This window comes from Castor canadensis, chromosome 4 (assembly GCF_047511655.1).
Source record: "Castor canadensis chromosome 4, mCasCan1.hap1v2, whole genome shotgun sequence".
Lineage (NCBI taxonomy): Eukaryota > Metazoa > Chordata > Mammalia > Rodentia > Castoridae > Castor > Castor canadensis.
The window spans coordinates 67,571,835-67,643,923 of record NC_133389.1 but is presented as its reverse complement, the minus strand read 5'-3'; the positions used below and the strand labels follow the sequence as shown (position 1 = coordinate 67,643,923).

General features: G+C 44.0%; 1 protein-coding gene across 2 annotated transcripts; it reads left to right on the top strand.

Annotated features, from left to right (window-relative positions):
• Positions 1-37,008: 37,008 nt before the first annotated feature.
• On the top strand, positions 37,009-68,080 carry Apcdd1 (APC down-regulated 1). Of its 2 annotated transcripts, none has more exons than XM_020184541.2 (5): positions 37,009-37,186; positions 48,464-48,647; positions 51,785-52,316; positions 65,179-65,500; positions 67,000-68,080. In XM_020184541.2, exons 1-5 carry the CDS (start codon positions 37,129-37,131, stop codon positions 67,446-67,448), a joined length of 1,545 nt encoding a protein of 514 aa, XP_020040130.1. In that variant the 5' UTR covers positions 37,009-37,128; the 3' UTR covers positions 67,449-68,080. The 2 variants fall into 2 exon arrangements, with proteins under 2 accessions (XP_020040130.1, XP_073926519.1); XM_074070418.1 differs by lacking the exon at positions 37,009-37,186 and adding an exon at positions 47,177-48,326.
• Positions 68,081-72,089: the final 4,009 nt, after the last annotated feature.

Here is a 72,089-nt window from a genome sequence, read left to right as displayed (position 1 = left end):
AAACTCATGATGACTTTCACATTTGCAGCACACCCACCTCCGGCAGGGATGTGCAGAATTCCAGCCTGGCCGCTCTACTTCCTGCTCTCTCCTCCCATGTAACCATGTGAGTGAGAACACTCAAGGGATAGGCAAGCCTGATGCCATGCTAACTCATTTTTAAAATAATTTACAAAGGTTCGTGGAATTCAGCTTTGGAACTAGATGGATCTAGGTTCCATCCCCAGCCTCCCATCTTCTAGTTATTTGCATTGGGGACATTGCTCTGCTCTTCACACTTTTGTTTTTCTTATAATAAATGAGTAAATCCTTGGTCTTAACCTCAGAGGGTCCCTGGGAATATTAAATGCAGACTTATGGTGAATTTTATGTATCAATTTGTCTCATAGAGGCAGGTAGCTAGCTGGTCACATATTGTTTGTGTGTGTGTCTGTGAGGGTGTTTCCATATTCATTTGAATTGGTGGCCTGAGTAAAGCAGGTGGTCCTCTCTGAGGTGGGTGGACATCATCCAATTCATTGATAGCCTGGATAGAACAAAGGTATAGAGAGTTGAATTTACTCTGCCTAACTACTTAAGCTGAGACACCCATCTGCCTCTACATTCCTGTTCCCCAGGCAGTCAGTCTAGAAGTGGAATCACCATCGGTTCACCAGTTCCCATAATTCTGAGCTTCACCAGTGGCTCTTGCGGATGTCACCTTCCAGATGGAAGGTCATGGGAGTTCTCAGACTCCATGCTCATGTGAACCAATATTGTAATAAATCTCTTTGTTCATGTACCCTGTTGACTTTACTTCTCTGAAAACCTCTGATTAATCCAAAGACATGCAAGTGCATGCACAGCCAGAGGAGCAGTGTGGACATGGTGTGTTGGCCCACCTGCTGCTGGTATGCTGTGATTAAGCAGAGAAGAGCAGAAACTCTCCCTTACAGAACATTTCGGTCTACTATCACCTTTCTCAGATGCCCATGGATGTCCAAGAACTGTGCAGTGTCTGAGCTAAGGAACAGGAAGGTCATGTGCAGACTCCTCAGGCCTCATGGTGCAGTTGGCAGAGACAAGAACAAAGAACAGGAGTTCTTGCCCTGGTTTGCTGGTCCCAGCCCTCTGTTTGTTATGGAAACTTACATCAAATGAACCCTGTAGCTGACGGAGGTTAAAAAGGGCCAGGCAACTACTTTAATCTGTGCACTATAGACAGCACATCCCTAGAAAGTGAGCCCTTCCCAGCCCACAGAAGATGTCTCCCACTGTTCACACATTAGTCATCACCACCTGAACACTAAATCCCAGTCTAGAATATGCTTAACAGGCTGCCCTCCTGTCACCAGATGGCCTGGGAGCTGCTATCAGATGACCATGCTCAGATGGTCAAAAAGCCAGTCCTTGCCCCAGTGAGGCCATTGTGACTGCCCAGACAGGCCTTTGGGTGTCAGAATAATACAGAGAGTGCCTCGACTAGGCTGGTTCTGGGTTGATATTGTGCCAGAAATGGGTGTGTTAGGCTTTTCACCACTGTAAGGAAATATCTGATGAAACAACTTGAAGGGAGGAAAGATTTATTTTTGGCTCACGGTTTCCAACTTTTCAGTCCATGGTCACTTGGCTCTGAGTTTCTGGGTCTTTAGTGAGGCAGGACATCATGGTGGAAAGGTGTGTGGTAGTGTAGAGCTGCTTATTTCACGGAGGCAACAAGGAGAGAGAAAAAGAGAAAGAGAGAGAGAGATGCCTGAGCTAGTGGGTTCTCTCCCTTTCCTCCCTTTATTCATAGGTCCTCAGCTTTTAGGATAGTGTTGCCCACATTCAGGGTGGGTCCTGCCTCCTTGATGAACCCTCACTGGTATAGGTGGGCCTCAAGGGCCCTCAAAGATACACCATAGGTGTGCTTTACTCATTTCCTAGGCATTGTTCAGTTCAATCAGGTTGAGTCAAGATTGAACATCACACTGGGCTCATTAGCAGTCCTTCACACTAGGATGACTTGTGAGGGCCCCATGTGTCGGAGGGAAAGCAGTCATAGGCATAGGTGTTGCACAGCACCTCCTGTGTGCTGGTGCTGCTCCAAGCATGTTTCCTGTGTTAGCTTAGTTCCACCTCACTATAACGGATTAGGAGGTAGAGATTTCTATTAACACACACACACACACACACAGGCCATACCTCACACACACCTCACATCCTTTCCCTGTTTTTTCCTCCTACTTATCATTTTGTAGGGTGTATTTTATTTAGCTCTTTATTCTTTCTTCCCCACAAGAATGCAAAGTGCCAGAACTCCCCCTACCCCATTTTTTCTGCTCTTGGGTGGAACATGGGATCTCTAGAGTATGGCATATAATTGGTGCTCAACAAATAATTGCCAAACAAATACCTGTTTTACAAAAAAAACAAAATAAGCTTGTAGTAACTATTTAATTTAGCAGCCATGACAGAGCTGGCTACCCTAGGCCTGGGTTTCACACACTCGTCCTGACCTGGACATCTTCCTTTCCTTTCTTTTCACTGGTCCAGTCACCAGCAAACACATAACTTCCGCAGAGTAGAACATGTTCTCTAGTCTTTTCCCTGTCCTCTTAGGTGCCACATAGAGGGTCCAAGATGAATCGCATCCCGTACTCCTTACTGGCCTTCCCCATATGCAAACAGTCATTGTTTCCTCTCATATGAGCCAAGTGCTTCTACAAAGTAGCTTTCCACCTTTCCCCTGAACACATTTTAGTTTGTCCTTACAAAAGCATGATGCCAATCTTATCTCACAGGTGCACAGAGGCAAGAGAAGAGCAAGGCTCTGGGGATTCTCACGTGATCACAACCCCCCACTCCATCTAGGTCCCAGCAGTGGGCCAGCCCAGCTCTTCTCCATCTTTCTAATTGTCACGGTGGATCCAAAGTCTCAAGCTGTACACACATGTCCTCCACAAAGACAGTGTTATGTGGGCAGAGATAGAAAAGCCACTGGCAGTCTGGCAAGCCTATCTGTGAGCCATCTTCCTCCAGCTCCTCTGCAGGCAGGAATCAAGATCCAGCAGGCCTGCACCAACAACTCACCCCCTGACTTGGTGATAGCACATTCCTGGCATAATTTTCTGTCCTCATGCCTGCCAGACTTCATTGCTGTGTGGGAAGGCCACCCTTGCCTAATGATTTGACTGATTTTCATATCTCACATTCATGTGGATGCCCTATGATTTCAGTATCTCGCGTTCATGTGGGTGCCTATGCCCCTGGGCTAATATATAAGGTGGCAGTTGAAATGGAGTAAACAGAAGTAGAAGAGGGAAAACATCTCGGTTAAGTCCTAGCACCAGAAAATCCTGCATTGTGTTTGTCATTCTGATCTGTCAGAAAGGCTGAGAAATTGTTCCTTACCTATTTATTATTACTATAATTATTAATTCATATTAATTGTGCAGAGTGACGGGTTTCATTGTGGCATCTCCATGTATATACATATGTCATGCTTGTCTCGAATTCATTCTCCCTGTTACCCTTCTTCCCCGCCCCTCCCTTCCCCCTTTTCCCTGGTCCCCTTCCCCTTCTCTAATAGTCCCTCTTCTCTTTTCAGGTTTGTTTTTTTTTTAAGTTTCCACATGAAAGAAAGAATGGAATACTTTTCTTTTTTGGGTCTGGGTTATTTTGCTTGACAAGATGAACTCCAGTTCCATCCATTTTCCTCCAAATGACATTATTTCATTCTTCTCCCTGGCTAGCACTCTATCGTGTTTGTATATCATATTTTCTTTATCCATTCATCTGTTGAGCAGCACCTAGGTTGATTCCATATCTTAGCTATTGTTTATTGCTGCAACAAACATGGGTATGCAAGTGTCTCTTTTGTATACTGACTTCGTTTCCTTTGGGTATTGTGAGGAGTGGTATAGCTGGGTCATATGGTTCTATTTTTAGTTTTTGGAAGAAACTCCATATTCTTGACCATAATGGCTGTACTAATTTACATTCCCACCAATACTGTAAAAGTTTCCTTTTTCTCCATCAGCATTTGATTTTGTCTGTTTTGTTTTGATGACAGCTATTCAAACTGAGGTGAGGTAGAATCTCAATGTAGTTTTGATTTACATTTCCTGGATGGCTAAAGAAGTATCTGCTCAGATCTTTAGCCCAGTTACCGATTGGTTTATTTGTTCTTTTGCCTCAGGATGGCATTGCTAGGTTTTACTAATGGCCAGGTCCCCACTTAACTCTTCTGCAGACCTTGCAAGGGCAAGGTTGCCTGCATGCACCTCATGAAAACACACTACACCCCTGAGTTCTTGGCTTCCCATTGATCCCTCATCACCCACATCCTGGGGAGAATCACAGCCATATTCCACAGCGCTCTATCCTCCCCTCACGAGTCAAGAATTTCTTAGTCTCTCTCAGTCAGCTACCACCAACAATGCCTCTGTTCAGAACAAACTGGTGACATGAACACAAGCAAGACCAGAGGATTTCCCTTAGGATGATCTCTTTGAGACTCTTTAAGAAGTGGCCTGCATGGGTTTAGTGAGCTCTGGTCCTTAGAGAACCTTCATCAGGAAATCTCCAGAATGTTCTGTACGCTATGTGCCTCATGGAATGCTGGCCTAGCAGACATTAAAATGCCCATTTTTCAAACAGGGGAAGTAGGTCCTTTGAAGTTAACAGCATTCAGAAGCATGTTGGAAACAGCACTAAGGCAATTATTTTAAGTATAACTGTCTGTTTTGACTTTGGGATCACCTACGAAGGCCCCTGGGCACAGATGAACAATTGCCGTAGGTGGGGTTTGGGCTTGTTTGGCCAAGGCATTCTGGGCTCCACTAGAATGCCTCTCACTGGTGGAAATGGTGCAGCTCACGTTCTCCACATTCTCCCCATGTCCAGTTATGAATGTCCACAGCTTCGAGGGAACAGGACACTCTGCCTGTACTATGCTACTGCATTCTACAGCTTCCAGTTCACAGTTCTACCAACCAAAGGCTTCAGCTCTCCAGCATGGGGTGAATCTCTGATTACCTGGGAGCTCGGTGCTGTCTTTTGCAACTTTAGGAACTTATATAGTGCTTCTCAGTTGCAGGTCATAGACAAGGACTCATGGCTGACAGTACATCTGATGCCCTTCCTCAACAAGCTGATCCATTCATGGACTGACCAAAAAGGAAGGGCACTCCTGCAAGACAGACCCTCAACAGGCAGGGTGTTAGAGCACTGTCTCAGCTGCCAGATAATATTGCCAAATGGTATGTTTTTCTCACATTTTTCTCAAAGAAAATAACCTGTTCACACTTGAAGCATTAAAGTCTTAAGCACGGAGGAAAGGCAGTGCATGAGAAGATAAGCCCAAAAGAGGAATCCAAGGTCAAAGTTAAATAGTTAGATACACAGTAGAAATGATATACTTAATTTTCAGTACAAACATAATTCAAATGGGATGCTTTACACATCCAGAAAAGGAATCTGGACCAATAATACATGATAAATTTTCTTGTTTTGAGCATGCGCTTAAAAGAAGAAACAAGACCAGGTGTGGTGGTAGATGACTGTAATCCCAGCACTCAGGAGGCAGAGGCAGAAGAATCTCAAGTACAAGGGCAGCATGGGCTACATAGTGAGACCCTGTCAGAAAGGAGGGAAAAGGAGAGAGAGAAGAAGAAAGAAAGAAAGAAGAGAGAGAGAAAGAAGGAAAGGGAGAAAGAAGGGGAGGGAGAGAGGAAGGAAGGAAGGAAAGAAGGGAGGGAGGGAGGGAGGGAGGAAGGAGAAACAAGAAATATCAGGCTTTGCATGTATGGTACTCATGTGGCAGTTGGGAAAGAGCACCCAGGTGGGGGGAGAGGGGAGATGGAAGCAGAGGCTGCCCTGCCTTATTCCATCAGCATGTACTGAACTATGAGAGAGCTAGCCACACTTACATCTTTGGTAACTTTACAAATGAACACAAAGTAAAAAAATTTATGCAGCTGGGAGTGGAAACCCTCCTAAAGGAAAAGTGAACCCTGACGGACAGGCTGCAAGAAAGTCCTAAACTGACTGACGAATAGAATGAATTTGGTTCAGACAAACATGGCTGTCAATTTATCTGGGTCACTAAGAGGTGCCTTTATACTTTCATCCTTGGCTACTGTGCTTCCCCTGGTGCCAGAAAGGTAGCCAAAGTGGTTCTTAAAAGCAGCTTATGGCCAACTCAGGGAACACCAGGTGGATTCCCAGAATTTCAGCCCGAAGCAACGTCACTCTCTGTCTGATCCTTCCTCCCACGCAGCTAGAACCTGGGGCGCTGCACCTGAGCTGGGCTGGGTGGAGTCTGCGTGCCAAGACTGGGTGGGGTGGTTCTGGTAGGACTGGCCCCTGGGCTACATGCTTAGAGAAGAGGGAACCAAGAAAGGGAAAGCATCTTTGTGGAAACAAGAATCAAAGCTAAACAGTGCTCCCAAACAAGAGGTGGCACTGGAGGAGCTGAGACACAAGGGGAAATCCAGACCACAGCACAGAAGAATGACCAGGGTCAGACCTGCAGGACTTCCTGGAGCTATAACAATATATTCAAGGCCAAGGCCCTCTGAAGGATAGGACAGGACAGGATAAGGGTTGCTCTGAGTACCATTTATTTGACACCACTGTGTTATGGTGTCAAATGCAAAAGGAGTTTTTGGAATCTGTAGGCTGGAAATTTGCTTGGTTGCAGTTACACAGAATGGGTTCCAACAGTATGTCCCCAGGAGGTGACTCAAGTCCTCTCAGCACATCAAACTACCAGGCCCAAAGGTCGAGGGACTTTTGCTTGGTGAGGTCAGCAGCATCAATTCTTGTACCTCTTACCTGGTTAGGCCTGGCATGGAAAGAAGTGCACTTAACCCTGAGCTGGGCCCCACTCCTCACTGCACCCCAGTTCAGCCTCTTGGATGCTACCTGACAGAGACTGCTCCTGGACTGGCACCAGCCACTGCGCAAGTCTCTCTAGGCTGCCTTCCTGTTCCATCATCACAGAGGAGACAGACTTCATTGCAATTGCATAGCTTGCTCACCCCTTGCGTGGTTGCTTCGGGCCACTCTTCCCAATTCTTCTCTCACAGGTTGTTAGAACCTCAGATATTGAGGATGGGAAAACTCCTACAGTGTTCTATATAGCATCCACCATCTATAGGTTTACTGTCCCCTACTTCAGTCAACAAGCTCTAAATGACTTTAAAAGTTAAGGACTTTCATTCAACAAGTACAAAAAAAGTCTGAAGTGCAGTGCAATGGCAGAGGTAACACTTAAGTTCACCTGAGAAGTAGTGAGGGCCATGAGTATAGTTCTGGAAATAATGATGGTGAGGAAGAGGGAAGGGAGTTTGGGAAGAGGAAGGTAGGAACATCCTTGAGGCCAAGTCAGTGGGAATGGGGTCCTGGAGGCAGGTGGCTCCTGAGCTCCTGGTCACAGGCTTCTCTGCAGCATAGGCCCCTTTGCAGTCACAGCCCTGTTACTGCAGTGAGTCAGCCAGACTCTCTGCAGCGAGGGAGGGAAGTGGTGCAGTCTTTAAAAATCCTGACTGAATCCTCTTGAGGGATACATAATGTGTGTCTCCTTAGAATTATAAGCATAAAGACAGTTATGTTTCATTCTTATTCTCATGCAGTACTCAGTGATGAACAATCCCCCTCTCTGTCATCAATTGTGTGTGTAGTTTGTGAGGGTTTTGAGAGTGTGGCTGCTAAGCGGGGCCCTGGAAACTGGGGGAATCTCATGGGATCTGTGTTGTAGCTTCCCATGTGGCTGGAGGCTCCCAGCACAGCTATCATGGGTAGCTTTCACTTGCCCCTTATCTCACAGCTCAGCCTACTTATCTCTGCTCCCTCTGACACCCCAGAGCTCAATCTTTCCTCTCGTTATGTCAGAGTGAGGAGAGGTATGACCTTTTAGCCTGGCCACAACCCTCTTCCCTGGGTTCCTCTCCTCCAGGAGCTCCAGGTGTTGGGTCCCATCCTGCCCTACCTTCTGCAGGTGGCTGCACACTCAGGGACTTGCACCAGGGCAGTCACACTGGGCTCCAGGGAAGCCTGGCACTGCCGGTGCTCCCCCTGGGTACACAGAATATTGTTTGGTTGCTGACAACTGCATTAGGGGACTATGCTCCCTGGGTCTTAGCACACCTGCAGGTCTATGCGTGGGTTCCCATCTGTGTTCCAACCATGGCAGCAGCTCTAGTTTGGAGCACCTGTGAGTGTTAGGCATGCCAGCTAGTATCCCTTAGGATGCATGGCTGTACCACCATGGCTCCCTGTGGTCAGCCGCCCCCCTGCAAAATCTACACAGGCATGTGGCTGCCCTCTGGAAGTAACTGAATCCAGGATCCTAAGATGAGGCTTCTGGTCACTGTGGCCACACCGTGCTCCTCCTGGGTCAGTCTGAAACCATCCCAGGCAGGGACAGGTGATCTCACACAGATGGGCTTGCTCTAGTTGTTCCCCTGCAGCCCTCCCACTGAGTCTCCCAGGCTGCATACTAGGAAGAAGGCCGAGTGCCATGAGCATAGGAAGAGACCCATTCTGGGGGTTCACTGATGACAGCTGAAGAGGTCAAGGGAAGGCATGGAGGAAGATGCGTTTTCCTACATTTCACTTACCCTAAAAAATTCTAAACAGCACCTTGACCATTATGGACTCATAATGAATCTTCTTTTGCATTTTCCACCTACTCTCAGCAACCCTAGCACTGAGGTCCACATCAGCCATGTACAGAGCAACTTGAAGAGAGATGTGGAAGGCAGTGTTCACAGTAGCTGGTGGATGCTGCAGCCTCGTGCATGGTGATTCAGCCAGCCCTGAATAAATAAGTGGCCCAGAGAGCTACAGAGGCAAGAAGGTCCGTGTAGGTTCAACACAAACAGTGCCCCAGAGCCATGGTATGGCAAAGATGACAACACAGAATTACTGACTTTTTCTCATGGACTTGTGACCTGAGCAGAGAGATGGAGCCTGGACACCATGAAGAGCCTCCAAGTGCACTCACAAAACAATAAATCAGCAAGTAAATACCTTTTCTCTCTCCAGCATTCTTTGTTGATAAATCACTCTACCTCATGTGGTAATTCACATTAAATTTTTTTTGGTGGGGGAGGGTGGGACAGGGCCTCACTCTGTAGCCCAGGCCACCTGGAACTTGAAATGCTCCTGCCTCAGCCTCCCAAGCACTGGGATTACAGGCATTTGTCTTAAATGACATTTTAAAATCAAATTGTACAGATAAGAACTCAAGAAAAAAATATTTCCCCAGAGTCCTGAAAGCCATAAAACCAGCTCTGGGGAGGAGGATGCTCATGTGATTTTGGCCTTCACTTTCTTTGAACCCTCATTGGTGGCCTCCTCAAAACTGTGCCCGCTGCCAGCATGGTGCCTAACACACTGTTGGCCCTTAATTCATTTTCTGGAAGTGAGAGGAAATTGGCAATGCCAGTCATGCCCCTAATGTGTTATTTTTTTTAACTTCTCAAAAGTAGAGCATGATAAGAGGGTTTTCCTCAGCTGTGAAATTAAAGTGTTGAATTTCCTTTTTGCATCCAGAATGAGTTGAATATAAAGGTCATGTTTTAGATAGACTTTAAGTAGAAGCTTGGTTTTAGGGAGAAGTGAAGTTCTCAGCCTCCAGAGGCCATGAGGTGATCCAGCGGGATGGAGTGAGGAGGCTGGGATGCTTCCTCTGCAGTAGGCAGCACACAGTGGTTACATAGGCTGGGAGGGATGTGCTCCTGAATAGTAAACCCACAAACAGCACATGAGTTTGAGACTGATACATGAGTGCTTTCAAAGTAGTGTGCATTTCAATGCTCACTGCCTGACACGGTTCAGTGTGTGTCCTTGGAAGGATATGTCTTGGCAGGATTTCCAAATTCAGCTCATTCCACACTGCTGTTTTGATTTCTTCCTTCCGTAGTTGCAACCTCTACCAGCACTCCTGATGCCGGGCTAGGAGATGGTCCAACATGCTATAATGTCTAGCTTGGGCACTCACCCAAATCATAGCATCTGAAATTTCTCCAATCTCTTGTTTTTGGAATTTGAACTTAAAGGGAAGGTTGAGGGCAAAATACTCTTTATAAGTGGAACTTACACCAAGCACCAACTTAAATTGTTTAAATGGTTGTTCTGTCTACAATGAGATGTTTATAAATGTAGGGGCTAAACAGATAGCCAGAACCACCATCACTTAACCCCTTGCAGCTTGCCAGCATTTCTTATGACCTTGTCTTCTCCTTGTCTCAAACTTGGGACAGAGCTTCTCCAAACTAGAGGATCGAACAGGTTTTATTAGACACAATTTCTTCTCTTATTAGGACTCTGGTGGTGCAAACAGCTACATTTTTAAATTGGGAACCAGTGACAAAAGGAAGACTTCTTGCATTTGCCAGTCTAGCACTCACAGCCCCCACTGGCACCTGTGCATTGAAGTCAGGTGCCCACTGTGTCAGAGCCCCAGGCAGCCTGATTGGGGCATTTTTTTCTCTGAGTATTTCCTTCCACTACAACTACAGAGCTAAGCTGAAAGTGCTCACACATTTTTGTTGGATGAATGAAAACATAAACAAAGCTTGGAATGGACAACTCTGTTCCCCTTTGGGGATGGATCTATGAACGCCCAGTACTGTAAAACCTCAGAAAAGAAAGCAATGCAGGTGGATGAGGAAGCAGAAGGTGTGAGGAAGATGGAAACTCAACTGTCTTTAACAGAGGTGCTACAGATTCCCTTATCCTTCCAACTTTGTCTGCTCTCTCCCTGGTGCCTTTGGGAAGGGAAGGAAGGAGGGAAGGAAAGAAGGGAAGGAGGGCAAGAAGGGAAGAAAGAGAAGGAAGGGAGAGAGGGAAAGAAGGGAGGGAATGAAGGGAGGGAAGAAAGGAAAAGAACAAAAGAGGGAAGGAAGGAAGAGGCATTACAAGATTAAGGACCCATTTAGAAAGAAGTCATCACTTAAGGGAATGGGAGAAATTTGAACATAACTCAAGAAAAAGAAGGAAGTTCCCTGAGGGCTTTAAGCTATAGAATTTTGAAAACTCATATTAATCAAAGACTGTAATGCAGCTGAGATCTAGCCTCGAAAAAGCTAAAATAATGCAGACTCTAACAAGGCAGTAGAGAGGGTCACTGAATCCACGGTGCTGCAAAACAAGTTAGCAGTAGCACTGGGGTAGTGCTGAATTCATCTGTCCAATTCATCCAATACTCACCTGGAGAAGAACAGAACCAAACAGTGCTCACGTGATGTCTTTCTCTGCATCTGAGGACTGGGCTCCTGCTGCTGTAACAGCACAGTCATCTAAAGCTTAGAACTGTTCAGCACTTGGACACTGAAGGTGTCTCTGTGCAAATTAGAAACAGGCAGCAGCTCTAGGAGAGTTAGTCAATGTACAAAAAAATGCTACACCAGTTATAAGAAGGCAACCTCTCTGGGCAGAACAACTAGTACAGTGTCCTTTCTCTGTCTGACACACACCCTTGGCAATGCCAGGTGTTGGCTAAGTGACAGGTGGATTTCAGCTCCCATAATGCCTTCTTGCAGATACCTTGTGCAGGTCACGGCCTATACAACTGTAATTGACTTCTTTACTTGGATAGAACTATCTTGCCAGCGTGCAGCCCCCAGTTCCTCAGCCTGGGCTCAGAACCATTGGTTGATAAACAACTGCACTGGTGCCTATAATATTTGGTCTAGAAAACACCAGTCCACTTAAGAAGGTAAAACTACTCCTCTTTATTGGATCTAGAAATGTATAAGTACACAGGGGCTTTTAAAAATAAATATGGAGATAAAGTCAGTTAAACTTATAAGAATAATTATCTGTGTCAATTTTATATTTATAAATGGAACAATAAAATTTGTGAGTTAAACTTAAACTCCTAAAACTAGATTTGTGAGTCTGATCAGTTATATATTCATTTGAAGCCAAATAACTCATAACCTTTCAGCACATAAAATTGCTGATCCAACCTTTAAAAGGAACTCCATAAAACCATAGGCAAAATAGGATTTGGAAAGAAATAAACATTGGAGAGAATTGTAGAGCTGAGTAACTGAGTATTGAAATAATACCATTACAGAACTCATATGTACATTGGAAACACCAAGAAACAAAATAGTGAGGGTCAGAAATCAAGAGTTAACATAAAACCATGGCTTTATCAGGGTGGAGGCCTGTAATCCCAGCATTTGGGAGGTTGAGACAGAAGGATCATGAATTTAAGCCATCCTGGGCTATGGAGCAAGAACCTGTCTCATAAAAACAAAAACAAAAATGAAACAACAATAAAAACAGCAACAACAAAAAAAGGCATGGCTTAAAATAATCAGGGTAAATATAAAGAAAAAGACAAATCCCTTACAGTGAAAAGAATAAAGAGAGCTGGAGGTGTGGCTCAAGTAGTAAAGTACCTGGCTAGCAAGCAGGAGATCCTGAGCTCAAACTCTGGTACAGAGCGAGAGTGGGAGAGAGAGACAGGGGGAGAGAGAGAGAGAGAGAGAGAGAGAGAGAGAGAGAGAGAGAGAGAGAATAAAAGATATAAAAGGAGCACAAGCAGCAAATGAAAGTCTAAAAGTATTCAAAGATACACGGGGGAAAAAATCCTGAAATGGGGGAAGACCAGAGTTTCCAGTTCATAGAAGCACATTGTCCAGAAAACAGATACAAAAAAGATGAATATTGAGAGCTATTCTGGTTATTATTAACCTTCAAGGCAAAAAAAATCAAGAATTCTTCAGTCATCTACATGGAGAAGCTCTTGAAATCTAGCTGACTGGCTACAATATTTGTAGCCAAAATTCAATGGAACAATGTGACAAGAGAAAGAAAACATGACCCAAAAGTGTTACACTTAACCAAGATGTCATCCAAGCACACAGACAATAGGTCAAAGGCCCCAAATATGAAAGAACTCAAGAAACATAGGAAGAGGTATGTACGGACAAAATCAAGATAGCCAAGGGCTAAATGGAGAAACTGAGGACTCACATTCCTTGCCAAAAGATTCTAAGAGGAAACCATCCAGGAATTTGATATCCAGCCAAGTTTTCCTTTCAAGCATTTGAGAATGAAATCTAGCCAACCAAGTGATAAATCAAAATAAAGAAACAAGAAATAGAATAGCTACAGTCAAAGAACTAACAGTGACTAAGGGATCATTTATAAATAGAATGAAGGCTAAACAAAATGGTTACAAAATGAAATACAAATGTTGTAAAACTCAATGGAAAAATAATAATGGTAAGGGAAAGACAGAAGATGAATAAAAATACTCAAAAGTCCCATTTTCCCAATAGGAGTGACCCCTTCCTGTCTAAAATTGAAAAGTACAGCAATTTTGCAGCTACTAATGATCTCCAGTCCTTGCTATTTTCCTAATATTTTTCCTTACTTATAGAAGGATCTCTTAAGGAAAAAATGATTTGTGGGAAAGAAAAGTTTTTATCTGAAGTCCTGAAATCTCCTTACTTTTATGTTTCTACTGAATTTAAGAAAAATTGTATTTTATTATGTTACTTAAAGACAGAATGCACTGTATTATACCAGGTTTATAATCCTTCATGCTATAAGTCTGTCAATAATTCTTTTGTATGTTTACATGAAGATGTCTGGGAATTTGTGCACATATTACTTATTATACTTAATCCTTTGTGTGGATGGTTTGGGTGATTTTTCCCCCCATTTTTCTCTGCATTGCTTGGGTTTTTATAATAGTTATAACTCATTTTTGCAAAAGAATAAACTGGTGGGTGGGAAGGAGAGGGATATACCCACCCCCAGTTAAATGAAAACCATCTCTCAGGACACAGAGCTAACCTGAAAGACAAGCAGAGAAGCCACACCTTGACTTTCTGTTACGTGAGGGACACAAGATGATACAAGCCAATTCCTAAATGATCATTCATTCCAATGATTAATTATGGTTACATTAAGGTGAATTCATTTATCAGATCCTCTTCCAATCTGCTGTGGTTGAAAGACAAAGGCAGATGTGATCTGGCAGCCTAAACTAAGCTGGGAAAGGCAACTCCAGGACAGCAGAGGGCTGGACACCTGGAACACTGAGGTCAAGATAGAAGGAAGCAAGAACATAAGCCAAGGAACACCAAACCAAAGATACTCAAGATCGAACACAGTGCAGGTGCACAGCAATTTGAGAAGCAAAGTCAACTAAGAACCAGGGGACAAATACACTTGACATTCTGATTTGGCTACCTTAGAAGTGAAGTAATGAGTCTAAAATATTAGGCTAAGGTTCAACAAGTATCCTGAGACTAAGGGAAGTGGCCAAGCATAGCCTTGGAAGATGTGCATGTGGACAGGGATGATAGGTAAGCCAACTACTCATCTTCATTTCTTCCACTGGATCCAGCTGGTCTTGCCCCGATTAAACTGTAGGACACATCTCTTGTAATAAGCCAAGGCAAACATGCCTGAGAGTCAATAGGAAAGGGACGATCAGGGAGCCAATGACTGGTCTCCTTTGATCATGGCAAGGGTCTATTTCTGGCCAGTTACTCTATGACCCTCACCTGTTTCTGAATTCTAAACCAGTTATCCCTCCACAAAGGCAAGAAGGCTTTTGTACAACAGTCACACAGAAATTGTGTGGAGCTCCTATTAAGCTGACTGACTCACACTGAAACCCGGGATTTATTTCCCATTAGGGATGATGTGTAGTGGAAGGTGCTCCTCAGGCAGCCTTGTAACACTCCCACTGTGTCAACAGGGTTCACAAAGATTGTGTTTGGCAGCACCCTTACACTGTGGGCCAAAAATGCAGAAGGGATTAAGTTTGAGCAATAGAAATTCATTTAAAGACCAATGTGAGTCACTTTAGTGTATGACTAAATGCTGACAAAAGGCCAGGGATGCATACTGCTGCAGTAATGGGAAATGGGAAAAGAACTAGAAAAAACAGGCATGCAGATGGTGGACAAGGATAAAAAGCCACAACCACCATGAAATAGAGGTTGATACCTCCCTTAAAGGAGCTGAGTGCTAAAGAGATATTCTGGGCACAAAACAGCACAGTGTCGCTATGAAGAAAGAGCACAAATGCTATGCCTGCTCACTAGCTGTGAGTATGCAGAAAATGCCATGGCAATATTGCCAGTGAAAAGGGCATCACAACCTTGGACAATCACTTACACTCTCAGGCCTCACCTGTGAAATGCTGCATGGTTAGTCAGAGCCATCAAAACATGTGATCCTTGGAGTCATTCTACCTTCTTCAAGGCCTGGATTCTTTTTTCTCTTTTGTGGCACTGGGATTTGAACTCAAGGCTTCATGCTTGCTAGGCATGAGCTCTACCACTTTAGCCATTCCACCAGCCCTGCTTTTTTGGTGTTGGGTATTTTTAAGATAGGATGTTGTGAACTATTTGCCCAGGATGGCTTTGAACTGCAATCTTCTTGATCTCTGCCTCCTGAGTAGCTAGGATTCCAGGCATGAGCCACCGGTGCCCAGCAAAACCTGGACTCTCAAACAGGTCAAGCCCACAAACTCTGCCTCTCAGCATGTTTACCTCTTTTTTCCCCTCACCCATGTCCCGTCTCAAACACCTGCCTTACCTCCTGCCTTCTCTCACCAAGGTCTCCTCAGGAGTTGCTTCTCTAAGTCTTGCCCTCTGCTAATCAAGCATCCAGGAGACTTTCAAGACAATTTTCCTAAAGCATAAAGCTTATGTGATTCTTCCCTGCTTTAAGGTCCCTTTGCAGCTCCCATGGCCTCCCAGTTACAGCCAAAATCCTGGACTTGGCCCTGGGAACAAGCAGAGAGAGAATTCTGCCCACCTGTCTGGCTCCATCCTCCTGCTGCTCCCAGAAGACCACATGCTCCAGCTTGCCTGGGGCTGACCTGGTTTTAGTTCTATGTTCTGGACAAAACATCTCAGTCCCTGGCAAACCAGAAGGATAGCAGCTTCCCTAGGCCCTTCTCTCTAGCTCTGAAGGCTATCCATAGTTCACAGTTCCCCAAAAGCACCTACCTGTCCTGTGCCTACAATGGCCATCTCTTCTTTTGCCTCCTACAGAAACACCCAAGTCCACATTCTCCTCCACCTTTCTTTCTAGGAAGGCACATCCTTGGGCCTTACCCCAGACATACAGAATTAGACTCTAGGGGTGAGGCCTAACACTGTGTTTTACAGCCATCTAGCAGGTCCTGATGCTCCAATTATGAGAGCCAGAGGGAAATGCTGAGCAATAGCCTCTCCACGGCAACCCTACCCCCATTCCCTTCCCCCCAGTGCCTTGAGGACCAGTCTTGTTTTGATTGTTGTCTTCTGGCTTCAATTATTTGCTGACATGTCTATCTCACAATGACTGCAAGTCCTCTGAAGGCAGCATTGCCACCTTCTGTTGCTTTCCAGGTAATATCAATCTATGTTTTTGGGTTCCCAGCAGTTTTATTAGCTCTTTTATTAAGAGAACAGACTTAGTAAGTTATATTTAGTTTCCTAGGTTGAACCATGTTGGAGAGAAATGTGTAATCCTAGGAGAAAGAATGTCAGAGAAAGAGAAGAAGCAGGTGCTCAGAGACAGCCTCAAAACATCTCTTTGGGGAATTTTGCCCTAATTCTCATTAAAAGCCACAAATCTTGTCTTCTCTCAGTTAACATTGATAGAATGATAACAACTTCTCCTACCCCAGGAAAATTCCCACTATTCAAACTAGCTTATTCACTGAACTTGAAGGGTAGAAAATGAATTTTTAGGCATTGAAAAAGAAAAAGAAAAGGAAAAAAGAAACTCTGAGGGATTAAAAATCACTTCCGAACAGTTAACTGCCTCTAAGTTTGCACTGTCTTTGTACTAAGAAGAACCCATACTTTTGGTCTCAATTAAAAACACTGCCACATGTCTGCTATTAATAATGACAGCAATTTACTTCTGTTGAAATTGAAAGCCTTCGATTCACTTTGAAAAACCTAAATGCATTTCACATGGTTTACAGACACGTTTCAAAGCTTCCTTCTCCTTTATAGTTTTTTTTTTCCTTTTTGTTTTTTAAAATAGACTTAATCTTCAAAGCTTATGACTGCCATTTGGTGTCTGAAGATAGAGATCTAAACACACACATATGTACATATACATGCACATGTGTGTGTATTTACATTGATATTTATGTATTACTCAAACAAATAGTTCTGCCTTCTGAGGCAACTTGTTTATGTGAATATAATTTAACTGAGTTTTTTTTCTAGCATTTTTACTTGACATTTTAAGAGTCAGTGAAACTAATGAAAAAGAAAAAAGAAAAATCTTGCAATGAAGAACTTAATTGTCTTCAGCAAACCACATGTGATATTTCAGATGTATGTTTTATATGGCATTGTCTTGAAAGAGCATACAATTGGAGAGATTTTTAAAAGTAAATCATTAGGAGAGTACCTAAAATTACTAATCAGCCTCCATCAAACATTGAAGAAGAAGAGACCACATCAAATGTCCAACTTTTAATAGTCCAGTTCCATGCACTGAGCATTTGAAAAGCACAGTGTAACTCAAAAGGATCATGGCCTCCCCCAAGCCAGGACACGCACTCTGGAGGAGCTGGACAGGGTCTGGAAAGACACCTGGAAGCAATTAGGGGCAGATTTGCCTCATATTCAATAGGAAGCCAATCCTATGCCAGGACGAATGTTGAGAGTCCAAAGTAAGTAAACAGTTGTTAATGCAATAATTTGGAAAGTTCCTTTAAAAATTTATCTGAAAGTAATTAATAATAAAGGTTGGGTTTTTGCTTAACTGTCTTCATCAATCATATTTGCTTAGCTGTGCCATTTTGCTAAATCAGCACAAAATAGATCCATAGGCAACCATGTCATTTACTACAATGTAGTCAATCCCGAAAATGTTCTGCATGTATGATGGACTGTTGGAGCATTTTTATTTTTTGTTTACTTATTAATTTCTAAAATGATAGTTGGTCTTCTATAGATGTTCAATAGCTATTGCCCTGTAACTATTGTGAATTTCCAGCAGATTTTACATAGCATTATAGTACCTATTTACTAACTTTGATTCTAGAAGTTGAACACATCAAATATTTTAGGGTTATCTAGTGTGGCTACATTCCTAGTAGTATGAGGTGAAAGGAGTCTATAGATTCTGGGACAATGACTAATGAGAAACAAGTTGGAAGTGACCAAGTATTGGTGGATCAGAAGGAAGCAGGTAAAAATACTGAAAACTCAAATGCTGCTGTATGATGACCTCCATAGGGTTCTAGAATTAAAATACAATAAATGAATTCTAAAGAGCTAAATTAAAACAACTAGATTTCATTGAACATTCAAAATATGTAAATCTTGGTGATAAAGTTAATGTGCCATAAACATTCCAATTTCCACGGTGCAGCGTATCATTTATAAGAGCCCTTTGGAAATCCTGATATTATTTAGTATACCAACTATTTAAAACTAGAGGCTAAAAATAAGTCTTTAAAGACAGATTAAATTAAACAGGCTAGAGTTCCTTTTATTGCATTCAACTTGTTAGTGATTTCTGTATTATAATTTTTCTTGTACTGCCACCAGTTCTTTTTGACTCATGCTTATTAAGTTGTTGTTAAAAGTTTAATAGTTAATATGTTGATAAGTAGTTAAACATATAAGTATGTCTAATTTTACATGCCCTCCAATGCTTATTTCAGATACAGAATTAGCAAATCCCAGGAATCCCCAGGAGGTTTTTAATTTAGCTTTCTAAATGAAAGAGTCAATGAGTGCACCCTCTAACCAAATGGAAAGAGTATTTATTGTCCATTTGCCTCACCTGCAGGAAGGGATCCAATTTCCTCAAATTTTATAAAACCTCCTCAACCTCTGCAGTTGAGGTCTTGTAACAGCTTTGTTCATTTAGCCCTACCAGTTAAGAAAAAACAAAGTAGAACATGTCCTTAATAAGACGCATCTGAAAATAAAGATTTTGTAGAGTGAGATAAAGATAAACAAAACAGTATTTCCAGATTATTAATACTGTGAGAGCCCACTCTGCTCTATGATTCACTATGCTCCTTCAAAAGACTTCGGGAAATCTTGCACTTTGTGAAACAGATTCAATATCTGACTCCAAACTCAATGTATTTTGATTCTTGGCTGCAATGCTATGGTGACTGATGTAGCCACAACTCAAAGCTACAAAGCCCCAAGTGGAAACAAACAAACAACAAAAAAAAACCTATATTGGCTAATTGTCGATTTTTTTTTTCATTTTCTTACGTCAATGAAGATTTTGTACTGTTCTGTTTCTTTGCCAACTAATCAGAAGGTTTTGCACTTTAATATTTGGGTATCACATTGAGTATCTTAGAAAAGTTTATTGCCAAGAATTTTAAGAATAGATACATGAAGTTTTTTATGTTATTTTAGTAACAAAATTATATAATGATTGCAATAATTTCAAATAGCTATTTTCAAATTTTTTTCCACAGCAAGAGTTTCTTTGGAAAACCAATGACTTCATTTTTCTTTCTTTCTTCTTCTTTTTGATTTTTGCAGTGCTGGGGTTTGAACTCAGGGCCAAACACCAGGAAGGCACTCTACCACTTGAGCCACAACCCCACCCCTTTTTACTTTGGTTATTTTTGAGATAGGGTCCTGTGTTTCTGCCCAGGGCAGCCTGGACTTTGAGCCTCCTATTTACTTCCTGTTTAGCTGGGATGACAGGTGTGCCCCACACCTGATGGGTGTGTCATGAACTTTTTGCTCTGTCTGGCCTCCAACCACAATTCTCCTGATCACCTTTTGAGTAGCTAGGGTTTACAGATGTGATGTGCTGTGCCTGGTTTGTTTTCATTTTAAAGTAACCTTTGCTTTGAGAGTGGCATAATAAATAACTGCTCTTACTTACTGTTGAAACTTGCTTTTCCAGGAGACAACTTCCAGTCATGAGCTTCCCCTTCTCTGCCCCCACCCCCCAAAAAACAACAACAAAAGAGACCCTGCTAAGTAGCCTTCCACTCACCTGGAATCATTGCTACAAAAAAAGATCAAAGTTTCTGAAAGATGTTGCCTTCTTTTAAAGAATACAGAAACCTCTTTATTAAGCTTATTTTTAATTGATACATAAAAACATAGAGTAACACCTGATGTCTCAAAAATCATATACATTTGTGTGTTTGAATTAGGTTAAACATATCTATCTATTCAAACATTTATCACTTCTTTCTGATGAAAACATTTAGACTCCTTTCTCCCAGCTTTATAAAAACTACAATATATAATGTATATAATCACTGTAGTCACTGTACTGAGCAACAGGACACCAGAACTTCTTTTTTTCTTTTTCTTTTTGGCAGGATCAGGTTTGAACTCAAGGCTTCATACTTGCAAAGCAGGTGCTGTAACACTTGATCCACATCTCTAGTCTCCAGAACTTCTTTCTCTAAGCTAACTGTAATTAGTACCCATTGATCTACCTTCCCTCAACACTAATGAAACATGTTCTTACTAAAATAAGAAGAAAAATATAGTACTTTATATATGTTAGGCAACTCTTCAAAGAACTTTACCATAAGATACCAGTTGACCTCAGTGTGGTAGACAAGATTTCATGGTAACTCACAATCTCATTAAAAGTATTGTAAGTACTTCCTATGGAAAGTTCTTAGTTGTGACAAGAGCCACTGGATGTTCCAGGCAGGGAAGCACCAACCTGAGAGGCTAAAAGTAACCCGGTGGAGACCCCACATAGGATATGTAACTTAGGGCCTCCTGACAAGCAGATCCAATGACAGTGACAGGCCACCCATATGGACTAAACATGGGGAAATCTTCATTTTTTAACATAAAAATAACACTAAGTAGAAGTGCTATGATTTTCTTCCTGCCCCCCAGGAAAAGAGGTATGCACTAACATTTTGGAAACCTCAACCTTCTTGGCTGTCCCAATGGTGTACAGTCATGGTCCTCCATCCTCCCTGGCCTGGGAAGAGGCAACAACAGAAGCATACTATAGAATCCACACACTGGTGACATCCTGAGGAAGGGGCCTATGCCCTCCCTGGAGAGCAACCTGGGGCCAGGGGTAGCTTTGATGATATTCCTCATGTTTTCCTGGACATTTACATGGGAGGAAAAGCTCCTGGGCACCAGGATGGGCCAGAGAGCATCTCGCCTTCATTCAGTATACAGGTGGGACTCAGGTCACACCAGAGCTCCTGACCATGAATAGGACAGGCTCACGCACTGCCACCCTGAGGCCCTCAGGCTCCAGGTGCTGGTAACTCTGGGTCAGTTCTCTGGGCTGACCTCTCTGCCACCCAGGGATTTCCTCTCCCATGACCACTTCTTTTACATTACTTTCTAGTGATTTGTTTCACCTCTTTTAACTTACCAGTGGCCTTTTTCAGGGAGGCTACAGTGCCTCCCAACTTCAGGGAAGGCCCAGGCAAGTTTGGGCAGGTGGGCCTGAGGAAAAGGCATGGGGTATGCAGAACTGGGGACCAGCCAGTCCTTCAGCTGTGCTGCTCTTGGGGGCCGGGCAACTTGTGGGCTCCCACAGTAGTCTGGGCAGGACACATGGAGAGTTAGTTCCCAGACACATGATGCCAGTTAATCACATGAACAGGACTTTGGTTTGAGTATTGTATGAAGTGGTTGTGAAGACCTGGACCAGGTACTGAGCCTCACAGCCTCCACATTCATGTTTCTGTGCCCAGATCTTGTGCCCTTCATGGTCTTTTCCTTCTGTCTGTCCTTGGTCTCTTCCCAGGCTCAGGTTGCATGTCTTCTCATGATCAAAGAACACTTGGGCTCTTGATTGAGATAGGAAGCCCAGACTCAGGCCATGAGGCTCCCACATAGCATGTATGCTTCCACAATATAGGACAAGAAAAGACTGTGAGGAAAAGAACCTTGAGGAGGGTAGGCTCACACTGGCCTGGCTTTAACACTGCCTCTGGTGGATCAAAAGGCAATGACCAAACCATTTGGGGCATCAAATGCCAACTTGTATTTCAGGGATTGTCCCAGGAATAACATAATTTCTTCTTGGGAGTTGCATTACACAGATCCTAATGATGACACTTGCTTTTCCAGTAACAAAACTGACATCTAGGGATGTGCTATCACCAGTCCCAAATCACAAAGCTGATAAGAGCTGGTCAACATTACTCTGGGTGTCTTGACTGCAGCTCTCTTTCCAATACCGATGACAGCATCTAAATTGTCAGATACAGAAGACCTGCTACTGTGTAAATTCCATTCCAATTCTTGAAGCTATAAGAAATAGTCTCCTTTCTAATTGAGCAGGAAACCAGTTAACATAGTCCAGGGCATGAGAGAAAAATTCCTGTGGTGTTTATTACCCAAAAGCATGTTTCAATCTGTCATTGCTCTGTGGGAGATCAGTTCATTATTACAGCTTGTGTACCCCTTCTCCAGAGTGCTTGGGACCCAAAAAGATTTGAATTGTGTTTTTTTTTTATTTGGGAATATTTGCATAAACATAATGAGATATCTTGGGGATGAAACCCAAGTGTAATCACAAAACTCGTTTGTGTTTTACATACACCTTCTAAACATAGCCTGAAGTTAGTTTTATATGAAGCAGTTTCATGGTGTAAAATTTCCTACTTGTGGCATCATGTCAGAGCTCAAAAAGTTTTAGACTTTGGAGCATTTCAGACTTTTGGCTTTCAGCTTATGAATACTGAACTCTATGTGCATGGACAGTAAAATAATACAGGAAATCCTAAAAACATCTGCCAGGGTCCTTGAAAGGGACGTTTGCCATTTGTCAGCTTCCCATAATAGGAATCTCATTCATGTGATGAGTGGTGGGACCCACCTCCCACACAGAAGCTAAAAATGCAGGTTAAGATTTAGGCATGTAACCTAGATATGTCAGACCAACTCACCCACCCTAATTTCTGCTCAAAAGCCCTGATGACAAGAGTGCTCTAGGACTCCATTCTGTTTTTAGGGGAGCAGCAGCAACAATGGGTCACCATGGCAAAGAGGTCAGGCAGCAGGTCTAGTGGCCCTTCCCAGGACCCAGGGTCCATGGTGTCCACTGAGCCATCTGCATGGTATGATCCAAGGGCCACATATGTATGTTTACCAAGATGGGGTCTGTATTTTGTGTTACACTCAACCAATGTGGCTCTGTAACTTTGCCACCAAGAGCCCTCCTAGCGTGTCCAGTCTCCTGGGTGGGTTCCAGGCCAATGTGAACAGCTCTGACATGTTTTCAGGATCTGCTGCCAGCCCAGGTCAAGGCCCAGACCCAATCCAGCAAGTCAGGAGCCTACTTGCCAGCTTTTGTCAAGGGCTGCCTCACTGTTCTTACACAGTGCTCGTTAACTGATGGTCACCGTGTGCCAGACACCAGGCACAGAACAGTCAAGGTTACATCAATTGACGTTCACTGTAACCCCTGATGTCAATACCACCTTTGCTACCATTTCACAAATGAGAACTTGAGATTTTTGAGACATTAAACAATGAAATAATGTGCCAATGTCACAGACAAGGTAAAGATTTGAAATGAAGCTGGTCAGTCACTGTCTGCACTCTTAGCTACTAGAACACTCTGACCCCACCCCCCTTGGCCCCCAAACACACAGCTATGCATGAATTCATTAGCATGCCTACCAGCATCTCATTTCTGACCCAGTCTGGGTCTCACCATCAGATCACCAGAGTGATTGGATGTTTAAGTAGGGAGCAGTTTTCAGCCCTAGACCCTCAGGTTTCTGCTGCAGACCATGCAAGTTTGAAAACGTCTATCAAGTATAATGAAATGTAATGTAATGTAAGCTGTTGAATATTTAATAGAGGAGCAGGGCAATGGAGACAGAGAAAGCAAGAGAAGGGGTCAAGCCAATTAAAGTACAATATATGCATGAGTGAAATACAACGGCAAACCCCCTCAAACAATCAATACACACCTTAAAAAATAAGGGAGAGGAAGGTAATAAAACAGGTCCTGGTGGGAGGTGGGTACCAGTGGAAGGGGGGGAGAGTAAACAGAAAGGATGAAGGAGAGAGAATATAGTGGATGTACTTTGTAAACATGTATGAGAATAGAATGGTGAAAACATATTAAAAATTGTTCTAAGAAAGGGGATGGATGGAGAGAATGACGAATGGGGTGAATCTAATTAAGATATATTGTAAGCACATATGTAAATGTCACAATGATTCCCCCTCCATATATATTAATAAACATCAAAAAAAGAAAATGGCTATCAAAATAGCCAAGTCAAGTCAATAGCACATGGCTGTGACCTTCAGTATAACTGAAAAAAAAATTCCTAAAACAATGTTGAGCTTCCAGCCTTAAGGAAGAGAATAGACAGTGGTTGGCTACCAAGGGGTGGTCTGTACTACCGTCCCATGGGAGCCCACTGCAGTGGACTGCCTTAGAAGCCAGATACTCCATCACTAGCAAGGCAGGCTAGTGAGCTCATGTTGCTAACACTTGCCACAAAACACTATCAGAATCTTCCCTGGGAATCTGGTCCATCCCCTCTCACCTCACTCTACCATGTCAGTGCTACGCAGTTCAATGTCTCTGTTGTCTATGTTGGGGCTAGGCCAAGCCATTATGGTGCTGGAATAATAGAAAATCAGGGCACCACATCGTGCTCAGTCAGTGCGACACAAGCCCCAGGAATGCCTCCCTGTGCGCTGGTCCTTTTGAACAGATGGTTTGCTTTAGTTTTACAAAGCCATGCTGTCTAATCTAGTGACACCCTCTACCTTTTATACATAAAAGGAGCTGGTTCGGGACTCTATGGTTTTAATATTTTCCTTCTTTGTGTGAATGTTCATGTTAAAATGCTCAAGGAAGATTGCAAACCAGCAGGCAGCATTAACTTTGTCCACTTCTACTTTGTTTTTCTCCAGTTTATTCACACTACCATGTGTATTTCATAAATGTATGAAGTAGGAGAGAGAGAGAGAGAGAGAGAGAGAGAGAGAGAGATAAAGAGAGCTGCCTGAATTTGGCCTCATTTGAGTAATAAGATACATTGCCATTCATTACCATTTTATTTTTGTCAGTGTGTATAAATTCAGGTTATATCTTAGCTATGCTGTATATTTTATGAACTATGGGTTAAACAGTACCCTAAACAGCAGAAGTAAAGTTAAGCCATCCGTTTGTGCTTTGTAACAACTTCTCCACTTGAAATTAAATTAATAGATTGAAGATGCTACATTTCATATTTCTAGAAGAAGTTGTTCTAGTTTGGAAGAAGAAAATAAACAGAGAACATTTAAATAAACATGGATAGTGCACCTCTCAGCAGGACTGAAGGAAACTTTTCTTTGCATTTCCTATCTCTTAAAAGTCATGAGGTTACTGCAGACCAGAGAAATGTTTTAAGTTTACTCTTTGTTTTCTGTCTTTTTGTTTCTATTTATTTTAACTTCAAAGGGTTTTGGAACCAAATGGAACACTAAGTGGGAAAAGTGCTTGGGAAGTCTTGTAAGAAAATGTTTCCACTTTCATCTGCAAGAATGGTGAGCTTCTTTCTGCACTAGCAGAGACTGTTGTAAGGTGTCCATCAGAGTGAGTCTGCATATTTATATCAGCCAGTATACTAATTTCCAAAATGAGCTGTAAATAAGCTTGTTAGAGCTCAAAGTCCCAAAAATAAAGACAGGTAACTTACCTTTTTCTTAGGTAATACTGAAATACCAGAATCATTTGCTTGGGTCTTTGGCCAGCCATACCTCACCCACCCAGCCCCACACAATCATCATCATATCACTTTTAGGATCTTTGAGCCATACTGAGATTTATTTAGAGCCTGCAAAGCCTATTGTAATACAGAGTGCTATTTCTAGGTGTCTTCAGCATCTTCCCATTGTGTAACCTTATAGTGTCCTTGTATCACATGGAGGACTACCAACATGTTCAACAATGGTGCCATTGCCTGCTCTTGACTGCCTCCCTGTGCTTCTGTCATAGAAGACATCGGACTTGAAGTCATGGCTAGTAGGCGACAGGGACTATCAATCTCAGATCCTCAGCTGACTGATGTTGAAGAAATCACCACCAGGGAATAAAAGAGAAAGAAACATGGCATCTTAGTCAGGACAATGTGAAGAACAAAAAGTAGGTAGTGTTTGGTTACTGTCCTGTAGATGAAGTCTTCCCCAGTAACAATTATAGAGATACAGGTGCTGGTCAAGGATAGTGAGATGGGGAGCGGAATCACAGATGAGAAGCAAACGACCCTGAAATCTAAATACCTATCTATGTGTGTATGTATATATGTATGTATGGTGATTGTCTGTAGACCAGTCTGCCTCATTCTCATTTCTTTTATGTGGGAAAAGGAAGGTTTTTGCAACCTGAATGAATGTTCCAATCATCAAGATATGGGATCAATATTACACAAAGTAGAAAACAGAATAAAACTAGATAACACTTACAAGTTAGAACAGAACCAAAAGACAACCCTTGGTGGCATTACCAAACTCTCTACCAACAGCTAATGTAAGTAAAAGGACTAAAACTCTAATGTAAAGGAAAGAAAAATTTGGCTTCCCCTGAGCTCAAAATAAACACAGTAAAGCCAAGTCTCCACCACTCGCTCCCTACTCAGAGCCCCAGAGTGGGAGGGGACAGCCCTTAAACAAGTGGAGTCTCACAAGAGCAAATGCTCCTTACAGATGAGATGCCTCGGGGTGCAGGGGTTACTCTACACCAAGCTACTTCTGAATGCCCTATAATTCCACTTTTCCAGTCCCATTCCTGCTCAGGGCTTTACTTGCCATTTAAATGGAGGAACTCAGATTAAAGCTAACCCTTTACAAATTCTGGATTATTCATGTTTTAGCATGGGCAAGTTTATAAACTCAATTCTCATTTTGCCAAGAAAGAAGGGCAAAGACTATGAAAATAGTCTGGTATCCTTTGGGAGTGTCAGGCAAAGAAAGGAAGCCCAAAGAGATGAATTTGAGTTTGAGAAAGTAGAACCCAATCCAGGGGAGCATGAGGGAGAGGAAGATGAGAAAGATTTCACATTGAGAATCCATCATCTAATCCTGATGCTCTTCTGTGTTTTCTGGTGAACCTAGTGATGCACATATGTAGACCATGTCTGAAACATGGATGATGCTGAGTATGTACTGAATGAATGGATGGATGACTTAAAAGTCAAAGACTTTTATTATGTTCCAAGAAGTGGTCATGACCCGGGGCACAAAATAGCGATTGGGTTTAACAGAGGAAATCCAACTTGCTGCCCTGAAAGCCACCCCTCCTGCTGGTTCCTAGTGCTTTACCATTAATGGGGACCCTTGCAGGGACCAAGCAGTGAGCCATGTGCTTCAACTAATCCAAGTCCCTACCCTGCAGCTGACTCTCAGAAGTAACTGTCATTGTTGTTATGACCAATGGAAGAGTCAAAATGTTAATCTGGCCTGACAGAACTCAAGGCCTGCACTTCTTCCACAGGTCATGCTGCTTTGCCTTGCTGAAGAGGGAGAGTATACTCTCACACGTGTCATTACGATTCTTTTTGCTCTTGTCATGCATGTTTAGAAAGGTCATAGGTATACCTTAACGGATTTCCATGGGAAATTCTAGAAAGCCAATGGCTTTCAAGTGAGGAGTGTATCTACTAACAGAGATTCCTGCACACATTTGAGTGGACTGTCACTATAGAGAGTATGTTTCAAATACATATGTATAAGCAGAGGAATAAGACTTGATTCTCAATAAATATTTGTTGAACAAAGCAAAAAATTTGAAATACATTCCCTTCCTTCCGCTTGCTCTCTATATACGACAGCTTTATTCTAAGACTGAGTCATAGTGTTTCTTTTCTATATTCTTTTCTATTCTTAGATTTTCCTATTCTTTGGCTATTTGGAAACAGATAATGTTTGTTTTCAAGTTGTTTCACAACAATATAAATTTAATTATTGCCTGTGCAGAATTCTCAGCTCACAGGCTTGCTTAATTTGTAGCTTATCTGGCCAGTGTTGGGTAGGATGGAGTTTCTGCATAGACATCACTTAATATCTGGTAAAGGATTTTAACCTTGTTGGAACTGCGTGAATACATGTGTGGATATGTGCAGTGATGGAAGCTGTAATAACTGGTTCTGTCTGGATGATGGTTTATAGCTCTTCCACTACAGCACCTTCCACATCCCAAGGCTCAGACCTGCACAATTGCTGGGGTTCAGGAGATTGCTCTATGGCAGACTGGTGAGTGAGTGTATAGGAGGGGAGAGGGATGGTCTGTTTTATAAAGTTTTGTGCAGGTGACTGGACCAAGATTTTAAACTTGAGCTGCTGAATTTAGTATAATACACTGGACCAGTCCTCTTCAAATAGCCTTATAGAAAAAGCAAGATATCCCACTTCTAAAAGTCAGCAGAGGTTATGAGGTCTGCCTGCCACAGGGGCTTCCATAGAATTGGTGACAAAGTATACTACAGAAAATTCAGCTTGGGCTGGAAATGCCTCAGCCTTAGTTCCACAAAGCATGAGCCATGGCTGCCCTCTCGCCCTTCCCCTGAGCCATCCTCCCTTCCCTTGCTCCTGTGCTCTTGAGAGCCACTAAGTCTTGGCATACACAGAACACCCAGCTGTGCAGTGGTAAAGACAATGTCTCTGCACCTCAATCTGTATTAAAACACTGGAAAGAGGTCTGAGGATGTGGAAGGTATGGCAGATTGTGGGAAGGCAGCCTCCCACTTCTCTCCTTGGCTAATCTCTTCCTACACCATCTGGGCCCACTCTGCAACCTAGATGGATTCTTCAGAGCCACTCTCTCCATGGCTGCCCCTCACAGAGCACAGTGGCCTCCCACACAGAAGGGCACAATGAAACAACTGTACACGGGAGACAAAACAAAACCAGGAGTGCCACCAGAGAAAGTTGAACACTTTCATTTTTTAAAAATTATACAATGGTTATAAGCTAGGAGCTTGTAATGAAGTAGAAAATACTGGGATGCTAGGGCAGGACAGCCTAACACACCTCCAGAAGGGACAAAGGCAGAAGAGATGCAATAAAGGAGAGACTTAGTGATGCAGAATACAGCTGTCCCTCGCTATCTGTGGCCACGCTTCCAGGGTACCCCATCATAGATGCCAAACTCCTTCTATGCTCAAGTCCCCTATAGAAAAGAGCTTGTCATAGAAAATGGTATAGTGTTTGCACTAGTCATCTCTAGATAACTTACATACCTAAAACAATGCAAATGGTATGCAAATATTTGTTAAACTGTAATATTAAGAATACTGGCAAGAAAAAATTCTATACATATTCAATTCAGATTAATTTTTTCCCTAAATATTTTCAACTGGTGGTTGGTTGACTCTGAGGATGCAAAACCTGGGGATACCAAACGCCAACACTGTGTATTTAAGAGGAAATCCAGAAAATAATTAATTTAACAAATAATAGTTCATAGGGTCCCTGATTTCCAAACTTTTAATCATAGTGACAGAGAAAATATGGAAGCACAAAATGGAAGTGGAAGATGCCCTGAAATGAGACAAGGAGACCTGAATCTAAACTGACTCCCAGCTGTGTGAGCCAGAAACCTGACTTCAAGGGGGAAGAAATCTGCTTCTCTGAGCTGTTCTGGAGTTTTCAACCCTTCTTGAACTCCAAGAGGAAAGACTTGAAGGGCAGCACAACTGAGGTGTGAGTCACTGCTGTGTCTCTGGGGTATCCATAGACAGTGCATGCGGTGAGGTCTGTGACAGCCGTCCTCACTGGTGGGTAATTTGTCCTCACAGAAATGAGATCAGCCAGCTAGCCCATGTTGGCCCCTTGTGCCCAGAGAGTCCTTCCTAAACATGCTGGCCCTGTGACTTATTCTGGATGAACCTGCTGTCAGATCTGCCTCTTGTTCTAGGAACCCCCTAGGAGCTCCACTCTGAACTTGACCCAGTTTCTTACCTCCGTGTCTATTTTCCAGCACTTGCAGCTTTTCATTTGGTTTTCTGTGTCCATTGCCATAAAACATTTGATTTATCTCATCCACTAAAAATGCATGAATAGTTACTAATTTAGGCACTGGATAAAGCCTGTGAAAAATTTAGAGAACTGTGAGAAAATAAAGTACATAAGTGTGGAAGGTTTTCCTGGGTTTCTAGGGTTAACTTATTTTCCCATCTATATGGTCTAGAACACAGGTCCTTCTTCAATGCTTGTGTCTGTTTATAGAAGTTTCTTTCTTTGCTCTCTGTGTAAGGACAGAAGCAGCAAGTCACCATGCTCTGAAGAGAAAAATGCAGGTTCTAGGTTAGAGCTTGCTATGCACTCGCCAAACAAAGCCCAGTTCTCAGTGCCCTTGGAGGCATAGTTGGTTTTCTTCTTTGCCTCAGAACAATCCTGCTCTCCTCTGGACTTCTCAAAATTGCATGGAAATCAGAAGATTTGGAAGTCTTTTCAGAACTACAAAGTATCTCTCTATTTTGGAGATTAAGCATCACTGTGGACTTTGCAATGCTGAATCTGGAGCTGGTCTCTACTTAAGAGACTTAAGCTTCGGATAGACTGAATGTAAGTGCATATGGCTATTTCTACATGGTCCATCTATCTCAATGAGAGTCCAGTGAGGACGGCTGTCACAGACCTCACCACATGCACTGTCTGTGGATACCCTAGAGACACAGCAGTGACTCACACACAGTCATGCAGACAGGTAGGACTAGCTTGAGCCCTAACATTAAATGTTCAGAGACTCGGGGCAGTGGACAGCCTTTTAGTCACTACCTGGTCCACCTGCCTATTTTACAGATTGCAATGATCTGTTCTAAAATCTAAACCATTAGGGCTGGCAGAATGGCTCAAATGGTAGAGCGCCTGCCTAGCAAGCATGAGGCCCTGAGTTCAAACACAGTACCACCAAAAAAGAAGAAACTAAATCATTTGCATATTTGACATATGAGACCTGGAGCCATAGCACTAAGCCTGCAGCTATTACTCCATTAAATGTCCACATATCTCAAAATGGGTTAAGGACTTTTTCCCCTCTCCTCCTTTCTCCTCCCCTCCCTTTCCCCCCTCCCTCCCTCCCTTCCATTCTTTCTTTTTGGTACAGATTTAGAGCTGAAAGTAGCACATTATTTGGAGTCAGAAAACCTATGAAGTTGTGATGATGAGGACAAACCACTCAATCTCCTTGGTCTGTTTCCCATCTGCAAAAATAAACTAGTAATAACTAAACTATCTAAACCAAAGATAAATGTATTTCAGAGACGGAACTGGTATGCAGCAAGATGGGAAATTGAGATTACTGCACAAGGCACTAAGGAGGCATCCCATTAAGATCCTGCTCCTTCTTGGCTTTGACTTTGGCCTTTTGGTGATGGTCAAAATGATGGAAGTCTGCTTAACATCTTCTCTGGAATATCTGACCAATAACCAATAATTTTGTTATCATGTAGGGAATCAATCTAACAAAGCTGTCAAAAGTAAGTAAGTTATTGGATTTATTCAGTATGAATATTACCATCCAAATCCATGTAAGCGCTCTAAAATTTATCTTCAAATAAGTATTTCCTCATGTGTTATTATGTTGAAATTCTGCAAAGTGATATGAAAATGTAATTGCATATGGCAACTGTATTAAAGAATGATAAAGTGAATTTAACTATCTATAAAAATAATAGTTTTCAAATTGTTAAATATGAATCAGATTAACAATCAATACACATATGAAGAAAGAACATTACGTAGATCACCTTATGTGCAGAGTCACTTCCTTTTCAAGCCAAGCATATGTTGATAAAAATTTAAATAATGCCAAGAATAATATCCTGAAGAGTGGATATTAGGTTATGTCATAATTATAATTTATATTGAATTGTTTAATGTACTACTACCATGATAGCAAACAAAATAATATTTAAAAACTATTAAAAAAGCAAATAACAGCAAATGCAATATTGAGGGTAACAGTAGATGACCTTGTCAGATGGCGATGGCCACTTAGTTTCATATTATCAAGACATAGTCAACGAATTAAAGAAATGAAGTTACAAATGCCTGGTATATGATTAATTATAATAGGGAAAATCTATAATTTACTCATCTTGCACTATGTTTCTCAACTTTTTAAATTATTGCCCCCAAACAGTGTTTTAAATATTTGTTACTTAAACACCTGCCCCCACACTCACTGATCACATGTACTGTGGGTACATTTTTCCCTGTGTTTCAGTATTGTGACCTTTGGAGGGCTACAGATGATTGTCCTATCTAAGTTTTTTCACACACACTGTGCCAAAGAACAAATTTTCACATCCTGGGGGCAATTTTGCCATTATTAAAAATACATGGTCTACTCTAAACTCATTCTTGTAAGTTATTTTTTTTGGGTCCACTTATATAGTGCTTAACGGTGCAGTCATCTGGTAAAATAGAGGTGACAGGGCCCTAGTCATGGGAGTAACTTGCCCATGATCACATAGCTAAGAGGTTTGAGCATAGTGATTTGTCTCCTCAGCATTTAGGCTGTACTGACTTTTCTGTGTCAGATGTGGTTTTTTATTGCTGTCCTTTTTTTTGTAGGGATCAAATGCAGGGCCTGTGTATGTCTGACAAGTGCTCTCCCACGGAGCTACGACCCAGCTTGCAGCTATGTTTACTGTGTGTGTTAACACCTCTGGCAGGCCTGTGGCACCAGATGACCATGTTACTGTATCTTCCTGTTGCTGTAGCTGTGTGCTGCAGTGACTTAGGGTGGTGTTGGCCTCTGTAAGACTCTCATTATAGTCTGATCTTATATTGACTTGTATACCAGCTCAACAAGTCCCATTATGAAGGACTTGAGCAGGTGCTGTGAGGGGAGACAAAAGCATACTGCCAAGTTTTCTTCCTGACCTCAAAGAGCCAAGAAGTCTAGCTAAGCAGATCAAGTCATTAGGCAACAAGTTTGTAAGAATTAAAATTCTAGGTGTCACAAGAAGGTACAAACAGAAATGTCATTGAGTCTTCTCATGAACACCCAAACTGGTGACAGAGGGTGACTGGATGGCTAAGCTGAGTCAGTTCTCACACCCTGTCCGTTACTGGATGGGTATGTATATAAATTAGACCTCAGGAGCTGACCAGTCCACTTGAGTGAATCAGTGAACAGACCCAATGAAGGAATGGCAAGCTCACAGCACCTCACCGGCTTCCTCTGACAACCACCAGGACTCTAAAAGGCAATGTGACATTTAATTTTTCCACTCCAAGTTTGCGCAGCTCAGATATATAGCTAAACTATGTTTCATTTCCAAAATGAGCTTGTTATAGTGTGTTTTTAAAATACAAGTCTTAGGTACATTCTTCTAAGGATTATGCCGGATAATGTATTATCTCTGCCTCTGAGGAAGTCATGAAGGAGTTTTAAAATGACAGAAGTCCTGGCATCAGTCTGGAACACTGGCCCAGGTGCTGAAAGGACTATAGCCATGACTAACCAATCTCTGGCCTTCAGAAGCTTCCAGTCTACAGCAATCTAGGCCTGGCCCTGACGTCCAGTGTGTTTTGAGAAGTCTCTTTCTGGTGACATTTCCCAGCCTCTGAAGACATAGAGGTTGTAAAATGCTTTCAATCTTATTCATTATTGAGCACATTTTAGAATTTTAATTATTCTGATCCTTCATTAAAATATCATTATCTTTCACAAGGGAAAAGCCTAGAATCCCTGCAATTTCAAATGGCCTGGGTTATGACAAAACTTTAGAGCACATTTTCACAAAGCCTATGTTAGAAACCCAAACAGTAGCACAGGTTGTAAGGGACCTTGGCCATTGCTCCTCCCAGGACAACAATGAAAGGGAGCTCACTACTGCTCTGTGTACTCTAAAAATTGTAGATACCCTGCTGTGAAAACCCCAGCAAGCTGATCAATCTAGCTCTGTGGCTGGCGATGGGCATTTGCTCCTGCTTGGAGTCTCCACAGGAGCAAAGAACATGAAGTGGCTTTAGCAGATTGGCAGTGTCTGAGGGCAAAGGCTGCTTGGTGAGTGTGTTGGTGACTGCACATTTACTGATGCTACTAAGGGAACCCTGTCTAGCTAGTTGGTCAGGAACACTCTCATATGACCAGGACCTGGGCCCCTGGCCCCTGCTCAAGGCTAGGGTCCTTACAGTTGGTCCTGGGATTCCCTGCACATGTTAGGGTTCAGGCACTCAGATGGATTTAAGAACCTCTTTAGCAGTGCTCTTCCCAGTTCTATTCCTTTAAGCATAGGCTCACAAAAAAATCACTCTAGGACAAACTTGGACTGTAGTTTTGTTTTGTTTTGTTTTTCTTCAGGAGTGGGTACACTGATAACACAAGTAAAAAATAATGCAACAGCCAGCACAAGGGTGGTGCAGTTGCAGTCCCAGAGATGCAGTAGGCTGAGGCTTGAGGATCACTTGAGCCCTTAAGTTCAAGGCCAATGTGGACAACGTGGCCAAACTCTGTCTCAAATAAAAAGAAATAAGAAGGAGGAGGAGGAGGGAGACAGAGGAGGAGGAGAAGAAGAAGAAGGAGAAGAAGAAGGAGAAAGAGGAGGAAGAGGAGCGGAAAACAAAAGAAATACAGAAAATCAGCAATACCATTAGAACACATCTAGACCTTTTCAACAGGCAGAAGTCCATGAGGACATTCCTGATTCCTGGCACTAGTTATGTTGAGGGTCGAGCTTCTAAATCTATGACAGTGCCTGGTGAAAATAAACTGGCAAAACAAATTTCAAACTGTTGACATCATTCTGCCTATGTTTATACCACACCAGTAAAACTGGTTGGAAAAACAAAAATTGAAACAAGTTGCCTGCCAAGATGACACCAAATTACAGCTGGCCTCTTGGTTTAATTCTTTTTCATTTAAATAATATTATTTCATTGAAATAATATTATTTCAATAATAAATGCATTAACTAATTGTTCTGTTAATATGTGAATGACCCTGATATTTTAAAATTACTATAAACAAGGTTGCTTACACAAAAACAAACCACCCCAAACGTCCTATTACATCGTTCGCTTGTTTCAAACATTCCCTTTTAGACTAAAAGGGATCAAATGATTAAAAGACTTAGAAAAACTAAACGCCACTTAGATGTGTTCTGGGTGACAAAGCTGGTGTTCTGCTTAAGCAGCCAAGTGTACTATGTACATCATTTCCAGCTGCCCATTTGTGAAGAAATAAAGTTCTTGGTTTAAAACAAAAACCTGATTGACCCTTACGAAAATTCAAATCCCACAAATCATTGCATGCTACCTAAGTCTAGCAGCTGTGATAAGCAATGATCAGGAAAAAGTAAGGCTCTAAAGGTGGAGCAGAGCAAGACTGACTCCAAATACAACTCAAACCAGTAGGTGTCATTTCTGACATCTTTTTGCCCACAGAGCGGTTCTTTCATCGTCAAGACTTGCAAACAGTGGCATAGTAATTCTGGTGATGTCCATGTGTGCTAGGCAACTGGTATGTGTTATGGTTCCTATATGAATGATGGGAAGATGATAATGATAGGGACAAAAAAGAAAGGTATCAACTGCATCAGCACCATCACAACAAACCACGCATGGCTTTCTGGGGAAGAAAAGGTTGCAAAAGTGGAAGCTGTCAAATGCATTCCCATCTGGTTTAATATCAAACTGATACTAAGATGCAGCTAGTTTTCAAAGTCTAATGCCTAAGGAATTGAATTATTACATTGTCCAAAGGGGAGGAAAATCCTCTTGGGAAGTGAGGCATTTATTTAAAGTGTCTTATTTAGGAAAAACACTAGCAGAATTGAGTCAAAAGAAATGATCTGTCTGCTCTGTCTGGTCCCATGCCTGCCCTTCATCCTAGTGTGAGAAGGACGGTACCTGATGGTCAGTTTAGACAGTAAACCTCCTCCAGGGAGGAGTAAACAGCTCCACCAAGACCTTTGGTAGAGGTGGGAGCTCCCAGGTGAACAGAGAGCCACTGGGCTGCTCTGTCCCTTGTTCCTGGGGAGTAAGGAAGCTGTGCCTGCCTGAGAGCTGAAAGGCTAATACAAAATTGAGCAGACCACAGACCACAAATAAAATCAACGTGATTGTGGTTATTGGATTTGCCCAGGAAGAGAAGAGGATTCAGAGAAGGGGCCTAGTGGAATTTCTCTGTGATTTCTCAGACTTTCGAGAAGTCCTTTCCCTTCTGGAGGGGGAGGGAGAGAAAGGCTCCCGCTACCTGCACCTTGCCCATCATAGGTTGGGGCCACTTACAAGGCTCCCGTCCCAGAGGAGCCCAGCTTTGCAGCATCCTTGTTCTGAGCAATTTTCTAGAACTCGAGTCCTCTCTAATTCCCTCCTCTCTGTCTCACGCGTCTCCACAAGAGCACACCCAGCCCCCAACCTTAGCAAGCCCACTTCGCTCAGATTCCACTGGCAAACTGCAGCCTTGCAAGGCCCTCGCAACAACTTCCTCAAGCGGTGAACCATGCGGTGGAAGAAAGAGGAAGGGTCTAGAGCTGCCCAGGTGGAGGCGGGGTCGGGGTGGGCGGGTGATGAAGGGCACATTTTCTTTCCTTGCTGGCCGGTTGCGGTGTCAAATGTAGTAAGCCCCCCTCCAGGGAGGGGAAAAACGCGCGTGCAGTGGGCAGCAGGAAGAGATGGGAGGGGTAGGGACAGAGGTGTGTAGAGCCCTGGGGGCGTGGGGGCGGGCCTTGGAGGAAGGAGGGGGGAGGGGCGGAGGGGGAGGGGCGGAAGGAGGAGTGGCGCGGGAAGCGGGAGGGCGAGGGTGGGTGGTGAGGGGGCCCGTCGTGGGGGAGGGGAGGCGGAGGAGGCGTGGCCCCTTCTCGGCCCGCCCGGCCCCTCCTCCGAGCCGCGGCCCGGCCGCCCGCCCGCGGCGCTCTGCAAATATGAAGAGACGCTGCGGCGACGGCGGCGGCGGCGGCCACTGCAGCTTCGGGCGGCGGCGACGGCGGCGGCGGCGGCCGGGGCGGGACGCGGGCCGGTGCGCGGAGAAGCCGGGACGCGGACGGGGGCCCCGCGCCGACCGGAGCCCGACGGCGCCGAGGGAGCGCGCGCCCGGCAGTCCCGCGCCGCGCCCGTCGGGCATGGGGCGCACTGCGGCCGCTTGAGGCCGGGCCTCGCCGGCGCCCGCCCGGCCCGCGCGGAGGAGACGAGGACAGAGCGCGCCGTGCCGCGGCGCTCTGCGGGACCGGGTCGGACGGCGGCGAGCGGGAGGCCCCGAGGAACCCTGGAGATGTCCGGTGTGCGCCGTCTCCTGCTCGGATACCTGTTCCCGGCCCTCCTGCTGCTCGGTGAGTGAGTAGCTGCGGCTGCTCCGCGCTCGGCGGGCCCGGGGACAGCCCTGCGCCCGCCTGCCCGCCCCCGGGGCTTGGCGCTAGTAATCGCTTTCCCCAGCGGCGCCCACGGTGTCGCTGCGGGCATGTTCTTTCTGGAAGGGTGCGCGAACTTCGCCCACATAGATGCTTTATATCTCCAGAACTCATTGCATCACTGAGCCCAGGGAAAACTTTGATCCACTCTGTTAGCCTTTCACTCTGCAGAAGGTTATGAAATTGCAGGCTCTGCGATCCTGTTTCCAAAGTGTCCGAGCGCAGCAGGGCTCTCCATGCTGTCCCAGACTTTACGAGGCTGTAAAGAAACTGATCGTTTATGGAGAGGACTCGTCCCGCGGGAGTTGTCTGCTGTCGGAGGGCCGGGACCGGTGTTCGTGGGCTGCTGGCTCCGGCTCCCTGTTGAAGGGTGGCATCGAGTCCCTCCGAGTGGGCTTCTGCGTTCTCAGCGTGCAGCGCGAGGGCACTTCTGGTAGCCAAAATGTAGTCAAGAAAATCAGTCTCAGAAGGCTCTGGGAGCTCAGCGCCTCCCATTCTTTCTGTGCTTCATGAGCCGTATTTTCTCAGGCCTCTAGAAAACTCTTAGCCAGACATCATCAGCACTCAGAGAGTTCCAGAAACTGCGCCGAGCAAAATAAAACAAAATTGCATTGGAGTGGACAAGGCATGTTTTGTGGCAGGTGGCTGTGGTGTGATTCAGATGTCCTGAGCAGAGTGACCTCATCATGGCTCTCTTTCCTCAACACCCACCACCGACCACCACACCAAAACTGCAATTGACTCTGGCTTCAAATGCATGGGATCCAGGACTAAAAATCAGGCTATGGACCCCACAGAGGATCTAGGAAAGAGAAAGAGAGGTTAACCGGCAAGCTGCTGCAATGCAGTTTTCTTTGTAGTTCTGCCCAGGGTGGGCGGCTTGCATAGCTTCACAGCCTTTGTGAACTAACATGTCTGGTTGGGCCAGACCTGTCCCATTGATTGCCAAGGTGTACTGTGAGCCCCAGAGATCCCAGCATTTTAGAAGTCAGGATGGAACGCTTGCCGTTCCAGGGCAAAAGAGAAGGTATAATTATAGGGTTGGACTTCTAGGCCCATCTGCTTAGAATTACAGAACAGTTTTAATCTTTGGCTGAAACATGAAACAAATCAGAGCCAATGAACAGATCAAACAGCAGCTGCCACACACAGAAGAAAAAAAGAGGGGATGAAACAGGCAGAACTGTCCCTTTTATTAAAAAAAACCTTTTAAAGTATTGTAATGTCTGGGAGAAAAAGAGGTCTGTCAAATGACTTGCAAAAATTACTTGAAAATTTGGCATAAGCAGAATTATTTTGCATAAAATCATTGCTAATTAAATTGCACATACCATCCTCGGAGTGCAAGCTGGTTCATTCAGTATTTTCTCCGTCTTGAGAGGTAGGAGCTGTAATGATAGGCCTGCCTCTCTACTGGTCTAGTTGGATAGTAATAGCTGGCAGGCATCAAGAGCCCAAAGTATATTCTTTGTCTCATGTAGCCTGGATTCTTCCCAGCTTGGAGTCCAGATCTGGTAACGCCAGGGGATCTTGGGAAAGTTTCTCCAGTGGGATTGCAAGGCGGATGGTGAGCAGGAATATCTGGGAGAGGCCCTCTGAGCTGTGAATGGAGCAACCTGGAGCCAGATGTGTACATGTGTGTGTTTGAAGGGAATTTAAGATAAAAAGGGAGGCTTGCAAAGCTTAATTTGTGTGTTTATCTGTATGATATAGATAAACTTACACAAAATAATATAATTTCAAATTGAATCTGCAGTGGCAAAATTATTAAAATGAAAGTTGCCATAAAATCTACTTACGTCCAGCAGGGACTTTTGGAGTTCAGTGCACGAAATAAACAGAGGGAATAGTTGTTTGACTTATAAATGCTGAGGATCTAAGAAGGGTTTGTCATAAGCAGCAGGATAATAGAAATTTACCAGAAAAGTACTAAAGTACTGGGTATTCTTTCCTACTCCGCAATTTTTACTGGATTAAGTAGTTTTAACAGAAAATGGATGTTAATCAATCTAACCCAAGAAAAGGGTTTGGTGAAGTGGGTCCCTCTGGCAGAAAGGGGTTTTTCAGAAAATTCTGCTACAGAATTTCCCTATATCTGAACAGATGAGTTTGGCCAGTAATTTCAGTAGAATCTGTAAGTCTTGAGGAAATTACCTGAAATCTGCTTAGAATGCCTTCATGATTTTTTTCCTGATAAATAAGCATTTGATTTGCAAACCATGTATGTGATACCATTTGTCTATTTATAGTAGTAACTTTGTAGATAAAAGGAAGTATTCTATGGTTCCAAATGTACTTGTGACAAACTTTAATAAATTTAGTTTCAGACATCACATTTATAGATCATTTGTTGCACCAGCAAGCCAGGTTAGTAAGATTGAAAGATACAGAAGGCCTTCATCCTGAGTGAGGATGCAAACAATGCCATCATCTGTGGCCTCCAGTCTTTGTTCAGTTTTTTTGGCCACTTCTATATATATTTATTGAAAGTCAAGTCACCTCTAAATCCTGTTGGTGAGTTAATTTGACTCTGGCAAGCCTTGGGCCTGTTGTTTATTTTTGCTCTTTTTTAAAACTATAATCCAAGTTGAAAATGTGATAGCACAAAAGTATACATGTCACTTTCCCTTCCTCCCCTTCAGATTCTGAAAACAATTGCATTTCTTAATCCAAATAAAACCTATTGAGTGTGATGAAGGGATGCAGCTGGAAGATTTCCATTATCACTGTTTTCTTTGCTTAGATGAAAAGCCACAGACGTTCAGATGTCAAATTCTAAAAATCATTCAGCTCCACAAACACAGATTAGCAGGCGGTGTCCAGAGCAAGTGGTGTTAATGCACAGCAAAGGGCGAGTTCTGCTTGCTAACAGAAACATTTGGCTTTAAGTTAGGAGGTGGTCTTTTCTCACATGCTCTTTACTTCTTTAGAATTCATTGACGATTCTGAGAGGCGGAGCCTTTTTCTCATTTTCTCTTTCATTTGAACTTATTCTGTCAGAATTTTTAAAAACTGTAGATCACCAAGTGAGTGCTTAACTGGCAACATGCAAGGGAACATGGGCAAAGTAGACATCTTTGAAATGCCACTTTACTGAAGATAGTTTTTATAACCCAGAAAACATTTTTTCCATGTATTTTTCCCCTTTTTGTTATAAAAGAAAACAAAATCTTGGAAAGGAATGCTACTCATTTGCACACCTCAGGGGGCAAGGGCCTTTGACAGATGTTAAATGTTCTCTTGTTTAAGAAATCATCTTACTTCAAACATAACTGAGGAGTTATGTGATGGTCATATACATTCTTTTTCCCCTAAATGAGAAAAGAACTAAATATAGGTGGGTGATATGACTGTTTAATTACACAATGTTTAGGGACAGATGACAACTGATAGACTCAATCAAAGTGCAGCATAATGCATTTCAGACTAGGAGTAGAAAATGAAATGCTAATGACTGTATGTGTCAGTTCAAGGCTTCCCTGGCAGGGGATGTCTTGAGTAGACTCTGCTCCTGGAGCTGAAAGCATTACAGAGAAAACTTCAGGAAGAAAATCTGCCACCAAGAGCCTGTTTGTGAAGGCTGTGTGTGGACAGGTCACTGCTTAGTTCTCTCCAGTTTGGGAATGAATTATTCAGGAAAGTGCAGTGATAGGTATCTAGGTTGAAGAAAGGATATGGTATCACCCAGAATCATTAAGCATATTCTGTTCTGTAGGGGTTTTCCAGTTTCATTGGTTCAGCAAGCCACTCATTCAGCAAGGTTACCTATGAGGGCCTGCTCATGCTGAAGGTCACTGCTTGCTGGGGGCAGGACTGAGGAAGGGCTTTCCCCCTTTCCTGAGGAATATCCAGGAAAGGAAGAAATGGGTTTGGAGCACCCCACAGTTGGGAGTATGGCCTGCTGGGGTTCCCTGCACTATGCTGCCTGCGGGGAATCCCACATGTGCGACACACACACATCATACCACCACCACACAAACCTAGAACATGCATACCACATAGAGATGTACCATATGACACACACCACATGCATATAGATCATAAGCCAGATATACATATGTACTACACACTTGGAAAATACAGATGCACCACACGTGTATGCACTGCACACACACATACAGCATGCATGCATGGTTCATTCAAACATACATCCTATGCACATACCACACCCACAGCACACATATACCATGCAAAGCAGATACACACACACTACATACGGCACAAACATAGCACATACACAGCACCCACAACATACTGTGTTTACCACATGCATACTTTCCACAGACACACAAACACACACACTCAGGATCATGCAGACCCAACATGCTGAACTCTGCCATATCAGGTTCAGCCCCAGCATCTCCCTTGAGGACCATGGCATTGCGAAGTGACATAGGATTGGAACGATGACTAACGTGGACTAAAGTCAGGAATTTGAAATTTTGACGTTATTTCTCCTAAAGGAAAGTTAGCTTTTGTATGAAGGTATGCAGATGGTAAAAGCAGTTCTCTTAGCTTTTGTTTATTACAGAACAAAAATTGGAAATATCAACAGGAGCTTAGCACATACAGGGACCTGAGTGGTGGTCAATTCTCTTATGTTCTACAGAACATACAAGCTCCTGTGTCAGAATGTGAAAGCCATGCTGGAGTCAAAGCACACGTTTACAATAATGACTGCCTATTTAATTGGGCAGGGCAATTTCATGGCTAAGTAATTACCTGCATTTAATCTAATGTGTGGCATTTTACACATGACACAAGTTCTAACTTGAGAATACTCTTCTGACTCTGATTGTCACGGTATATATAGCATGTTATGGACAGTAGGGAAACTTGCAAAACAAGTAAGAAAAAGACAGCCATTATTAATTTTTGACATATTTATTTAATCTTTTTAGTTAAGTTTTCAAATACTAGAGTACATTTATAGAGACTAAAAGTTAATTCAGCACCAAGTGTGCCTGAAAATTATTGTTCCTTCTCAATGAATTATACCTCATTGTATCTCATGTAAAATGGTTTGGAATTTCTGATTCCCACTTAATCTAGATAGGCAGGTGAAAAACTGTGGAATAAATCTACCTAGATATTTCACATTTTTAAAATGTTATTGAACAATCAGGGACTTGAACCTGTTTTTTATTTCGGGTGTTAACCATGGTCCTTGTCTAACAGTCACATAGTAGGCACCCAACCATTCATCGAATGCTGACTTTTGAAAGGTGAGCAGGCCTTGTCCCCCTTCTCCCACTGTCTTCAAAAGTTTTCTTTGGTTTTGCAGTGCACTGTCCTACTCCTGAGAGCACCATGGATCTCGGAAGGAGATCCCTGTGGGTGACGGTAGCAGAAGTAGCCCCCGCCCGCTCTGAAACTCTGCTAAGGACTAGAACCTGTGCACTCTAGTGATGTAAACAGGTAGCTTGGACACAGGCTTCCTACGTAGGGCACATACCTCTGTGTAAGTGGCATTCTTCTGCTTTTTTTCATTTAAGAAAATCTGTTTTTTTGAGTTGTAGTTCTTTTTGTTGTTGTTTTTTGTTTGTTTGTATATTTATTGTGGTGTTGGTGACTGAACCTAGGGCCTTCTTTGTACATACTAGGCAAGCACTGTACCACTGAGTCACATTCCCAGACTGTTTTTTGTTTTTTTGTTTTTTTTTTAGTTTGGCTGATAGATACTGGAGTTTGAACTCACTGCTTCATGCTTGCTGGGCAGTTACTCTACCACTAACTGGCACTCATCACTTGCAAAATTGTACAGATCCGTAATCTGTAAAATTGTATCACACTAGTTCTAATTAGTGACTTGTTCCCAATAGGTGAACAATTTCCTTCCACACTCTGCTAGTTCCCCCCACATTTCCTCAAAAGAAACTACCACTTTACCATATTAATTTTACGTGGGCGCAGACCATGGGACTCCCAACTTGATACTGTTTTCTACAGAAGTCACCTATTGAGAAGGCCCCTGCTGGTCTGCGAACAGAGTTGTAGGAAGCTTCCCAGTTAGTGGGCACCACAGACTGACTGTGCCTGTATAGTAAATCGCAGTTGATCAAACACGACGACATATTCATAAATTATCAAATGTTATATGAACATTGGTTGTTGTCCTTATTATGGTAACTTTTAGTTGATACAGGACAAAAAAATGTACAAAAAAATGTGTGACCCAAAGTCACCCTGAAGACTGAATATGCAAGACCATTTTCTTCTTGATAGTTCATTTGATCCTTTGAGACAGTTTTTCCTAGATTCATTTATAGGAAAATCTTAGTGAATGGGTACCCCAATATCTGGTCTCCTCAGTCATCCAGAATCCTTAATTAATCAAAATGTTGTTGTGACTTGGTGCACCTTCACACATAGTTTCCTCACCCTTGTTTTATAAGTAAAATTAGGAGGGAAAAATCCTTTCATAGCCTACATGGGTTGTTACCCTTTCATCCCAGTCATCTCTACCCACAGCATACATCTCTACCTAATAAAGACTGTGAGCCAATTTTAAGAACCTAAATCATGAAAGAAAGGTTGCAGTGTCACCTGTATTCAACATATAATGATACAAGTTTCAGCAGCCAAATGTTGTGATGAGCCAACACTTCCAGTTACACAGTGGAGTGTTTTTAAAAAATTTTATTTTAGATGATAAGCACATACTATTATAGCTGTCCTCAGACAGGAGCTATTACTATTGTTAGCTGCCGTACTTGAGCAGTGTCCTGGTGCATTGCGAACTCCTTGATTGATTTATGTAATTTAAAATATATTACAGCAGAACATATGTATTTTACAAAAGTTCCTTTTCAGATGTAGTGTCAAATTTGCCTCCCTTCCTCCCTTCCTTCCTACTTTCCTTCCTCTGTCCCTTTCTTCCTTTTTTTTTTAATACAACTCATTGATAATACTTTTCTCCACCATATGCAGAAAATCATTAGTACCTCTCTAACACTGTAAAAAGACTTTACTTCTATTTGTTGAAAGCAGTTATCTTTCTCACTTATTCAGGCAAAAAATAAAAGACAAAAGTAATCATTTCAGTAGGCTCAGCATTAGTCTTCCTGCTTTTAATTTGGCTGTTCCTCCTGCCTCCAAAAAAGGGAAGAGTAATCCTTCCAAAGTGGCATTCTTGTTGCATAATTACATTGGACAAAATCCTTTGTGGTGCCTCTTTACCTTTCCAGTGAGGAACCCTCACACACAAGTTCAGCCCTTGGATCATGTCTACCCATCTATCCCTCATCATCCTGGGCTGCCTGTGTTCTCCCCCCCTCGGCCATTTGCAGTTCTCCTTTCAGGAGCTACTCATTCCCATCTTCTTGTGTTTAATGTGCTGTGTACTCCACCTGGACCGCTTCTGTTCGTTCTTCAAGACATACATGCCCCTTACCCCAATGAAGAATTGAGAGCCTGCTCACCTTATAAGCCCATTTGGGGACCTGGTTTCTCCCCAAGCTGAGAGTCCAGCCAGCATGGTGTCTGTAGCTGCTGTGCATAGCCTGGCTCTCAGAGTCTCGAGGATTGATTGAATGACTAGAGTTGATGTATTCTGGGTGATGCAGTGAACACATAGGACCCTGGGTTGACAGAAGCCTAACACTGGTTTCCTTTGTGGACATCCCATGGCTGCTTCTGGAGAAGGGAGCCTTGGAGAGTGAGGATGCAGCTGTTCTCCTTAGCTTCTCCTGCAGCTGAAATTGATTGGTGTTACATGAATTTTATCCTAGACATTGAGTAGAAGTAGCACTCACAAGGCAGCCATCCATATTTCCCGCATCACATGGGCCAAGTCAGTACTGGAGGCCACTTGCAGTGGCAGGCCACAGACCTGAGACAGTTCATCCACGGACTGCAGCTCCTTCTTTTACTTGGCTCTCTAAGTATACTTCAAGGGCAAAAGATTTTTAAAGATTTTTAAATGGTTTACGGGTGGTTTGTCCCTCATGGTTCATGTGTTGGAAGCTGAGTCCCCAGTGTGGTGATGTGAGATAGGGCCTGGCAGGAAGTGATTAAGTCATTGGGGCATCACCCTTGGAGGGGATTAATGCTGGTCTTGGGGACTGAGTTATAACAAGGCCCATGTAGCATCAAATCCCTCTCTGGCTTCCTCTCACCATGGGATCTGTACTCCCATGTCTTCCTGCCATGATGCCATCCAGCACAATGTGACCCAGCTATTGAGCTGTCGCCAGACCCGAGTAAAAGCCAGGGCCATGCTGTATATTCAATAAGTGAGCAAAATAAACCTTATTTTTAAGAACAAATGATCTAGCCTCAGGTATTTTGTTACAACAATGGAAACTGACTAGTATAAATATCAACCCCATGTTCTGTCTTGTAAATATGGTATCACCCTAAAGCGTGAGCCCTAAGCCACTCTGTGCCAACTGGCAGTTTACCTGACACCCTGGCTTCTCTGACCACCTCTCCAGAGGCTGCTGAGTCACAGTGAAAATCCCTGAGCAATTGAATGGCATTTTTTCCCTGCTTTCTGATGACTTGCATATTGGATCTTACTTCTTTACTACTGTTAAGAAGCATTTCTGCAAGGCTCCCTTCCCAGTGTGACTCCAGTCTTCTGAATACCAACAGCCTCTCACTCTGTGCCTTCGAGCTTTCTTCCCAGAGCCCTCTTCTGTCATATCTACCATCTCCCCTTTGACATCCAGGCCAATCAGACCTCAAGGACCTCAAAGGAAAAAAAAACTTACCTTAATTCATCTTTGTTCTTTCCACCTCTAACATACACAAAATAAAAGTTGATAGGTATTGGTAAGCTGAATAGAACTTGCCAACAACCACAAGGCCTGGTGCCCTGCGTTGCCTTTCTTCTGTTTCCAGGGTCAGCATTGAATATTGCCTTTGAACCCTTTGGCTTTATTCTGAACACTCAGTTCTCAGGGCTTATTGTGAGGTTGGCCCTGGACCACATTTACCATTATTTTAAATGTTCCATCAACTAAGAGGCACTTTTTGAAAGTAGCCTATGAGCCTCATTGGTGTTTGTGATAATGACACTGAAAAGCACTGGGCTGAACTGAGCACAGTTCTAAGAGGTGGGTGACCTTATCTGTTCCTTACAGTTGAGTAGACCAGAGCTTAGAATGATCAAGTAATTTGTGTGAGGTCATGGTGTTCCTGTGTATTTCTGCTGATTGCAGAATACCCGTTTTTTCCTACTTTAAGGTCTTGTGGTGAGTGTGTATCTCACCTCGATGGGGTTCATAGCCCACTTTGGCCTGCAGTTTTCACTGTAGTAATGGCAGGTGTCTTTGTCTCATTGTCCTTAGCTGCATTTAAGATGTGCAAACAGTCAGAAGCTGTCTTAAGGCCAGCATTTTACTGAGGAAAACCTGGGAGTTCACGCAGAGAGGTGTCTGTCTTCTCACTGCCAGGACTTCTCATCAAAAATTAGCTCAATGTTCAGAATGCTTTGCCCACATGATGGCAGATACCCGAATGCTTTATAGCTATCTCAGTATTGTCAGCCTGAAGGACTGAGTTTATCCAGGTAGAGTTTTACTGTAAATCACAATACTATGAATCTGCTTTCTATTTTTAAGTGTCTGTCATAAATCACAGTTCCTCTATGAAATTATTCAGGTATTTCTTAAAAATACATATAATCAAGCCCTCATGAGTAGCTGTCTAATAAGCCCATTTTATTTTCTTGGCATGTATTTTATTAAATTTTCAAACATTTGTCTAACTAGTGTCTTTTTTGTTAATACAGTGCTGAATACATAGTATGCCCACCACAGAGACCTATCTACTTGTTAATCACTTGAAGAGTGAATTTCTAAGGAGACAGTGGGTTTTCAGGTGATACCGTTTTTATTGCTTTATTCTGAATATTAGGCTACTGGTAGTTTTGCACAGCAAATATTGGCCACCCTAAACTACTGATCTTAGTATTGCTATACCCCTGGAAATAAGCATATGCAATCTATAATTTTTCTTAATTAACAACCTCATGTAAGATGTTTATGTTTTCCCTGACTTTGTGGGGTGCAGGGCTGGCCTTGGAAAATAATTGAAGAGGTTAAAGCATTTTCCTATAGCAGGAGAGTATATGGTTCATATTTCTTTGAGAAGAAATATGAATAAGGACTGAATAAGCCCATTTCCTGGTACTATAACCTGAGGCTAGGTGTTTTATAAAGAAAAGAGGCGTATATAGCTCAGTTTTGGAAGCTGATGGTCAAAACAGCATGGTGCTGGCTCTTGTAAGGGCCCCTTTACATGACACATCATGGGACACAGCATGGAAGAGAGAGATTAAATAGCAAGACAGGAAGCCTAAGAGGTTGGGGATGACCAGCTTTCTTTTCAATAACATCATAGAAGAACTAGGTAGGGTCCCTCAAGAACTACATTCATCTCTTCCAAGGGCAGTACCCCTAATGGCTATACATCCTCCACTGGGCTTTACCTCTAGACAGTTCTACTACCTCTCAGTATCATACTGAGGACCAAGCTTCCAACTCATGAATCCATGGGGACAAACCACACCCAAACCATGAGAACAGCATTCCTTTGATGCTATGAGAGCCAGAAGATGCATGACTTGAAGTGAGCTGGATGACAGCCAAGCCAAGGAGTAGATCCCAGCTGGGAGTTTCCAAACTGTTCCTGATCCTTTCTCCTTCCAGTTCTGCCCAGGCTACATTTTCATTCTGGCTGGTGTCTTAGCTCTTTCCCTTCCTCACCTAAATATGTCATTATATATGGCCCAGCTTCCTGATGACCTCTTTTTCCCTTCAACTTCACTTCTTTCTCTCTAGTGATTCTAGAACATGCCCACAGTTCTCTTCTGCAGCCCTGATCCATTCAGGGCCTGCACCACCCAGGTGCTCAGGAAGCTGAAGCCCTTAGTCGCTATTTCACAGGTGCCTGTATCTGAACTCTGGCTTTGCTGGGAACTAGCCATGTGCCCGCAAGCAAGCCAGGTTCCTGATCTCCATGGACCTCAGCGTTCTCACCTGGGAAGATATATATGGACATTCGCCACTTCGGCATGGAGGTCCGGGGAGAGCAAGCACATCTTCCACCCAATGGAGTGAGCACACCTTTCCCATTTGCAACCACTCCCACCTCCATCAGAGGTTGGACAGAGCCTCCAGTCAGAGGCTGCTGTCCATCTGACTCAGATCTGCTGTTACTGCTTCATGCTAATTTTCCACTTTTCTTTTTCAGGGCTGGGAGAGGGTTCTGCGCTCCTCCACCCAGACAGCAGATCCCATCCTCGCTCCCTAGAGAAGAGTGCATGGAGGGCTTTCAAGGAATCACAGTGCCATCACATGCTCAAGCATCTCCACAATGGTGCACGCATCACTGTGCAGATGCCACCAGCCATTGAGGGCCACTGGGTCTCCACGGGGTAAGGGAGCAAGGGCAGGAGTGGGACAGGGGAGGGACCAGAGTACACATGCCTGTGGAAGACCCTTCTTGGGGTTCTCAGATACAGAGACTGTGTAGAAGACAGCAGCTTGGTTGTTGTCTAAGTTCTGCCAGGAACTTGGTAACTTTTTGAGATTAGTGTTGGTTAAGAAAATATCCATAAGTACTGTAGAAATCATATGAGTGATAGATCCCTGTTTACTGAACTCTGTGGGACCACTTGTGCTTAAAGAGAAACCATTAGCAAGTGAAATTAAGCGCCTGTGTTTCACCAACTTTGAAACACCACTGGAAAGCTTCTGATGAACTAAGTATTCTCGCCATATTCTGGTAATTTAATATATGGCTACAGCTCTCGACTAGCCAGGGTGCAGGTCTTGGATTCCTTTTCTTGCTGTGAAGCTGAGATTTATCCCAGTTTGAGCTCGGGGTTATCTTCCACTAGAGCTTTTAAAAGGAGCCTGGGGCAGATCTGTTCTACCCATTGAATTGTTGAGCATTAACAAGACGTATTCTGGGATCTGATCACCTCTCTCTGTGCACTGTTTCTGGGATATGGATAGCAGCTTTCAAATACCTTGGGGAGAGATCAAATGCATACGGACACATGAAAAAACAAATCTTATAAAATAATGAAGACTCAAAATTTTTTTCTAAAAGCAGGTCTCTTAAAAACTGCATGATAAATTATTTGCATGAAAATCTTAATGGGAAATCATAACTTTAAATGGCCAGTTATTATGTGTCTACTGTGTGCCAAGCACTGTTCTATATTTTGTGCATATAGCAGTGAACCAAACCAACTTGGTCCCTATTCAGGGCTTTCACAAATAAAGACACAAAGAAGTACATTGAAGGTGGAGGGACAATGGGTGTGGAAGGAGAATATTAGGAAACCATATTTTAGGATCGGGGTGGGGCTCAGAAAGTCTAGCAAATGGGAACTCTTGATCTGAGATAGGAAGAGCTTTCTATCTAGAGAAACTAGAAAAGCCCGGCTGGGTGCAGAGTGAGCAAGAGCCTGGCCACACTGGAGACCCCATGACCCTAGCCCTGCAGCCAGCAGGGTGGAGTAGAGCAGGGGAGAGCAGCCCCAGAGGAGTGCCAAAGGCACCTTGAAGACCAAGCCAGTTCATTCTTCCCTCCTCTCTTTTCCTCCCTCCCTCCTTCCTTTCTTTCTTGTTTTTTTGAGATGGGGTCTTGCTTTTGCCTTGGCTGGCCTGAAACTCCTGGGGCATTCCTCCTGCCCCAGCCTCCAGAGTAGCTGGAGCTGCAGGTGTTCCCACTACATATGGCTTATAGATCTCCTTCTAGTCTAAGAAAACTGGGAAGTTATTGAAGAGTTTTCACCTGGGGCCATGCTTAAACTATGGTTTCAACTTTACTAAAGGGCACTCTGGCTGCTCTGTGGTAAATGGATGGGAGAAAAAAATGATCTGGGTGTGACCACCAAGAGACTATAGCACACTTCTAGCTAGGGGTGGTAGAGGATTGGGTGAGAAGAGTAGTGGGCCATAGAGAAATAGTTGGACCTGAGACACACCTGTGTGTACAGGAGGCAGAAGCCACAGGCTGTCAGTTACTGAGATAAAAAAATTACAAAGAAGGGCTCTTTTCATGTGTACCTTCGCTGACCTCAGGCACTGCTCACACACTTCTCTTCCCTTGGGGGAAAGCCTGGGTGTTCTCTAGTGCCTTTGGCTCTGATGACCAGTGCTCAAGCCCCACGGGATGTTTTATATCCATCCACAAGAGGTTATTTGACATCTGCTAACAAATTTACAGTGCAAAAAATACCTGCCTTAAGTAGCTAAGTAACAAATTAAATTACAGCCTGACACCAGCCTGTAATCCTAGCTACTTGGGAGGCTGAGATTAGGAGGATTAGGGGATTGCAATTCAGGCTGGCCTGGGCAAAAAGTGAGACCCCCCCATCTCCAAAATAACTAGAGTTAAAAAGGGCTGGAGGTGTAGCTCAAGTAGTAGAGCACCTGCCTAGCAAGCATGAAATCCTGAGTTCAAACTCTAGTACTGTTAAAAATAAAGCGGGGGGAGGGTGGAGGAGATTAAATCATGAGCAATTTTGAAAACTACTTGAGTTTGGGATTTCAGCCCAATTGCTTGATGAAGCCATGATGTGTCAGCTCAGTCCAGAGTCTGTGTTCACTAGCAGAGGTAGAAGATGAACACTATGAACTAAAAAGTCATGACTATATAGACCAGGCTCAAACAAGCTTAATGGACAAATTATTTGGCCAGCAATTTAAGGAATCCCTTCTGTCCCAGGGGACAGGCTCTGTTGTGTATGATGACTAGAGCAGTGAGAATGTCATGCAGCCCACTGAGCCATCTTGCTGTGTAAACCAGTCTTAAGTGTTTCTGGTTTAGGATCTAGCATATATCTAATTCCTCCATGTAGGACATATCCCCCTTGTCAGCCAACACAAACCAAAGGAACCCATGTTTCTATTGTTATGTTAGCTTTGTTTCCCCTTAATTGCCCTTAATTTTTTCCTGCTAGAGAGAAAATGAATTTTGCATGGATGGGAAGGTGACCTTCCACTTGCCATTAGGTGACCAGACTCCATTTCAGATTGACAGACATCTCACACTTGCCTACACGAGGCAGGGATATGGGATGAAAGCGCTCATGAAGTCACCTGTTTTTAATCTGACACAAGGGCACTCCTTTGATAGGCTAGCACCACACTCTTTTTCCTTATCCAGAAAGAAAGGTTTCTCTCCGAGTTAGGCTACAGTTTCTGCTTACCTCTCCTATTCCCATGATCAATGAAACCCTTCTGTTATAGACTGATTAGGAGCAATTGCTGGAGCCAGATTGCCTGGATTCATGATTAGGCTCTGACACTTTCTGATTGTGTGACCTTGGACACATAGCCTAATCTCATGCCTCAGTTTCCTAGCTGTGGATGATAATCATAAATAATTTCTAGGTGGCTGTGAAGGTTCAGTGAATTGGTTTCTATAAAGGAATAGTATCTGCCCATAGAAAGCATTTTATTGTTATTGCTGTGATTTCTTGACATGATTGTGGCTCTCTTCCATCTGGTCTTGTGCTTATAGAGGTTAATTTTTCCTTCCCCTCATCCTCTCCAGCTGTGAAGTGAGATCGGGGCCAGAGTTCATCACCAGGTCTTACAGATTCTACCACAATAACACCTTCAAGGCTTACCAGTTTTATTATGGCAGCAACCGGTGCACAAATCCCACCTACACACTCATCATCCGTGGTAAGATTCGCCTCCGCCAAGCATCCTGGATCATCCGTGGGGGCACTGAAGCTGACTACCAGCTGCACGGTGTCCAGGTCATCTGCCACACAGAGGTGGTTGCAGAGCAGCTCAGCCGGCTGGTGAACCACACGTGCCCAGGCTTCCTGCCCTTGGGTGGCTCCTGGGTGCAGGACATGGCCTATGACCTGTGGCGGGAAGAGAATGGCCACGAATGCACCAGAGCCGTGAACTTTGCCATGCATGAGCTGCAGCTCATCCGCGTGGAGAAGCAGTATCCCCATCACAGCCTGGACCACCTGGTAGAGGAGCTCTTCCTCGGCGACATCCACACAGATGCCACTCAGAGGATGTTCTACCGGCCGTCCAGCTACCAGCCGCCCCTGCAGAATGCCAAGGTACACAGGGCATGTCATAGAGGTTCCAGCAGAACTCTGGGAAAAGGAAGGTTCTGCTCCTTGAGGAGGGCAGGCAGGGTGGGACTGCTGGAGGTAAGAGGAGAAGTAGAAAGCTGGAGAGGTACACGTAGCTAGTCTGGAGACCCAGGGCTGTCAGCCACTTTTTTTGTGACCTGGGGGCCCCGTTTTCCTATTTGAAGTCAGGAGAGAGAGGGTTGATGGGAGTGATGGTCCTAGAAAATGTCTGTAGTCCAGTATCCTAGAAACCTCTGTAACTGAGAAGAGAACATGAAGGAAATGTGGACATGTTACAGCCATCCTTGGGAAAGACACCAGATAACAGTGCCAACCCCACCCTGGAGAAAGCGGGAGGGACAGCAGGAAGGGAACAGTGACACATGACCTGACAGAGTCTTAGATTTCACAGAGATCTTTCACTTGGTTACTGCTTTCAGTCTGCACAGTGACCGTCTGAGATAGATGTCATCGTGACTCTTGTTGACAGGGGAGGTGAAGGCCCCAGGGATTATGTGAAGCAGTATTTCATGAATTTCAGTGCTGGAAGTTGAACCCCAGTCTCTTTCCTCTACACCTCAAATTGTTTCCATTTTACTAAGCAGCATGAAAAGTCACTGCAATCTGAAGGGGTCCCGAGGAGGACAGGAAGCAATTAAAACTTATGTTCTTCTCTTGAGTGATGTTCCAGTAATTATATTTGGAATTCACAAAGCATTTCCTTCCCACCAGCTCAGAATCTTGTCAGCAAGTAACTCAATTGTCCCCATTGCAGAAACTTGCATTGTTCGGGGCTGGAAGGAGTAGACAGACCTGGGCCTGCTGTGGTGGTCAAGCGAGTGGAGTGTCCCCTGGCCATGTGGTTGGCTTTGGTGGAATGCTCCCTAGCACAGTGTCTCTCTGGTTGCAGAACCCCAGTTGACTTTTTTTAAAAGTCTTTTTTTTTTAAAGTCTTTTTCTTAGTAGGTCTTTGAGCTCACTAATACCCAGTCAAGACATCACAGAGTACTTCCTCTGCTGTAGACTGCACACTGTTATCTTTTTGTAATGTCTGTTATTGTGAGCTCATGTAATGAAAGTAGCCTTTATTAGAGCTTTGAAAAATCTGCTGAGGAAGCCTGCTTGGCGGAGGCTGCTTCCTCTGCACATACCTCATTAGGGAGGTATCCTCTGTGCGACATGGAGCCTCGAGAGGGGCCAGAGCCCTCAGACCTAGGGCTCTTGCCATTCTGCTGCACTGCACTTGGACAGTCACTGGCTACTGCCAATGTAGGCACTGAAGAGACAAAGGTAGTTAGGGATAGCTGTGTGGGGTCTCGGACGTTCTCTCTTGGGTGATGGAAAAGGAACCCAAAGCACTGCCTTCCAGCAAAGGCATTGAGAGAATATGTTCACCAGGCTGATGCCTGGGTGGACTGTGACTCTGGGCCAGGCTTTAGTGGCTCTTTTAGGAAAACAGAAAAGAACTATAGGCTTCCAGTTATATTCTAAGTTCTTGCCAGTTGATAGGGTTGTTCAGGGTAGGTGCTGAGCCCCATGGCTACCTGCCACCTCTCCTGGAACCTGGCCGGAATAGTTGTAGGCAAGGGGTTCTCTACCTCCATCTGGCTCCTCCCAGTGTAGCATAGCCAACTTTCCACAGATCCTCAGGGAGGGGAGATGTGACCATCATGAGGAAAAAGCTGTCTAGGTGATCCACTTTAGCTGAGAGCACTGCCCCTACCTGTGTCACCCCAACCCAGAGTTTCTTCATCCCTTGAGCCCTGCTTGGAGTCACTAACAAACAGCAAAATAGTCCCATGTCAGGAGGTGGGAGGCTGGGGTCTTGCTCCCTGAGCACCTATCGCTGGGCTGGAGCTGAAGTTGGGCCTGCCTCTGCCCCATATCTGACCTTGGCTGCTGTTTGCACTCACCCGGGGTCAGGTTAGGTTTCCTCACCAACACTCGGCCACGTGGGCTCTTTGATCTCTTAAGCTAGTTTGAGCACTGAAGAAAGAAAATTTTTTTTTTTTTTCTTTTCCATCTGTTTTCTCTTACCTATGCTTCTTCATCTCAATTGCTATACCTCCAGCAGCATAGCACCTTAGCTAAGGATTCACAAGTTAGATAAACTTCCCACACCACCACGTCTGGGTTTCTCCTGGTCACTCCCCTACTCTGGCTGGAGGACTTTCACTGTGGTGGGTGCTGCGCACTAATCAGAGCTGGTCTGTTGAGAGACACACACGGCTCTGGAGGGAAAAGTCGTCACAGCGAGTTACTCAGTGTTAGCATGGGGATTAAAGACGGCAATCACAACACTGACTTTTTTAGAATTTCTATTTGAAAAAACAAATAGGTAAAAGATTTTTTTTAAACAGTCTGATAAATTGGCAAGAATATGGACTTTGGAAATGGAAACCAATCCTGGAATCCAGTTCTGCCCTCATTAGCTGTGGGGCATTGGTTCTTACCTGACCTTAGAGAGGTAGCTTATCTTTTCTATAAATGGTAGAAATGCTAGAATCCATGGGATTAATGTGCAGAATGCTGCTGGCCGCCTGCCTCCTTGGGCTGGAGTAAGTAGCCCTTCTGAGCTGATGGTTTTTAGAGGTCTGAGGGTGACTGTCAGCCAGAGAACATCAGAGTGCTGTGATGCCCAGCCATCAAACCTTCTCTTCTGTCTTCTGTCTGCTACTCTACTGAAGCCATGGTGGGACATTCACCCAGATTCTTAAGAAATAGACTCCAATCTCAGGCCTGATTCCCTGATTGCAGAAATATGAAGGGTGGAAAGAACTTGAGGAACTTAGATATTATCCAGAATATACTAACTGAAAAATAAGTAAAGGAAGGTGCAGAATAGCAGGACTAATGTAATCCCTTTTTATAAAACCAACAGTAAAAGAAGAAAGGAGTCAAGGCTTTCTGGGAGGGCACAGGGGACCTTGGTGATGGCCTCTGACAAAGAGGGCTGTGTGCCAGGGATGGTTAGGCTCAGGCATCAGTTTTTGTACTCTCTGCACTTTGTGCCATGATCTTGTATTATCTAGTCACTAGCACCACACAAAATTAAAATTCAAAAAGAAAAAAAAGAAAACCCCTGCTAGGACTTTGAGGAATGTTGAAGCCACTGATGAAGCTGGAGGCCTGATGGGAAGAGGGTGCAGGCTTCCAGAACCCGGCCAAGGTAGATGCTGTGGAACCACTGCGGCTGCTCAGCCAGGATGGCTAGGGGGTGGTTGAAGACCTCGTGGCTCTGGGAACTGAAAGGGCCCATTCTTCTCTTGCCTTGTACCTCTTGGCCTGCCACGCACATGAAGTTCTCAGGAAGTTTTTAGATCCTTCCCTTGGACAGCTATGGGAAGGAATGAATGGACTTGGCCATCTGTGTCTTTCCAGACATACGCAGGGAATGGTAAAGTCTGGTGGCCTGTGCCCATGGGACACACCAACAGCAGGTTGTTTGGGCTGGCTGTGACCACTGGGCCCAGGTCAGGAAGCAGCAGGGAGAGGGTTGTCTTCAAAGGGCCACAGGCTGCGCAAGAGGACTGGAGCCTCCTCCTTTGAACTCTTTGCCTCTCTTAATTGCTGGTCCATAGAGACCTGGCTGAAAATTAGTTTAAATGCTAAATTGAGTTTGAAACCACCAGTCTCAGCTCTTGTGGAAACAGAACGCCATGTAAAAATAGAAACCTCAAGTCAGCTTGTTTTTTTAGGCTTTATTCAGCTTTGCTGTGTGGTTCTGAATCCTTTGGCAATTAAGTGATGTTTGCAGAGATTCAGGTGTGTGGGAATTATTTCAGGAAGAAACTGGCTCCTCTTCATTAAGAAAAATCAAGGCAGCCTAAAATAACCCTAAAAGAGATGGAGTTTTACACTGAGGCAGCCATTACCCTCTGCCTGGATTCTTCAGAGTCATGCAGCCGAGTTCATTCTTACAGTGATAGAATCAAATGGTTATTAAAAGCAAATGATTTCCAGGAGTGTTCAAAATGCCAGAGCCTCAGGAGCAGACATGTAAGCAAATGGAATTGGTCTTTCTCCAGAATCCTGTGTGATGTAACCACAGGGTTGTAAATCGAGGGTCACTGCAAACAAGACAGCTTTCCCGAAGCCATGTACCTTATTCTGTCCTGGCAAACTTGCCATGGTGGAGCTGCCCACGGGAAGAGGAAGGCACCAAGCTTTTAGAACACCTGAGCCCTGTGAGAGAAGAAGAACAAGTTCAAAGCCTGTTTGTGCTCTTGAATTCTGTAAGAAGCTCCATGCCAGGAACCTCAGCAGTTTGTGAGGCAGCTTGCCGTCCAGAGCCTTGTTAGAGAACGGTCATCCCTCAGCATCCCCAGGGCATTGGTTGCAAGATCTCCTGGATGCCAAAATCCATGAATGCTCAAGTCCCTCATGCAAAATGGTGCATTATTTGTATAGAGCTTCCACACATCCTCCTGTATACCTCACGTCATCTCTAGAAGGTTTACACTGTACTGTCTAAGACAATGTAAGGGCTGGGTACATGGTTGCTAAACTGTGCTGTAAAGGGAATAATAATAAGGAAAAACATCTGTATAAGGAAGAAAACATCTGTATGTGTTTGGTACAGTTGCAATTTCTTTTCCCAATATTTTCAATCTGTAATTGGTTGAATCCTCTGATGCAAAACCCATGGATACTGAGGGTTATGAAAAATGCAGGTGAACTGTGGGAGTTCCTGCTGCTGATGACATCAGAGGGATTTTGGATCAGGTGGCCATGGACAGTGGCCTTTTCAACCCAGCTTCCTGGATGGGCTCTGTGGCAGGCTGGGCACCTCTGTCACTGAATGTGAGTTGTGTGGCTCCTGGGTAGGGGATGGGCGTCACACATATGGGGAAGGACTCAGGTGCTTGTGGAAGAATCCCATGTGCTTTCTCTTCTGCCAGTGTAGGAAAAAGAAAGGGGGAGGGGTTTGCAGAAGTGATGAGGGACGAAGAAATGGTGTAAGGCTAGATGTCCTAGGAGCCAGACCTAAGGCAGTTTCAGAGGCCATTCTTACATGAAGGAGGACTCACTCCTAAAGAAAACTGATTGCCCACTGGGTCCAGGCATACAGTGAGGCACTACATGAAAAGGAGATCCTGTATCCGGGTCAGTTGATGGGGTCTGGACTTTGAAAGCATTGCTCTTGTGGACACATCATTGGGGCCTAGCTTACAGTGTCCCACACAGAAGTGCAGGGCAGGCTATTGCCCTACATCCTCACCACAGACCCTGATCATTCTGTTTCTTGACTCTGTACTACTTCAGAGTATTTTGGCAGACAAACAGGCATGAAGGGTTGCTTTATTTCAGGAGTTTGCAGAGCAGGAAAGATTTGTTGTGAGGAACAATGCAAGCCATAAACATTTCACCCTTAAAAGGCAAAAACACTGAGAGGCCAGGATGAAAACCCCAACAAGCAGGAAATTAGCCATGTCTTACATCCCCACTGCATGGGTGTTAACTGAGCAGTGTGGCGGGGAGAGGAGGAGCAGGAGTGGGCTAAGCCAGGGGGTTCTTGGGATTCACAGCAGATCTAATTATTTTTAAAATTAGCTTCAATCATTTAAACAAATTAAAATGCTTAGAGTTATTTCTTACAAAGAAACAGCTCCTAGTAGTCCTTTCTGTCCCACTGTTGAGTCTGTACACAGAGTGCATGTGCAGGCAGGGTGGAGACTTGAGTATCTTTGTGGAATTGTTGATGTTTCTTAAAATAAGAATGGCCTTTGTGAGCTCCCATCTTAGATTCTAGACTTCTTAGAAAGCCCATTTCTGGAAGGATCCTTGCTCCTGAGACCTGCCACTGCCCCTTCTTAATGTAGGGGGCAGAAGGGTGTTCATTGCTGTTTGCTTTCCTCTGTGCTCAGTAGCCAGCCACAAGCCAAGTATCTTAGACTATTTTCTTTGCTGTTACAAAGTACCTGAGGCTGAGTAATTTATAGATAAATTTAGTTATGTTTCTGGAGATGGGAAGGCCAAGAGCATGGCGCCGGTGCCTGGTGAGGCCTTCCTGCTGCATTATGACTTGGTGGAGGGTACCACGTGGTAAGACAGCAAACTTTCTAGCTCAGAACTTTCTTTCTCTTAAGAAGGGGCCCCACCCTGATGACCTTGTCAAATCCTGATTACCTCCCAAAGCCCCACCTTGAAATGCCATTAACATATGAATTTGGAGATTTTTTTTTCTAACATGAACTTTTGGGCTACATATTCTAACCATAGCACTCAAAAATCATCAGTCCATCTTTCCTTCTTCCCCCTCATCTTCCTGGCCCAAGACTCTTCATGGATGGCTATGAGAATTTTGGGGTTACTGTGCAGTGTCTCCGTGACCCTCTCCAAAGTCCCATGTACCCTAGTACGTGTGCCTTCCCGCTCCTGCAAGGGAGACCAGACCCACCAATCAGTGCATTTCTGTGCACATGATATTGGCCACCCTGCTTGCAGGAGCAGAGCTTGACTGCAAGTGTCTCGGGCAGCTCGGGATGCTAGAGAGAGTGCCCTTGCCTGGGTGGCTTATAAACAGCTGACGTTTGTTTCTCCACTTCTGGAGGCTGAATTCTGAGAGGTGGCAGGCAGCAAGCCAGGGTTCTGGTGTGGGCCCTGTTCAGAATGCAGACAGCCTCCTCCTCATTCTGTTTCACAGGGCAGAAAGTCAGTGAGGGAGCTTGTTGGCCTTCTCACAGGGGCACTAATCCTGTTCATGTGGCTCCACCCTATGACCTTACCTAGTCACCTCACTAAGACACCACCTCCAATGCCCTCATATTGAGGGCTCACAATTCCAAAATAGGGATTTTGAGGGGACACAAACATTGGGTCCAATGCAGCCAGCCAGGCAGCCTGAACCTGAAGCCACAGTCCCAGGGATGCAACTGGTGTGGCCCTGGCTAGTCCCCCTTGTTTCTCTAAAGTGGAGTACTGATCCTGATCCCTTTTGGTGATCAAAATGAGCCTGAGGTCATAGGCACCTAGAATCTCGCATCTAGAAAGCACCCAAGTCACCCCTACGATTAGGTGGGCAGCTGCCTACTCTATCCAGCTCCTTAAATATCTACCATAGCTTTCTACCATCATCTTTCTTGTCATATTCAGCATGTGTGCAGTGCCCTGTGGGACAACATGGGAAATATAAGGGGGTCTCTTTGGCCTTGGCCTCAAAGAACTTACGGTGTAGTACCCAATAAGGGTGCTCATACAGGACAGTCTGCAGCAGAAATGTCATCTGCACCCAGCAAATTGCAGTTGTAAGCAAAGCTTTGCACATAGGCAAACTTTTTATGTGAGTTGTGAATGTGTTGTTTATCCCATGGAGCAAAACCCTAGGAAAGGAAGTTTCTATCATCTGTTCCCTCCTTCATGAACAAAACTTTTAGCCCAAGATATGCTCCTTTTGAAGACTTAAGTTTTGTCCAGTCTGCTTCTGTAGTTGATCTGTTCACAAGAAGATCCTCTCAAGTAATTTCTTCCATTCTGGGAAGGCGATGGAAACAAGTGGCCACTGCCAACAGATGTTGTTGATGAACCAGATCTCCAGAAATAAATATTGGCAGGAAAAGGGAGAAAGCCAGGAGAACCCCCATCAGTCATCAGCCCAGAAGACCTTTTGCTGGAGCTGGAGTCCTTAATAGGGGGACACCTGTTCCCAGGACCTCAGCCTGAGAGCCACACAGGGCCAGGAGGTAGCATTCAGCAAGTCCCAGGACAAAATTAGGGGCCTGAGTCTACTTCTTCATTTACAAAGTCATCTGAGCCAAGTTATTTTCTCTCTGTGTGCTTTGTTGCCTCATCTGCAAAACGTGCCATGGTCTCTTTGGGAGATTGGAGAGCTTAAGAAGAGAGTGTGCTTGAAACCTTTAGAACCCAATGTCCTATGCGAGCTTCAGTTCTTGAACTTGTTCCCTGGGAACCAGGGAGGATCAGCAGGCAGAGGAGGCAAACCCCACACCTTGCCAGCAATGTTGCTTACTTAGAAAGTGTAGGTTCATTTTTAAAATAAGTTTGATTTTCTTTTCAGAGATTACTTGTTCAGGGATCTTATTTCTCCCCAAGTACCTCCTCCCCTTTTTTGTGGTACTGGAGATGGAACCCAGAGCCTTTTGCATGCTAGGCAAGCACTGTACCACTGAACTACACAAGCTTTTTGTGCTAGGGTAAAGAATAGCAACAAGGAAACACATTCTGGTCTCTGCTTTTAACCTTCAAATTTTCTGTGTACAAAAGCTGTGGCTTTAAATAGCCCTTTCTAAGATTCAGGGAAATGGAGTGGTGTAGAAGCCAAGTCAGTGAGCTGGGAAAGGACACTTTTCAAGTGAGAAGAACAAAACAAAAAGTAATTCCATAAAGCAAATGATACTTTATAGTGCAAATCATCTTTCATGTTTAAAAACTCCACATGCAATTCTCTTTACATTTATTAATCTCAAAAGGCTACTCTTTCAAAAACCCATGTTGGAAAAAAAGCCATTGATCAATACAGTGTGTAGAAGAATAACTTCTGCTTCTCTGAAGTTATTCCTATCAGTCTCTAATTTTTATTCAAGACAAAGATTGTAAGAATTGAAGAACACAAATGTTTAAACTTACATATAAAACAAAGGTATCTCTTTATATACAGCCATGGTTAAAACTGTCTTTTTGTTGACATTGTCCACAAAGAGGTCAAAATGACCACCTTTGTTTATGACATATTTGGTCTCTTAATAGTAGCTATAGAGTTGCTTCAAGTATCAACTCTAACAGCCAAAAAGAAGAAAAAATCAAAAATGAGCAAAGGGATTAAAAGATGTACAAATGATCAATAACCACATCAACTAAATCACAGATCATTAGGGAAATATAAATCTAAACTTCAGTGGGATGCAAAGTTGCCCATCAGAATATCGTGATGACTATTATAGAAGGAAGGTGGGAGGAGTGAGGAGAAAGTAAGTGCTGGCAAGGATATGGGGAAATTGGAACCTTTGCACATTGTTGATAGAAATGTAAAACAGTACAAGCACTGCAAAAAGCAGTATGATGGGTCCTCACAGAATTAAGCGTTGAATTAAAGATTGAAAGCAGAGACTCAGATATTCATATATCCATGTTCATGGTAACATTATTCACAGTAGCCAAAAGGTGGAAGCAACCTGTCTATATCAACAGATAAATGGGTAAACATAGCGTATACATACAGTAGAATATGATTCAGCTTTAAGAGGGAAGGAATTCTGACACATACTGTACCCTAGATGAACCTTGAAGACAATGTGCTAATTGAAATAAGCCAGTCACCAAAAAGACAAATACTATGTGACTGTACTCACACGAAGTAGGTAGAATAGATTCATAGGGGCAGAAAGTAGGTTGGTGGTTGCTGGGGCTGGGGGCAGGGAGGAATGGGGAGTCAGTGTCAGTGGGAACAGAGTGTCAGTTGGGGAAGATGAGAAGGTTTTGGGGATGGATGGAGGTGATGGCTACACAACCATGTGAATATACTTAATGCCACAGTTCTGCACACTTTAGTTAAGATGGTCAGTTCTACATTATGCGTTTTTTGTGTCTGGTACAAGAATTTGAACTCAGGGTTTCATACTTGCAAGGCAGGTACTCTACCATTTGAGCCACACCTCTCACCTTTTTTCTGTGGTTATTTTGGAGATAGGGTTTCACCTTTTGTTTAGGCCATCCTGGACCACAGATCTCCTATCTTAGGCTCTCTGCCAACACTAGGATGACAAGCGTGCATCACCACATCCAGCCTTTTTCCATTGAGGTGGCGTCTTGCAAATTTTTTTGCTTGGGTTGGCCTGGAATCACACTCCTCCCAATCTCAGCCTTTCATGTAGCTTGGGATAACAGGCACACACCACCATGCATGGTTATTGGTTGAGATTGGGTCTGAAAAGAGGCACCACACTAAGAGGATTGCCTGCTATGTGCCAGAGCCTGGGGGTGGGCACTTTACAGACACCATGTTAACTTTCCGTCCTGGCCTTTGAGTGTTAGAACAACCATTTTGGAATGAAAACATTTGGAACTTTTACCTCATAGTAGCTTACTGCAGAAACATAATAGTAAGCTATTGAACTTAGGCTGCTTTCTTTTAACTCAGTTTGTATTTAACATGCATTTGAAAGATCATGGTGCAAATGGCAAAAGACAGGCCATTTATTTGGTCTTCATTCCAGGTGGGTGCACTGAGTAGGAACCACCTGGATCTACCATTCCTCTCTTGCAGCACTTATGCAAGTGGGTATAATGGTTACCATTATATAAACGAGGAAGTAGAAGCAGAGAGAAATGAATAACTTTCCCAAGGTCACCAGCCATGAGGCTGCAGGGCTGGCCCATGGCCCTGGGGGGCTGGCCCATGGCCCTGGGGACCTGGCCAGAGTCATCTTTCTGTGCTGAGATTCAACTTAGCACTAATGGGCTGCCTGTGATCTTCTCTCCCCATTTCTCATTCTAGCCTGCTGACCACAAGGTGTAGGGCAGGTGACTTTCTCCCATGCATTCCCAGAACCTTCTTTAGGAAACCACAGGCCCAAAAGTGCACCTGGACCTGGGGACAGCAAGGACTCGGCCTTCCCTTCCTTGCCACAACCCATTGATCTCATCTGCAAGCCACAAACTATGTTGCCAAGGGAACTATTATTGTCTTATAAGTTGCAACTGTAAGCTCATCTAATGAACACAGAGGCACAAGCTAGTGAGCATAGATACCCTTGGAAGGGGACATGTTAGGGATAGCTGGGAAGCCCGCTTCTCCTGCCCTTGCCACATCTCCAAGAGAGGCAAGCATCTAGCCAAACGGCTAACCATCATCAGGTCACATGTGTGAGGTCTGTAAACCCAAGGCCCCAATGAAGGAGGTCTCTGATTGAAGACGAGGGAGTGCCTGCCCTGAAGGACTGCCCACCAGCCCTGTCTGCGGGCCTGAGGCCACACCTGGGCTGTGAGTGTGGTGCATATGAGAGGACATTGTGCTCAGTGATCAGTGTTCTGTTAGTCCCTGGTGCCTTGGTCCACCCCTGTGGGAGAAAATAGCAGAGGGAGAGAAGACCCCATGCTCAGAATGAGGGAGCCCTGGCTCAGATGCACCTTATAATTTGGCTGGCATGGTGAGTGAATGACACTGTGTCGACCCAGCTCTCCTGACTTCCAATTTTTGGGCTTTGTGTGTCAATCCTGCACAGCCCTGTGTTTGTTGTCCTGGCAAATAGCATAGACAAAACTGATGTTTATGGCATGTGCTCCTGGCCCCCATATCACCCATCAAAATGGACCCTGAAAGGGAGAGCCTTGTGAAAGTCGAAGCACAGCTCTCACATGCATTAAGCTGCCGGCAGCAAGGAAAGCAGGAGGTGCATTAAGATCCCAAAAGGCTCCAGAATCTCAGGCTGGGAAGCACATATGGCTCTGTGCCTGCCCTGAGAGGCCTCACTTCTCCCTTCTGTTGCCTCCTACCTCACCATCGCCAACTTCATTCTCTTCCTCTGTCAGCAGGACTCTGCCCTTCCTAGTCATCTCGTCTTCATCCATAGCCAGGAATACTTCTCCTACCAGGGGACCTCACCATTTTTTAACTTTGAATTTTAATTGTGGTAAAATACACATAGCATAAAATTTACCATCTTAACCACTGTAGTGATACAGTTCAGTGATATTAATTACATTCACAATGTCGTGCAACCATCACCATTATCCATCTCCAGAATACTTTTTATCTTGGAAAACTGTAACTCTACCCATTAAACTCTTAACTCCCCATTCCTCCCTCCCATAGCCCCTGGCAGGCACACTCCTGCCTCCTGACTCTGAACTTCATTCCTCTAGGTCTCTCATGAGTGGAATCAGACAATATTTATCTGTGTGTGGCCAGCTTATTTCACCTAGCATAATGTCCTCAAGGTTCATCCATGCCATAGCCTGTGTCTGAATGTCTTTCCTTCTTAAGGCTGAATCATATCCTATTGTATATACAGCCACAGATGGTGTATCCATTTATTTGTAGGTAAGTACCTGGGTTGCTTTTACCTTTTGGCTACTGTGAATGATGCTGTGGCCACAGTTGTACAAATAGCTGTTCAAATCCTTGCTTTGAATTCTTTTTGATGTTGTGTCTACAAGGGGAATAGCTGGATCTTAAGGCAATTCTGTGTTGACATTTTGAGGAATCACTAAGCTTGTCAGCAACTGCTGTGTCACCAGCAGGACCTGAGGGCTCCAGTTTCTCCACATTGTCACCAACACATATCCTGAATTAACTTCCTTCCTTCCTTCCTGTCCTTCTTGTCCTTCCTCCCTTCCTCCCTTCCTCCCTCCTTTCCTTCCTTCCTTTTTCTCTGTCTATCCTTCTTGTCCTTCCTTCCTTCCTTCCTGTTCATCCATCCTTCCTTCCTCCCTCCTTCTTGTCTTCTTCTTTGTGCCTTTTTCTTCTTGGTAGTACTGGGGTTTGAATTTAAGGCTTTGAACCTTGCTAGGCTTGAGCCACACTCCCGGCCCGCTTCTGGATTATTGATCGTCACCATCCTAAGAGTTGTGAGGTGCTACCATCCTTTCTTTCTGAAAACAAGCATCCAGCACCTGTAGCCTGAAAACTTGATAGGATTCTAAAGACAGTCTATACTGTTAAGCATACACTTGTGTTCACCTGTTTGTGTACGCATGCACACACGCCTCTCTCTGTGCATCATAGCCTGGCTTCAGTTGCTCTTGAGAGTTCAGTTCCCTGAACTCCCTGCCTGTGACAGTTCCCTGGCTGTCCAGCTCCAGCCTTGGTGAGTCCCCATTTTCTGAGACACATGTACATTGATCTCACAGGAAGACAAAGTCTCTAAGGGTGTTTGTTTTCTGGCTGCAGAACCACAACCATGCCTGCATAGCCTGTCGGATCATCTATCGCTCTGACGAACACCACCCGCCCATCCTGCCCCCAAAGGCTGACCTGACCATTGGCTTGCATGGGGAGTGGGTAAGCCAGCGTTGTGAGGTGCGCCCTGAAGTCCTGTTCCTTACCCGCCACTTCATTTTCCACGACAACAACAACACCTGGGAGGGGCATTACTACCACTACTCGGACCCCGTCTGCAAGCACCCCACCTTCACCATCTATGCCCGGGGCCGGTACAGCCGTGGTGTGCTCTCCTCCAGGGTCATGGGCGGCACGGAGTTTGTGTTCAAAGGTAGGTCTGCCTCTAGTCACCACAGAGTGGCTTAGGAGCAGTTCTGGGACATTTTTGTTTAAACAGAGCCTGAGGGAAAGGGTGTCAGTTTCTACCTCAAATTATCTTTGGAAACACCATCTAAGTTCCTCCTGCCTGCTAATCAGGGCCAGGTGCCAGACCTCAGCCTGTAGCTCAGGTGCAGTGGGGCAGTGGTAAAGTGTGCCCCAAGGAGGACACACTGCGTGTTTTCTTACACACACTTAAGCAGACCTGAAGTATCCCTCTGTCAACATCTTGCTCATTGTGCCAGGTGCCTTCCTGAGTAGGTGATAAAGAGCAGCTGTTGTGAGTTCTAGCATTTTCTATTTCAAGTTTGCATGTCTTTGTAAACTAATGTCATCCCTGAGACAACCAAATAAAGAGGGATGGTCTTAGTCCTGGCATGACTCCTCCAGGGTATCTTGCAGTCTAACAAGGGTAAACATTTTTATTATCCGGAGGTGTCTGGAGCACCTTAGCTCCATGCAGATTTGCTCCTGGTACGCTGGCCTCATGGTAAGGTAAGCTGATTGATGGAAAGCAGTCTGTCCACCTGGCCCACAGCCCTGTTCCATGTAGAGTGGTCCCCTAGGGGATCTTCCAGGCAATACTCCACAGGACTGGAGTTTCTATTTATTTACTCGTATTTTTATTGCCTGCAGCCTATCTTAATTTAGATGGCCAATTTCTGGCCACATATGAATCTTTAAGAATACTAATTAGTATAGGTATTTGATACCCAAACTTTCAGACACCACAAAATCTTTTCATAGAAGCAAAATTCCAGTTTTTGTTGAATATTTTTGTATCCCAAGGAGTCACTTTCCCCATATACAACTTTTGGGGAACACTGATACAGTTTCATTTCAGACTCATGGTCATGATAGTAGCAGATGGGCTCAGCTTATAAACACCAAATGCAGGCCATGTTTTCTGCCCACACCTGCAGTATCCAATTGTCCCTTGATATCCATGGGGAATTAGTCCTAGGCACCCCTGAGGACAATAGAGTTCCCAGTAGCTCAAAATCCTTCTATAAAATGGTGCAGTGATTGTGTATGACCTTTGCACATCCTTTCTTAGACTTCCTGTCATCGCTAGATCACTACAATACCTACTGCAATGTCAGTGCTACGTGAATAGCTGTCGCCATATGGTTTAGGGGTAATGAGAAGAAAACCTATACATGGTCAGGACAAACGCAGTTCCTCCCCGGTATTTTCATTCTGCCGTCGGTTGAACCTGTGGCTACAGAGCCCATGAATGTTGAGGGCCAACTGACTGCCCTTCACGTCCACATGAAGGCCTCCTCCCACCTGAGAATGCTTTTCTGACTACTGTGGTCGGCTGACTGGGTAGATGGGACTTTATTTGAAAAGAAAATCTTGTTTAAATGGAGTGTACCCAGCATTGGTCATGTGAGTGTCTGGTCCCAACGCTTTCTTCCTTAAAGTCATGGAAATCTCTCTTCTCCACAGTGAATCACATGAAGGTGACCCCTATGGACGCGGCCACAGCTTCGCTCCTCAATGTCTTCAATGGGAATGAGTGTGGGGCTGAGGGCTCCTGGCAGGTGGGCATCCAACAGGATGTAACACACACCAATGGCTGCGTGGCCCTGGGCATCAAGCTACCTCACACAGAATATGAGATCTTCAAAATGGAGCAGGATGCCCAGGGTCGCTACCTGCTCTTCAATGGCCAGAGGCCCAGCGATGGCTCTAGCCCAGACAGGCCAGAGAAAAGAGCCACATCCTACCAGATGCCGTTGGTCCAGTGTGCCTCAGCAGCACCCAGGGCCGAGGATTTGTTGGAAGACAGTAGAGGCTACCAGTATGGCCGGGCACCAGGAAGGAACACCCAGGCCCTGCTGTCTGTTGCTGTCACCTGGCTTTTGACTCTACTGCATTGGAACATCCTCAGATAGAAGTTTTTAGAAAATTATATTTTTCCAAACTAAAATTCTTTGCCATTTACAGATTTACTTTATGAAAAGAAAGGACATGGATTCCTTTGATGCACTTGAATGCCTGAGAACTCTCATTCCCTTTTCCCCTCCCCACTTCCAGTCCCTGAGTCATGAAAGCGTATTTGAAGTTTCTTCTTTGAACTCTGTCCAGCCGGATCCCTGGCCTGAGCAACTTCATGGCAGTAATTGCACTTTAAGTCTTCAGAGAGTTTGGGCTAGTGTGATTGGTAGAGACAGCAGGGGTGAGAGCTAGGTCCTCTTATTTTTGTCCTCCTAATTATTATTGTATTTCTGAGTTGAGCTTAGAAGAGGCAAAGGTCAAGCTACAACTTTTCCCTGCCGTTTTACTGTGATTACTTCCAGTTCTTTTACACTTCAAGATTTCTAAGCTGGCACAAAATGCAGAGTTGTTTAGGGACTGTGATCAAGACATCTTATTAATAAAGAGATGCAGGTGTAGATATGTACATAGGAGAAGATGCAAGGTTTAGCTAAATCATCTTTATAGTCTTTATGCAAAAAAAAAAGGATCAAAACTTTCAGAATTTTGAGTGGAAAAGTATGTGTAATTAAAGTTTGAAAGTAACAAACTTTTTATTTCACTAGTTTTCACTTGAGAGAAGAGGTGTGTGCTGTGTGCTAGAATGCGACCTGCTATTCTATCTGCCCTCTCAGCAGTCCCAGGTATTCAGGAAGATAGAAAAGCGTGCTGTCACCAGATAGACAAGGGTAGCAGTTCATGGGTTAGCAATGTGTTAAATGCTACAGGAGAGACAGAGAAGGTACCCAGTCACCACAGCTTCCTCCTGGTGGGCCACTGAGTCCTGGATCACACTGTCTGGTTAGGGTGGGCAGAAGGAGCCCAACTCCCGCATCTCTGCGACATCAAAGACAGACACAGAGACAGAGCTCCCACACTTCAGTAGCTGTTCAAAGAGGATGAGGTGGGAATTGCCCACACTGGGTGCTCGCTCCAAGACCCCACCTCAGTGCGCAGCAGGGCTTTTGTGCTAAACTCTTCTTACCATTGGACATGCCAGCTGGATTCAGTTTCCTTCCTGCCATTGACCTGGCTCTGTCCCAGCCGTGAGTTTCAGGGCCATCTTATTCAGAATCCGATTTCGTTACAGTCATTAGACAGGTGGAGGGTTTGTTGCTGCCCATTCCTTTGGATTATTGGAACCATTGCTTTCTAAACACCACATGCTATTGCTCCCAGACACCAGTGCAGGCAGGTGATAAGAAACCAAAAGCCAAGATGAATCAGAAGCAGACATGCAGACTAGAGAAGGCTTAGCCTTGTATTTAAAAACTGACTTTATAAGCCAGGTGTGGCAGTCCATACCTGTAATCCCAGCACTGGGGAGGCTGAGGCAGGAGGATCAAAAATTCAAGGCCATTCTGGTTATATAGAGGGACGCTGTCACAAAAAAAATAACTTCATGAAATGTAGTAGCATTCAGATTTGTATTAAGATATAATGATGGCATGGGGTACAAAAGTGCTTTATTTTTAGATTATATTTTAAGTCAACGGTGCATACTTGAGGTTTATACAAAATGAAAATACTAATAATATCTGCCAAGTTTAATAAATGAAGAAGTCAAAATTTCCTATATAATATGTCTGTGGATCTATTTAATACTGATACTGCCATTTTCTTTTTTTCTCAGTTTTTTTTTGGCAGGGGAGAGCAGTATTGGATTGAATTCAGGGCCTTGTACTTGCTAGGCAATAGTACTACCACTTGAGCCATGCCCCTAGTTCTTTTTGCTTTAGTTATTTTTCAGATAGGATCTCACACATTTTCTTGGTCAGGCCTTAGACCACAATCCTACCTGTGCCTCTGCCTCCTGTGATCTGGGGTCACAGGCACCACCGTGCCTGGCTTGTTTTTGAGATAGGGTCTTACTAATTTTTTTACCCAGGCTAGCCTCCAATGATGATCCTCCTATCTCTGCCTTGCAAGTAACTGGAATTTTAGAAATGAGCCACTGCACCTGGCCCTGTGATGCCATCTTTAAAGTGAAAAACTATACCCACTGCTAAAGCATACCTCAGTGACTAACCATGAGAGATAGACTTACAGTCATTTAGTTCACCATCACCCACATAGACTCAGGTACTCCTGCCTTTTAAAATTATGCTACACACATACATACCCGAAAACAAAGATACTAACGTGTGCAGTGTATATTTGTGTTTATATGAAATTCATGTCATACTGCTTTCTGATGCAATATGAATCATTGCAGAGAAGAACCAACATAATTATTTCACAAATCATTGGCACACTTAGGTGTATGTACGTCGTGTTAATCTCATTTTGGTTGTATCATGTTAATGTTAACAAGCATCTCTAAAAGTAAATTCCCTCAAGTGCCCCACAGTGATCTTTGTGTTAGTGACTTCCATTGCCTTGAAGAAATCTCTAGGTCATTCAGGCTTGAAGGTCACATGTTAACTCAAAACCAAGATGTTTTCTGAGGAAGGAATGACTGACCCTCAAGTGTTCTGTGACAAACTTAAAATACTTCATCTATTAAAAAAATCCATCACTCACCCTGAGTAACTAGCAGGAAATTCTGCTTATAAATACTAAATCTGGGAAAAGTCCTGAATAGGTAAAAGGAGGCTGTTGAAGAATTCCTTTCCTGAGGCAACTAGGTTCTTAGTCCATTGCTGTAACAGAACACCTGGGACTAGAAAATTTATAAAGAATACAGATTTATTTTGGCTTACAGATGGCTAATATTGGGCAGCTACATCTGATGAGGGCCTTGGGCTGCCTCAGTACAAGGTGGGATGCTAAAGGACAAGCTGGCTGCGTGTAGGAGGCGAAAACTCCTTGTGGCAGCTAAGCAGTCCAAGAACAAGCACTCAATCCTGAGAAACATCTTAGTCCCTTCATGAAGCCCTGCCCTTGGCCCACCCTCTCACTGGGCCCCACCTCTCAGCCCTGCCTCATTGAGGAATTAAGGTTCTAACATACGAACTTTTGAGAGAGACCCGTAATACAAAATAGCACCAGGCTTCATTCTGGGTAGAAGGCCGATAAGGTTCAGGGTCAGAAAGTTGTTCTTTGAGCAACAGTAAAATTTAGATGTAATCAAGACTTCAAACTCTAAAATCAAACTGACCCTAGCTCAAAAACGGAAGTTCTTGGAGTTTCTACTCCGTGCAGCACAGAAGAAAGGGTCAGTTTTCTCCACCAAGTCCACACTTGTATCCAAGAGCCATTGTGTACATCGTGCCCAGCACCTGTGACCTGTAGGTGATTTTTTTGTCATCCAGCCCATTACTAGTGGCCTGGTGACCTACTAGGGCAACTCAGCAGTGCTTAACATAAAGGGATCCATCTAGGGAGGCTTGGCAGACCTGGATGTTCACGGTAAGGCCTCCCATGCACAAGTTCCTTGACTGTGAGACTGGTTTCTGGTTGAAGGAAAGCTTCCATTGTGATAAAAGCCATCTGTACTTCACCACTGCTTTAAATACATATGAAAGAAAAGGTGGTGTTTATGGCAGTGCACACAACCTTCATAATGTCATGTTAAAGTGTAACCCCCAATCCCTATGACATTCTAGGCATATGATGTGGGGCATAGAAACCAACAGAACAGCTAACTAGACATTGTAGGACACTGTCCCCAAAGGAAAATGCCTAAGACTGGGATAGAATTACTGGAGAGGGGATGGGTGGGGACAGAGGGAGCATAGTCCACTCACATATGGAGACCCCTAATCCCCACAGGTGTTCCCAACCTTCTTGAAACATCTGAGCTTTCATGAATCCAAACACCTCCCGTAAGGATGGATCTGCATCAAGGACAAATAAATGATGGATGGATGATTTCCATGGATCTCTAGCTTTGTGAGAAAATGCACCGACATGGTTTGTTTATTCTAAGACATCACATGTCCTGAAAGTGAATTCTTCAAGTCCCTGGGATGGTTCAAGAGTGCTCCTGGCTTGCAGTACAATCACTGATTATGAAATTGCGCCACTCTTCCTTGGTGTTTCAGTCAGCAAAACAGCACCATCAGGGAAGCTATGGCCTCTGATTTCTTGTCAGCTGGCATGATCAAATTAACACAATACACACCATACAGCCCCGCCCAGTCAAGGATACTAAACAGAATAAGTGTCTGCTTCCAATGGTTTGGACCCACATAGACACGCTTCTCCTTTGCTCCAGATGCACTGTTGCATTTGAAGGCAGGTTGGAGCAGCCTTTTTTTCCAAGACTAAGCCAGTGGTTTCTCTGGACTCCATTTGGTCTCCCTGTTTCCCATCTCCATTGTACAATGGACTCCGTAGCCCTACACCCTCTGAAACACCATCGGAGCAATTTCATCCCCTCTTCATTTAGCCATTGCACTGGAATTAAGAAGCTCAGAGAAGTCTATGAGCTGCACTTGGCAGCCTGGGCTGTCTGCCACACAAGCTTCACCTCCATCGTCCTGGGCTGGAGGGTCGTTGACACCTTTGTCATTGCTAACAAGTATGGAACTGCTTCAGCCTTTCTAATTCTCATTTAGTCACTCTCAAGAGAAATGAATGGCAGGGAGGATTCTCCAGAAGGCTGGCAGTTGTAT

Bases quoted from the DNA above. Each gene is read 5' to 3' on its own strand.
- Apcdd1 (XM_074070418.1), top strand. From the start codon at position 48,230: ATGGACCTCAGCGTTCTCACCTGGGAAGATATATATGGACATTCGCCA. The intron at 48,648-51,784 runs GTAAGGGAGCAA...CATCCTCTCCAG, and splicing joins GGCCACTGGGTCTCCACGGG to CTGTGAAGTGAGATCGGGGC. The intron at 65,501-66,999 runs GTAGGTCTGCCT...TCTTCTCCACAG, and splicing joins CACGGAGTTTGTGTTCAAAG to TGAATCACATGAAGGTGACC.